Below are 72,089 nucleotides of genomic sequence, written 5' to 3' on the forward strand. Positions count from 1 at the left end.
GAACATGTACATGCTGGAGAGATGGCTTAGCTATTAAGGTGCTTGTCTTCGAAGCCTAAGGACCCAGGTTTAGTTCCCCATAACCCACATAAGCCAGATGCACATGGTTGCACATGTGTCTAGAGTTCGTTTGCAGTGGCTGGAAGCCCTGGTGCATCCATCTTCTCTTACTTTCTCTTTCTGCTCTCTAATAAATGAAAATAAAATAATACAAAAAGACCATGTGAGATAATTCAGTGATATGAAAGCAGGATAATATTGAAGATAAATATTGGACACATTAGTTAGTTCATAAAACTTCTTGGAGAATTTTCTGTGTGGCATTCTGTTAATAGTTAAATTTAGTAACTTTTTAGTCCTTCCCTTCACTGGGCTTCTCTAAGTAAAAGGATTTGCTTCCTCACCAGCACTTTATGACTGAGGCTGGATACCTCAAAATCCTGGACATAGCATTGGAGAGATTGCTCAGTGGTTAAATGTGGTTGCTAGGAAAACCTACTGACCTGGAGTTCATTTCCCCAGGACCCACATAAAGCTAGATGAGCAAAGTGGCACATGTGTTTGAAGTTCATTTTCAGTGGCAAAAGGCTTTGGCTCACTCATACTCTCTTTCTCTCTCTTTCTTTTTTTCTCTTTCTCAAATAAATAAATAATCAGTAAATAAACAAATATTTCAAAAAGAAATTAACCCCAAAAGTAGTAATGGAGAGAACTTACCCAATTAAGCATTCATACATGATTGTTTTGAATTATTTTTCTACTCGTCACTTTTGAATATTTCTTTTTCAGACCTTCATAATTTCTTGAAGGAAGTAAATTATGAATATTGATTCTTTTCCTGAAATTTTACAAAAAGCCTTTGGTATGAAGATGGCATTTCAATCTAAGTAGACACAACGTATATAATCATTAAGCCTGTCAATTGTTCTTTGCCAAAATGATTTTGCTTTATGTATCTTTCATTATTTTCCTGTTTTGTTCAGTTCCTCCCATCCTCTCTCCATCTTCCCTTCTACTCTCCTTAAGGAGACCTCTGTTTCCTCTCTTTCTCCCTCTTTTCTTTCCTCTTCCCCCTCTCATCCTTCCACCCTCTCTCTTCTTCATTTCCACTCTCTCTGTCCCCATTTTTCCTTCTTTCTTTTACCTGCTTAGAAGGATACTGTACTAATACTTCTCAGGAAGTCAAGTCTTACATGTAGGAATTTATAGGAAAAGAAAAGACTACTCCATTTTTGGTCACTTTAGCATTTTTATTTTACATCACAAATGCTTGACTAAGCAGATTGATTAAACCTTCTTTAAATTTTTTAGTAGTACTTATGAGAAAATGAGTCAATAAGTAAGCAACTTTTCCATTTTACCTTCAAATAGATAAGAAGTCAATGTATACATTCAGAAAACACTAACCAAAGAATAAACAATTGCTCTTTCCAGGGGGTCTTCAGACACAGAGTTCTGCCAGCTCACTGAAGCAAAAAGGCCATTGAGAAGAGTTGCTCCAGCAAATCATTTTGTCTAATTGACATAACAGTTCACTTGATGTCAGCAGGAAATTAATCCCTTGGTTTGTTATGGACTGTGATTATCATACAGGTTTCTTCTTTGGAGGTCTGTGGTATAATATAATTACTAGAGCACTGAGTCCCTTGTAAAGAGCAATAATACTCAAATAAATCTTGTGCAGTGCTCAGGCGATTGTTTTTGTTCCCATCATATCTCTTGTCCCTCTTAGTAACTTGTTCCTGAGTAAATAAGTCCCATCCTGATTTCTAGTATGCACCAATTTGGATATTAGCTCTACTTTGTGGACAACACTAAGCTGCAGATATACTGTAGGATTTTCCCCAAAAGTCAATAATAAATTTGTTTATATTTGAATGAGAACCTCACAACAGTTGGCATCAATGGAGAAGCAAGGAAATAGAGTCACTAAAGTTACTGTCAGGTGTTAACAGTAACTCAGAGACTTTAATATGTTTATTGTCAATGGCTGTAAATACATTGTTTTTTTTAAAAACTTTATCCTAGATTACCTTCTTCTTCTCCACTTTTCCTTTTCCTTTTCCTGGCACATATATATCCTCCTCCAGTCATGAAGAGAAGAATTATAAATATCCTCAATCGAATTTGTAAAAATTGAGATTATGGGTGCTAATTGATCCTTCTATACCTTTCTTTTCTACATTAATACACTCCTATGATCTGTCCTTCACTTTCCTGAGGTGTTTCAGTCATTTTACTTCACATACACACACACACACCACTTCCTTTGTGGACTGTATTCTCTTAATATTAGCTCATTAAATTATTTTAAACTATGGGTACACTTTATCCTGACATACATTGATATAAAATCATGGGAATGTTTTTTTAAGGTTTTATTTACTTATTTATTTATTTGAGAATGACAGACAGATAGAGAAAGAGGCAGAGAGAGAGAGAGAATGGGCTCTCCAGGGCCTCCAGCCACCGCAAACGAACTCCAGATGCGTGCGCCCCCTTGTGCATCTGGCTAACGTGGGTCCTGGGGAATCGAGCCTTGAACCAGGGTTCATAGGCTTCACAGGCAAGTGCCTTAGCCGCTAAGCCATCTCTCCAGCCCGGGAATGGTTTTATGCCTATGTATATGCCCATATTAATTATTTTACTCTTGCATGATATAAATTATTAGAAATGCTTACTTAAAAATCTTTATGCACTCAGTTTTTTTTTTTTGATGAAAACAAGGATTGGAAACAGTTTCCTTATAATGTGTGTCATGAAAAAAATTCAAAATGCTGTAAAATTATTAGCATGGAATTAACTAAATACCAAGACATTAAATATAGATGTGATAGTTATCTCATATTTCTATAAAATTCAAAATTGACTCAGTTCTAATCTAAATCTAATCAAAGCACAGGTTGTATTTCTGGACTACTAAACATACATTTAAAATACATATTAATATATACATATTATTATATAAATATACAATATTACATATATACATACATACATATATATATATATATATATTTTTTTTTTCAGCCATTTTTAATAGTGGTGTTTGTGTGCTCAACCATCTACATGCTGTAAATCACTAGAAATATTGCTCAGCCCCACACTCACTTTGCCTTGGTATTATTACTCTCCAACGATCCCAGCTGCACCATCTGAGTGAAAAATCACTTTTGTCTTGTCTGCTTAGTAGTGAGGATGAGGATAATTTCACCCTAGAGGGTTCTCTCCACTTGACTAATAGAGCCTTGGACCTCAACTTGAGCTTCAAACAGACATCATTACCAACTGTATGACTGATAGAGTCATTTACTACTTAGTGGCATAAGAATAAAAGTGGAAGCACTTTCCCCTTCATAATGTGTACACTGAATGAAAATAAATGTTTTATTAGGGCAAAAACCCACAAGGAAAGATTATATTCCAGCAGCACTCGTATGTTTCTATCAATAAAATGGCATATTCTTGTATAAAGACCTTAAAACTAGATATTCCAGTCCTATTCTGTAAAGTATTCCTCTTCAATTTTGTATTACCATAGCATGTAATTTACATCTATTCACTACGACTAAAGGAGTGAGAATGTAGAAAACATAGAAATGAAAATATTTGCATTGTATTATGAATTCATAACATAATGTGAGAAAAGTGAAATTTCAGCTGTTTCCAAAGATCTCTGTCAGTCCGTTTAATTCCTTTACCTAGTGTGATTTCTTATACAGCACTCTTTGCATATGAGTGCTGTGTGTTTTAACAATTTTCTTCTTTATTGTCTGTCCTTTGTCCCAGACTGTTAGTACACAAGGGCAGGGACTTAATCTGCTTTGTTCATGTTTGTATCTACAGTTATTAACATAGAACTTGCAGGTGCTAAATATATACTTGAGAAAATAAATCATGTCTTTGGAACTGAGCAGTTTGCGTGTGAGCATAAGAAAGGCATGCTTACAAAAATCCAGCTTCTGCTCCTATGTCATCATACATAAATATTGTAAGTGAAAAGATTTAACTATGTTTATAGTAAGATATTTTCCAAAGACAAAAGTATAATGACACTAGAAGCTTCTTCCCTCCTCACATTTTGTGTAGTTCACAGGGGATGACTGCAGTAACACTGGTTTATCTCCATCTCTCATGAAGTATACCTTTATGTTCATCATACACTTTGGAAAGAATTTTATGCTTTAAAAAATTTGAATTTAGGAGAAACCATAGAAACTATTTCTTTTTAATGTCCTGGGTCTTCTTTTATGCCAAACTAAATATGAGTAAAGGGCTAACAGTATATTTAGGAATTAAGAACATTGCTGAAATTTGCTGCTGCACTTTTAAGATGAACAATTTCAGGATGGATTAGTAGGAGTTTACTGAGTACCAATTAATGATATGAGGCAATTTAAAAAGAATTCTTGTAATGATGCTTAATCTGATTTTGTTACAACATTTTAATCATGTTTTACAAAAGCAAGGCAAGGTACATGTGCTGTAAGTCATTTAGAAAATGAAATGAAATATACAAATTAACCTAAAGGAATATAGTAGTTTATTGCTTCATGTGCATGTTACTTAAAGTATTTATTTCAAAGCAAGATTTTATTTATTTTATTTAAAAAAGTAATGTAGCTTGTGTATAATAATTTTGAAAAAAATAAAATGTTTTAAAATTATTTTTCACATATCAAACTTAATCTATTAATTTGGCAAAATCCACAGACTTTTATTTAACAGTTGGCAGTAGCTATACAAAATGTTTACCAAATGAATTTCATTTTTAATGAAGTCTATTTGGCCTTCCTGTTTAACACCCAGAGGGCATATCTATGCATTGGACTGAACATTGTTTGACAGTGTCCAATAAGCCAGTCAGGACAATTTAGTCATGCTAAATTTTTGTCCTAAATTAGTTTTAAATTAAAATTGGAAATCATGGAATAATTGCATATTCTAAAATTTAATTTTCCTTTTTGTTGTTGGGGGTGGGGGTTCAAGGTAGGGTCTTGCTCTAGCCCAGGCTGACCCTATGTAGTCTCAGGGTGACCTTGAAAGGCAATCCTCCTACCTCTGCCTCCCAAGCTACCAAGTGCTGGGACCAAGGGCATGAACTGCCACGCCCAGCTTTAAAATGCAATCTTCTATAAACAATTTTGTTTAAAATGTAACTGGGAATTGTGTATTTGTCCTTTTAATAAGCATAATCATAAAATATAGAAATCATCTGTCAAACCCTATATTCAGGTCAAATCTGACATAATCCAACACAGATGATTAACTATTATGTTGGGAGTGTTTACACCTTTGGCTTTCTTGAACTTCCCTGGCAGGTTGACTCAAAAGTCAATCACAATAATTTTTCATGATAAACTTATTCTAAATGGAATTAAATCTGCTATTATCTCCAAGTATCATAACTTATATTTTAAGCTTCTTATCACACCTTGTATTTTGGGTAAAATCTCTCCAATTGTTTGACTCTCAATTACTGCTTTTATAAAGTGGCAGGGATATGATGGACAGCTTACAGATCAAAGATATGGGTGTTGGGTCTCATCCTACATTAAATGACTTTATTATTTCACACATATTTAAACAATTTTGAATCAATACTCAAAACACACATGACATAAGTTCAGTATTCTAATTTATATATTTTCTTAGAAGTCTAGAAGATCTACAAACTCAAAGCTAATTTCCACACATAGCAGTGACGGTACAAAGGTGATAACTGGCTGATTTTGAGGAGGTGACTTCTGTAGATTCATCTGGCCTCCTCATTCTAACTCAGAAACTAAAGAACCTATTATTGTGCTTACAAATTTCATTTACAGTAATAAGATTATATTTTACTGAAATTCTTTAACAAAACCTAATTTGTAAAAGTTAAATCAAGAGAGATGATAGATGAATCTTTGAGGAAAATTAAGACTACTTTTGGATAGATCTTAAAATGCATTCATACATTTAATATGGAAAACACATGTGTTGTCTAGGTACATGGCTACATAGTAAAAAGCAATTGCTAGTTAAGTATGAGGGCCTCAGAGAGTATACAGCCTCTTCATTCCATTCCCTCCTAATCCATGTAAAAAGCTGGGCATAGCTGCACACTTCTGTCTGTAACCCCAGTTTAATGAGAACAGACATAGAAAATTACTGAGGAAAGCTGACCAAAAGGGGACAAGGGAAGAAAAATCCCTGTGTCAATAAAGCACATGGTTGATTGATAGAGGATGGCATCCAATATTCTCTGAATCCCATAGGCACATGCATGACAGGCATATGCTCACCAATGTGCACATGCTACATATAACATACAATACTGCACGCACACACACACACACACACACACACACACACACACACATTCACTCATGGAAAAAATGCATGTGTCTTTGTTAAAAAATGTTTAGGGCACCATTGCAAAAGACACCACAGTAGTGGAGATGCATTGCATGAAAAAAAAATGTCATATAAAACTTAGTGAACTGAAAGGAAAGAACTATTTTCACAGTAGTTTATTTTCGGATTGAACTGCATACTTAAAGAAATTGCTTTATAAAGCAATTGCATCATTATATGGTTGATATCCAGGTAAGACGATGGCATAGGAGCCATGCCAAACCAGCCTAGGGAGGAATTTAAGCAAAGCCATAGCAAAATACACTCTTCTGAAAAGTGAAGGTGTATAGGTTCTTCTTCGAGACATGGGAGAAGTAAGAGAGACCACGGTCCACCAGAAAGGAGGAAGTTGGCCAGAATCCCACTGAGGCGCTAGCACCCTGATTCCTATGACCCATGCACCCACCAGGCACCACCCACCAGGTGTGACATTTAGCAGCAGCAGCAGAGATTAACAAGGAGATTTTCCAACCTCATCAGCCTCCTTGCAAAGTCAAGAAATCTGAAAGAAAGACAGCTGAGATCAGCTAAGGAGCTACTGAAAGGGATACAGGCTAGATTGCATGAGAAACTCCAGTACAACTCTAAGCTTCCTGCACTCTCCCATCCCCCAGCCATCAGACCCAAGAACCTCCTGCATTCAGCCTCAGGTGGCAGGGCATCAAGCACAGCTGATCGAAAATCCAGCTCCTCAGCACAACATGAGGGATCGAGGTGGGCACTCAGCATTGGTGAGATTGGAAGCCACCCCAAAAGGTAAAGAGGCCAAGTGACAAAAAATAAATAATTAATTAATTAAAATACATACATAGGCCTGCATTGGAAGTGCTAATCTCTCTTTCCATGTTAGGGCAGGTTATGGGTTACATATTCTTGGTTGGCTTTCCCATTTTCAATTAAGCTATATTTGGGAGTTGAAAAATTGTTGCCTTTGATACTTTCATATTTATAGAGCCTTTGTCTTTTGCTTCTGTCATTATTGGGGGCAGGGTATGATTCAAATCCAGGCTGACCTGGAACCCAATTCAGAACAGAATTCTCTACCACTCAGCTGTCAGGATTAAACATATAGAGCAACATACACCCTTAGGGATTTTGGCTTTATAAGATCTATTTGTTTTAATCCCCACACGTGCATACTCTGTGCTGGTTTTTATTGAATATGTATGTTGTTCAGTTGAAGTTTCAAATTAGCAGTAAGTTGTTCCACCTAGTCCAGTATAATGCTTGCTTAACAGGCATACTCAACACCTGAGATTATTTCTGTGGTTAGATTGGGGTACAAGAGCTACACATGGTAGGTTAAACTCATATCCTGAAATTATATAAAGTTGGATTGCCACATCTAAGATCACTGCAGATAAGTAGAAAACCCAAGCTTCAAATCAATTCCCTTCCTTTGGCTCTTACATTCTTTCCGTCACCTTTTCCACAATGGACTTTGGAAGTGTAATAGAGATATTGCAGTGCTGAGCACTCCTCTGTCACTTCTTCTCAGCACCATGTTGCCTTCTGACTCATCCCAAGGTCACTACCATCTTAAAAGAGAAGCTTCTCTAACCAAAAGTGAGAGTAGCATTATGAACATTAAGAGAAGTGCTTAATGGGCAGTTTGGTGAGCATAGTATATACATTTAGTCAGACACCAGCAGACATTACACCCCTAGGGCTTATGACTACCCCTGTTGTAGGTTTTCAGTATCAGGGATATATTCCCTCCCACAGAGCAGGCCTCCAGTCAAATTATAGGGTGGTTATTCTCCCTCATAACAGATATGCCACTATTGTACCCATTGGCTCATTTGGCCTGGCTGGCCAAATATAAGGCTTGCAGTATGCACTGTTGAATATCTTCACTGGTGATTTCTCTCTCCCATTGAACTGCATGCAGTGTAGCTTTTTCCAGCTTTCTGTCAGCTGGTCTACATGGAGGATGTTTTTAGCTCAGCTCTAGCAGGAATTCTCTGTGACCTTGCAGCCAAAATATGTGGAGTCTTCAACAATAGGGTCTTACCATCTATTCCTAGTGGGAAACCAAGGACCTTGGCAATAACCTGTAAATATTTTGGGTGCATTGGGGGCTCCATGGCTAACAACTCACTGGAAGGTATCACATCTGTGGCACTGAAAATTTTCTAGTAATAATCTATGGCTTCTGAGTGTTCCATTGTCCAAAAAGTAGTTTACATATGACTTATATATATCTTATTCAATTTTGATTAGCCTTCCCTCCACCTTTCCTTTACTCAATCTCTTACCCTTATCTCAGTTAGGCCTTTCCATCCACATCAATCTGTTCTACTTACATATATACAAAAAATGATTTTATCTGTACTCAAAGAAATCAAAGGAACTAAAGAAGAAAACGAACTCCTGAAAGAGAACACAGGAGGTCATTACAAGAGATGAGTAAGAAAAGAAAAATGCTGAAGAAAAACAAGGATGAAATTTTATCTGTGAAGAATACAGTCAGTCAAAACAAACAAACAAACAAACAAACAAACAAACAAACAAAAACAAAAAACCCTGAAAAGTCTCACCAGTAGAATGGATGAAGGAGAGAACAGAATATATAAACCAGAAGACCAGGTGGCAGACCTAATACAATCCAACAAAGAGAAAGACAAGCTAATAGGAATGGGAGTTTCAAGATACTCAGGACCCTATGAAAAGATCAAAAATAAGAATTCAGGGTAGAGTAGAAGAAGAAGAATTTTAATCCAGAGGCTTAGTAGGCTTATTCAACAAACAATAGAAGAAAATTTCCCTCAAATTGGGAAAGAAAAGCAGATATAAGAAGCTTTTAGAATATCAAATAGCCAAATCTGGAAAGAACCTCTCCTCACCCTGGTAAAGTAAACCACAAAACATGCAAACCAAAGAAAATATATTGAAAGTAGTTAGAGAGAAAAAGCAAGTCACCCACAAAGACAAGTGCATCAGAATAACTGCAGATTACTCAACACAAACTTTAAAACCTGAATGGCTTGGAATAATGCATTCTAAATTCTGAAAGACAACAGCTGTCAACCACGATTGCTTTATCATGCAAAGCTATCTATCCAAATTGATGGAGAAATAAGTACATTAGTACATCCCACAACAAAAATTGGTAAAAGGAAATTATGACAACTAAACTAGCTCTACAGAAAGGACTTGAAGGAATCTTTCATGTTGAAGAGAAAGCAAAACACATACAGGAGGAAATAGGAGAAAATAAACCATACTCAAATAACAGTTAAATCAAGCAAGTAAAGGGAAAACAGGAAGCACTACAAAACAAGAAGAATGGTGAGAACAAAAATATACTTTTCAATAATAACTCTTAATATCAATGGTCTCAATGCCCAAACCAAAAGACACAGGCTTGCAGAATGGATTAAAAGGCAGGATCCTGCTATTTGTTGCCTCTAGGAAACTGTTAGAGCTACTAAACACCTTTATCAATGTAGCAGGATACAAAATAAACACACAGAAAGCAGTAGCTTTACTATATACTAACAACAAATATGCAGAGGATGAAATCAGGGAATCTCTCCCATTCACAATTGTTCCCCCCCCAAAAAAAAATAATAATAAAGTACCTTGGAATACAAGGAGAACTTTAAAACACGCAAGCAAGAAACTGTAGAAGGCAGAAGGAAATTGAGAGACATTTCATGCTCTTGTGTTGGAAGAATCAATATAGTGGAAATGTTAATCTTACCAAAAGCCATCTATACATTTAATGCAATTCCCATTAAAATTCCAATGGCATTCTTCACAGAAATAGAAAAAACAATCCTAAAATTCATTTGGAATAATAAAGAAGCTCAAATACCCATAACAAGTTTGAGCAAAAAAAATAACGCTGGTGGTATCACTATACCCAATTTTAAGCCACATTACAAAGCCATAGTAACAAAAACAGCATGGTACTGGCACAAAGACAGACAGGTAAATCAATGGAACAGAACAGAAGACCCAGATTTTAATCCAGTCAGCTACAGCCATCTCATTTTTGACAAAAATGCCAAAAATATTAAGTGGAGATAAGAAAACCTCTTCAACAAGTGGTGCTGGGAAACTGGATATCTATATATATATAGAAGGATGATAATAGATCTTTATTCTTCACCACACACAGTAATCAAGTCCAAGTAGACGAGGAACCTCAATATCAGCTCTGAAACTGAAATTCCTGGAGGAAAAGGTAGGGGAAACTACTCAACCTATTGGTAAAGGCAATGACTTTCTGAATATAACCCCAATTGCTCAGAAAATAAAACTATTAATCAGTCACTATGATCTCATGAAATTGCAAAACTTCTGTATGGAAAAGGACACTGTGAACAGAGCAAAGAGACAACCTACAGAATGGGAGCAAATATTTGCCAGATACACATCTGACAGAGGATTAATATCCAGAATATGCAAAGTGTCAGACACAGGCAGGGACCCGTGTTAAAGCAAGCCTAAGCTGTCTGACAGGAAGGCTCCAGGCTATGGATGGATTGCAGCAGTCTGTAGGGCACTGCCAGGCACAGGCTGAGCCTTCAAGATATGGGCCTGAGCTTCCAGGCATCACACTGGGCCCCTGGGCTACAGGAGTACACTCCCTCTCCAAGCCTGGCACACCTGAACTTTGGCTTTGACTACAGTCCTGTGACCTTTGGCCAGTTACCTAGGACACTCCTTATATGGTGTCAGCCAGCAGCATTTACACAGCCCATCTCCCTACAACCCTCTTCCCACCACTATGTAGATCACCTGGCTCTTGGGGAACTGTGCCCCAGGGATGCAGGGACCCACAGCTGTCACCTGGTCAGGGACCCTCTGAGACACTTCATGGTAAATGAGTGCTCTTCCCCAGAAGGAAAATCTGGGCCATTGGCCCATGTGGCCTTGCCTCCACATTTTGAGGGCTGGCAGTTTTCTCTTTTTCCTCCTTTACTTTTGGTTCACATCATTGTGAGGGATCGGGCATGACGAACTGGCAGCTGACATTTCCTGGTTGAGGCCACTCTTTGGCGTTGAGTAAAGGCCAGCCATCCTCTGCCTGGACCCTGACAGCCCATTGAGTGTTGGCAAAGTCCTTCTATTTCTCTCCAATACAAAATCCAGTAACACATTGACCTCTTAAAAGCCTGTAGGCTCTTAAACTTGCAGACAGGGTTGCATCGAGACCATTGGGGAAGCCCCCATGCTGCTATTCATCCCTCAGTAACATTTCCCTCTAGTGTTGGCATTCCACACTTTTTCTATAATGAGCAATATTATGTCCCACCAAAAGGAATCCCATATTTGTGCATTAAGAAGTCTGCTGAAAGTTAGGGGAATTAAGCTTTCCCAGAGGGAGGCCAACTCCTTTTGGGAGGAAGTCCTTCATATCACCCTCTGGATAATTTTTGGGATCCATGTGTCCCAGACACTTAGACCCACATAGCTTTCATAGCCAGGAGATGAAAAGTTCAGAAAGGAAATTTCCCCTCACTCCCTTTTCATCTTTCAAGTTTCTCTGCTAGCAGAGTGGAGAAACTGTAAGCCAGCTGTGCAAGCATTCTAAAACAGCTCAGGTCTGATGCGGGCACATATGCACCAAGACAGTGGTGTATCAGCCCATGCAGGTGCAATGTCTCTACCTCCCTCCCCAGTATCCCTGATGGTCCCAGCCCCCACCCTCCTTTCCCCTTCACAAATCCAGATTCGGGAGGGACCCTTTCTGCTCACAAAGATCATGTGCCACATGGTGGGCAGGCAGCCTGGTATCTCAGCCACTGCCTCTATGCCTACCAAACCTGACCCTGGTTGAGAACCCAGGAGCAGGATGGGACTGACCAGAAGGTAGTGAGTTATGAGAGCTCCCATGCCACCCAGCCACTACCCACAACAGCAGAAGTGGCAGAGAAAAGAAAAAAGGAAATAAACAAAATGTCACATTTAACTAAAGGCTGTAGTGAGCTGAAATTTTGTAAACAATGTCATACTTTGTTACATGATATCATAAATATAATTACTGAATTTATGTTCTAGATCAGCTTCAACTTACAGCCTGGCTCAAGATATAAACAAAATTTACCTTAGTTACTCTGAGGAAAAGCATTTCCAAGTGTGTAGAGGTATTGCTGATATAAAATTGTTTTAATCTAGACTACTTGCTTGTCAGTGAGCAATAAGATTAATCAATTTTGTGTAGTTTCTTGTAATAGTCTTGTAAGAAAGATGGTTAATTATGGGGTGAGATGAGTTGATTGAAGAAACTGGAAACGAATTTTTGGACATAGTATGCTCATTAAAAATATGCCTAAAGTGAAAGATTTTTCAACTGTTTACAAACTCATAAGGATATTCTAAGTGATTTGATGTCAGTCACTATAACCTTTATGCTCCTGTTAAAGAAAATATGTTGGGATAGCTTGCTTGAACTTTATCAACTTTAAATAGTGATAAAACATAAAATTGTTTTATGTTAATAAAAAATTCTATCATACAAAAGAATCAATGGCTATCAAGATTAAGCTAAAATCATTGGTTGTCAATTTTTTGTTTTCTTTCAAAACAGATTTGGCAAGGGGTGTATTAGAGCTTAGCTGTTTTTGATCAACAAAGAGCAGATTCTACTCTATTGTATGTAAAGTAACTGTCTCTTTTCTGGCATCTCAAGTTGAGTACTTATAACAAAATTAACTCTTAAGACACATTCCTACTTTAGGATACACCCTCATGCTCAAACAATGGTCCTCATCTTAGAGAAATAATTTCAAGCTCTGTGGTTCTGTTTCCAATGTTCTCTGGGTAATTGCTATACACAGGTATGTGAGCTAATCAAAGATGATTTCAAACACAGGTTCTAAGACTTTATACTATTTCACTTGTCTTTTTCTGATTATTTCTAAGTTAAACTAATTGGTTTGTTTATAAGTTAATTGGTATCGTCTCAAGACTGATAACAGGTTTAAAATGTAAGATGTGCCTACTTTCTTATTTTAATTTTTGTTTATTTATTTGAGAGAAACACAGACAGAGAGAGAAAGAGAGAGAGAGAGAGAGTGGGCACTTCAGGGCCCCCAGTCACTGAAAATGAACTCCAGATGCATGTACCCCCTTGCACATCAGTCTAATGTGGGTCCTGGGGAATCAAACCTTTAATCGGGGTTCTTAGGCTTCACAGCATGTGCTTTAACCACCAAGCAATCTCTCCACACTGTGCCTACCTTTTATGCCTCAGTTATGGCTTATACTGCTACAGGACAACAAAAATTTAAAAGGTTAGACAAAATGATTTTTAGAAAACTCTTGTGTCATTCTTTAACTAAGCCTATTTCAGTAATCAAATGTTCTCTATATGAACATGCATCCAGGCTGGTGTAACTTCCTTTCTAAGTTTATTAATAACCTATGTAGAAGCCAAAGCCAGTTGGAATAATTGGAGCTAAAAAGGCTAAGATTTTAGCTTGTGCTCACAAGTCATGAGGCCACCAGAGATGATGAGACACTTCTACACTGGTCCCCTGGTAAATCACTGTCTTCCTGATCAGGGAGAATATGGGGACCCAAACAAAAATTGGTGTGTAGTCAGAAACAGGAGAGTCACAATTGAGGAGCAGTCAGTCCTCCTGGCTTCCTAAAGAAGGGAAAACTAGTTTGCCAGCATGGCTCTGAGTCATCCTAACAGAGAACATGAGTAAGCTATAAGGCTATTCCTGAGTCCCTAAAATCTCCTTTGGAGAGGTACTAGTGATCTCCAAAATTAATCCTTTATTAAATTTGGCTATCTGCTTGGTATTGGTAACTCAGAATAAAATATATAACCAAAGATAAAGAGATAACACAAATATATGAATGGCCTATTATATGTTGCCCCATCTTTTTTTTAAATATTTTTTGTTCATTTTTTATTTATTTATTTGAGAATGACAGACACAGAGAGAAAAACAGATAGAGGGAGAGAGAGAGAATGGGCGAGCCAGGGCTTCCAGCCACTGCAAACGAACTCCAGACACCGTGTGCCCCCTTGTGCATCTGGCTAACATGGGACCTGGGGATCCGAGCCTTGAACTTGGATCCTTAGGCTTCACAGGCAAGCGCTTAACCACTAAGCCATCTCTCCAGCCCTGTTGTCCCATCTTTAATAGTTCTAATTCTAACAATGGTGAATCTCTTCTAACTTGTGCCAGAACATTTTTACATAAGTTCTGACACCAAAACTATATTGGTACAGCATTTAATGGTACCCAGTGGCTTTCTATTATCAAGGATAAATGATATGTATATGTTTCTAATAACTCTGCTAATATCCCATCTGTTTTATAAGCCATGTGGAAACAGATTCAGGCCATGTCAAACACTAATGTGTCATTCAATTAAGAGTTCTGGAAAAGCATCTCAGCCAGCTCATGCTCAGATGGTCCTGAGACAATCCAACTCTGTCTACCTGGGTTCCCTTGCCCACAAGAAGGATATGCCTGAATGCAGCCAGTTTGTTGTGTGGTCACATCTTATTAGCTCCTTACTTTTATTCTTTCTTTCCAATATTCTCTTCCAAGACTATCTTCCTGCACTCCATAAATACACCTCCAGGGCCCATTGGAATAGTTCTCCTCTCTGGGAGAGACTAACTGCCCCACCTTCATGCCCCATTCAACAAGAAATATTAAATGATCTGATGCTATCATCCCTTGTCTCTAACAACAGTTAGAGTGTCTTCTCATGAGAGGGAGAGATGAAGGGAGGTAGAGGTAGTGTGACTGGACCCCTGAAGGTAAAAATGGAAGGAATTTTTTTTTTTAATCTCTTGCCCAGTTCCAAAGAACTGTTTCTAAAATTTCTGACCCCCTTAGGGGGGCCAGGTGGGGTCCCAATCTCCACAATCCTGTTTTTGCTGCCATCATGTGCACCATGTCCCTGTCTCTGCAAACTACAGGCCTTTACCTCTTTGATTCCGGTCAGGGAGTGCCTCTCTGCATGCCCATCTCCAAGCTGACCAAAGCTGAATACCTCGTCAATATTTCCATAACCAGGACAACTTGTGACAAGACACCTGCTCTCCTTTGGTGCAAAGGGGTAACCACCCCATGCATAAATGTTTCCTCCCTCACTTATTGTTCTCAAGTCTTGGTTTTTCCACTGGTGTATCTCTATTAGAAAAACTCTGCCTGTGTCAAATGAGAGATATTTCATCCCCCTGCTGGTGGGCCTCAAAGTGATGCTGTCTCTGAGTGTCTCTGGTGACCAACAGCCTTGAATCTTTCCAGAGACAATTGAACTCCCTCACTGGTGTGGTACTTCAAAACTGTCTACCCTTAGACATTATTATTGATGAACATGGGGGGACTTGTGTGGTCTTGGGGAAAGAATGTTGTTTTTTTTTTGTTAATAAATCAAATGTTGAACAAAATGTTAAAACTCTCAACAATCTCCACAAGGAGCTACTTCACTACTACAAGCCTGAGAACCATACCACTTGGTTATCTAACTCTTTAGTCACTTGGCTTATCCTGCTCCTTTGCCCCCTACTTGCTATAGGAACCCTTTTACTTCTAACCCCTTGCCTTATCAAATTTCTCAGACAACAAATAACTAATATTGCTAAGGTTGCTTCTAATATGGTCCTTGTACACCACCTAACTCTATCTGTACCAATGGTAAATTATGAAAAACTCACTTAGGATGATGCTGCCCCATTGTAAAAATAAAGGACGAGTTATCAGGCACTGCCAGGTACAGTCTGGAGCCTTCAGGAGATGGGTCTGAGCTGCCAGGCATAGCTAAAGGCCCCTGGACTACAGCAGGCCACACCTTCTCCAAGCCTGGCACACCTGAACTTAGGATTTGTCCATAGCCCTTTGAATTTTGGCCAAATGTCTAAGAAACTCCTTACATGGTGTCAGTGAGCAGTCTTCATACTGCCCATCCCCTTGTGAACCTCTTCCTGCCACTATATATATCACCTGACTCTCTCCCTACATGCAGGAATGAACATTCCTAGGCATTGGCAAGCAACCTTGGAACCCACCAATCCCCTTAGGAGCCTCTTCATGCTCTAAACTGCTTATAAACACATTTTCATACTGAATAAACTAGAACTACTCTCTGAAGTCATCTCCCGGTTGTGTTTATCCCATCACACTCAACACCCTGCTCTCCATGGTTCCCTGGATGCCCTGGGAAAGTGTAGCCCTGAGTATCCAGGGACCCACAGAACCTGAACCACCAGTCACATCTCAAGGACCAGACTGGCAGGGGAGTTCCTTCCCCCATTTTCAGGGGTCACAAGGAGCCAGGCTCCTCCTCCCATTCTCAGGGGTTTCAGTGAATCTTGACCCTGGGACAAAATCTTTGACCCCAAGATCAGCAGGAAGTAGGGCCACTCCCTTTCCAATTCCAGGATACCTGGATGTTCAGATAAGACTTAGGCTCTGCTCATAGCCCTGTGACCTTTGGCCAGTTGCTTAGGAAACTCCCTATATGGTATCAGCCAGCAGCCTTCACGCAGCCCATCTCCCTGTGACCCTGTTCCCAATACTATCTAGATTACCTGACTCCTTACATGCTGGAATGAATGTTCCTAGGCAAACAACCTTTGAACCCACCAATCTTCTTAGGACCATCTTTCCGATCTCTCCCAAATGCTTATAAATCCACTTTCCTGTTGAATAAACTAAGCTACTCCCTGAAGACATCTTCCAGGTGTATTTCCCATTGTACTCATGTCCGCTCAGGACCCTGCTATCCATGGTTGCTTGGATGCCTTTGGGAACCGTGACCCTGAGGATCCAGAGACCAACAACAAAGAACTCAAAAAACAAAACAATAAGAAATCAAACAACCCAATTAAAAAATGGACTGGGAACTACATAGAGATTCTCATCAGAAGAAATACATATGGCATATAAACATCTAAAACAGTGTTCTACATCCTTAGCCATCAAGGAAATTCAAATTAAAACTACTTTGAGATTCCATCTCACTCGTGTCAGAATGACTACCATCAAGAAAATAAATGACAATAAATGCTGGTGAGGATGTGGAAAAAGGGGAACTCTTCTACACTGTTGGTGGGAATGTAATCTGGTACAGCCATTGTGGAAATCAGTGTGGAGGTTCTTGAGACACCTCAGCTGAAAGTAGATTTACCATACAATCCAGCTATAGCACTCCTAATCATATATCCTAGTGACTCTTCTCACTACCTTAGAGACACTTACACAACCATGCTTATTGCTTCTCTATTCACAGTGGCTAGTAAATGGAATCAGCCTAGATGTCCCTCAACAGGTGAATGGATAATAAAGATGTGATTCATTTACACAAAGGAGTTCTGTTCAGTGGTAAAGAAAAATGAAATTATGAAATGTGCAGTGAAATGGAATGATATGGAAAGGATTATATAAAGTGAGGTAATCCAGGCCCAGAAAGCCAAATATTGCATGGTCTTTCTCATATATGGATCCTAGCTACAAATGTGTAGACTTGTGTGTGAGCTGGAAACAAAAATTGGTAGCAGAGGCCAGTAAGCTAGTAAAAGGCTATAAGGGAAAGAAGAGGATGGTATCGTATATATGCAAGTAGAAGAACAGATTACAGGAAGGGGAAAGGTCTAAGTAAGGCCAGGGGAAGAGTTTGTGTAAAAGAAAGGTGGGGAGGGTCAATCAAAATTCAGGATATTCTGAATAATAGATATAAAAACTGACTTTTTTTTGAATAATGGCACATTTAGAAGCCATAGATTGTTATTAGAAAATTTTCAGTGTCAGGGATGGGATACCTTCCAGTGAGTTGTTGGCCAGGGAAGTCCCTGTTGCCCCCAAAACATCACAGGCTATTGCCAAGGCTCTTGGTTTCCCTTGAGAAACAGATGGAAAGACCCTATTGCTGAAGAGTTCACATGCATGAATGGCAAGGTCACTGAAAATTCAAGCTGATTCTGAGCAGGAAAATTTATCTCTGTAGACCAGCCAAGTGACCAGCTGGATAAACTACACTGAATGCAGCCCTATGGGAGACAGAAGTCATCTGTTGTGATAACAGTGGACTCTGGAAGCCTCAAGTTTGGCCAGATAGGCCAAATGACTGAACAAGTGCAATAATGGCATCTCTGATCTGGAGGAAACCAGCTTCTCTCTAAGTGGACTGAAGGCCCACTCTATGGGAGGGAATACATGTCTGGTACTGAAATCCCAATAAAAAGCCTATGGCAGTGGGGATCATGAGCCTTATGGGTATAAAGCCTACTCTTGTCTAGATTAATGTATATGTTATTTTCACCAAACTGACCTAAAAGCACTACACTTAATTTTCATATTCATATATTAGTGCTACTCTCACTTCTAGTTAGAGAAGCTTCTCTTTTCAGATGGTGATAACCACTGAGATGATCCAAAAGGCCACATAGTGCTGAGAAGAAGGGAGAGAGAAGTGTCCACCTCTAAAACATCTCTATCCCACCCTCCAAGGTTTAGGGTCCATTGTGGAAGAGGTGGCAGAAAGAATGTAAGAGCCAAAGGAAGGCTACCACTCCTTACAATGCAGTTGTCCAGACAGAAGTTGGCCTCAATATCCATGACTTCGCAGTGCTTAGCAATACCTTCACAAGACCCTCGTAATAGAAGCAATGATGATGACATCAAAATGAAAGAGAGATTAATGGAGTGAGGGAGGGAATATGATAGCGACTGGAGTTGTGAAGGGGAGAGTCGGGGAGTTGAGGGAAATATTATGGTTTATTGGCTGTAAGTATAGAAGCTATCAGTAAAAAAGCAATCGCATCAGAAATTAAAATAAAATATGTCACATATCTATTCTTCCCCAAATTGTTATCTTAAAACTTTTGTTATTATTTGAAGTGTTTGCTCATATAAAACAATAAATAGTAAATACAAGGCAACTGAAAAAAATATCACACAGAAAATTCAAAATATAACTGAACACAGTGAGTTGATACCATGCAAAATGAAAGGGCAACATTACTGTATTGTTTTCATATACTACTATGTTTTATGTACCTGTGATACAATATTAATGAATTCTAATGTCACAAGGCATTGTGGATGTGAAGATTAGGAATAATATTCACTCATAAAACTGTGTAAAAATGTGCAATTGTACCCACATACATGTGCATTTCATTCTGAAAATATTTACTCAAACTTGTCAAGGTTAATATTAAAGAAAGCAATGTTTCATAGATGATCAGTTAATTTTTGCATTAAGAAGATCCCACCAGTCTTTATCCAATGGCTATATGCCACCAAAATCTCTCTAGATTAACAATGCCTAAATATATATATATACACACATATATATACATCCTGATCTCACCGTCTGTTGGATAATCTCTTTCTCTTTTTCACAAAGCAGCAACAGCCAAGGACAACCAAAATCTAACAACAATAAAAGAATAAATAGCTGACTCCCTGACAGGAGATAAACCACCCCTGGTACAGCAACTAGATCCCAGGTGAAATCACAGAGGAAATGGTAGCATGAGCAAGGGTGCTGCTTTCATGGTGAATCTGACGACCTGCAACAGGGTGATGGAGACAGACACTGAGGATACTGAAAACGTACCTAAGCAGAAATCTAGAAGCTGCTGAGAGCATAACACTAAAGCAGATTTAAGACACACCCACCATGGCTCAGGGAATTTTGTGAAAGAGGGGGTGGGAAATGTAAGAGCCACAGAGTGGGAGGGAATATCCAGAGGCATTGTCCCACTCCCACAATGACTGATTGCTGCTCTCACAACTCCTAGCCCATTGTGACTACCAGCAATTCCACTGAGTCGGGCCCTCAGGGGAATATGACAAGGGAAGAGGGAAATGATGGTACCAACACATAATGTATCCATACAAAGATTCTACTTTACAAAACAGGAAGAATATTTGTTAGGTATTTGGAAATGTTTTACAGTGACACAATACTATTTCTCCACATCAAAGAAATTAATAATGGTTGAAGAAAGTTCTTTTTAATTTTTTTATATTTCTATTTCAAATTTAAAATGGATTTTACAACACACTTTACTGCAGTTTATCTAAAGCATAATTAAGTATGAGTACTGTTTCCATCTTTTTTTTTTTAATTTTTTATTTATTTATTTGAGAGCGACAGACACAGAGAGAAAGACAGATAGAGGGAGAGAGAGAGAATGGGCGCGCCAGGGCTTCCAGCCTCAGCAAACGAACTCCAGACGCGTGCGCCCCCTTGTGCATCTGGCTAAGGTGGGACCTGGGGAGCCGAGCCTCGAACCGGGGTCCTTAGGCTTCACAGGCAAGCGCTTAACTGCTAAGCCATCTCTCCAGCCCCTGTTTCCATCTTTTGAGAGTTGACATTTTATTGCAGGCATTCAATTTTACTAAAAAATATTCTGATTTACCAATTACCACTATATCAATAATGTGAATATAGAAATTTGAGAAAAAATCCCTCTAATACATCACAAACATAACAATGCTTTCTACACATAAGCATGCCTTAGCAATAGCCTTCTATGGTGTTGTCAGGTGTTTAGTAATACTGGTTTTTAATCCCAGCTATATAGACAATAAATATATATGTTTGCATGCATATACGTATGCATGTATATATGGTTGCTTATTTAATACACACATATAATGTATGCCATATATATATATATATATATATATATATATATACATATTTCCTATGTATATGTAAATAAATAAATATATATATATATTCACTAAATGCACCTAAAAATCACACTTTTCAGAATAATTTAATTAACTTATAAGGTGTTTCAAATACCCAAATAAGAAGTCAAATTGCAAAATCTTATGTTTTACAATTATGTTTGAAATATTAAGTATATAATAATATATTTAATTGTTCAGCATTCACATAGAATGTTCTCAATATATAGATCATTTTTGAATGTGACATTTAATTAAAGTTATCTATTTAGTGTTTCCTTGAATGACTTTCTGATCAACCTGTTTTAAAAAAGATAATTGTCATATCTGTGCATCCTTTTACAAGCCTGCCTCCAAAATGCAATTAATCAGCAATCATTGAAAACTATGATATCTCAAGGATATTTTACAAAGAGGCAAAGTTAATGATTTCAAAGCTTAATTTATATTAACCCAAACTATTCACCCACTGTATGTAGACTGAACAATTTAAAAATCATATAAATAAAGCCATAAAGCAAACATATCACTTATATCTATTATGCATAATGATGTTGTGTGCCATTTAGGGTTTTGAACTCTTTATATATCCTTAGATAAACTGGCCACTGCTCTCTTACCCAGAAGGATATACTTAGAGGAAACTGATATTCAAACATTGTTGTTAAGGCACAGAAATGTAAAATGTTATGGTGATTGGAAATGAATTCATGATACAGTACACATAGTATATAGAAACATCATTTTACAATAAAATCTAAATGTTTTTATTTTTTCACTGGTACTGTGCACAGGATAGCATTATTCTGTCAGAGAGTAAAGCAAAGACGTGGTATGAGGAATACATACGTGAATCTATACAAACAATTGCTTTGAACATCTCCTCCAATTTTAGTATCTCAAAGTCTTAAAACTTGTTATTGATGTCATATTATTTATGAAATAATTACCTCCCTGGCCCTTTCTCTTTTTCAGGATCACAGTGAGCCCTCTGTGTCTATTTCATTATAAGATGCTAGTGGCGTACCTTTAACTAATTCAAATTGAGCAATTTTCCAATATTTAATAAAGAAAATACCAGGATAAAGCTTACTGCTGCTAATATTTACTTTTCATATTGTCTGTTTGTTATTATTTCCTGTTCAGTTTATCTGGCAGAAATCACCAACAAAAAAGCATAAAAATCAATTTATTTTTATTTTTTAAACTTTTGTTGGAACAGGCTTAATGTTATCTTATATTAAAATACATCTATTCAAGAATTGATTCTTCATTTTTTCCCAGTTCATTTTGCTTTGCAATTATGCTCTTTATTATTTCCTGTTTTAGACATTGCCGATGACAAAAACTTCAATGGGCATTGAGCAGGGAAAATGAGGAAACAAAAAGAAATACAATATAACAGAATAAAGTGCTTTAAATTCCAGTGGGAAGATAAAAATGATTTGTGTTAAAGGTTAAATAGTCCCTAAACCATAATATTACAAGTTTTATAGGAATGATGCCTCTATGTTCTTATTGAATGCATCATCAATCCACAGCCAAATACCAGTGACATTGTACATCTTTTTATCTCAGCAGAACAATATTTGGATACCACTTACCTCTGAGGCAGTTCTTCTGGAAATTATAAATATATGTCTCTCTAGGGAGAAAAACAACCAAAAACAACCCACACATCAACATGAATGATGAAGTATGGAATCTGATTCCATAGCTATGTATACACTGGGGAAGAAGTGTAGGGTTTTTCATTTTGAGTTTCTTTATCCTAGCTTCATAGACAGAATCCTAAAATAATATATTTGGACTTTTTTTGTTCTTATTTTTATGCTATCTTGCTGTGTCAATGATTACAAAAAAATCACAATTTTTTATTGAAGAAAAACTAAGAAATTACAATATGAAAAATTCACATGTAATTTTAGTTATCCAGTGGGAAATTATTGACAGTTTATCACATTCCCACCGTGATTAAAATATTATTTTTGAACAATTGTTTTTACTAAAAAAAAAAAAAGGAAACTTGTACAATGTACATTTTTAACCTTTTTGGGAAACACTTTTGAGGAACACTAAATTTTGAGTTTGTAATAGAGTTTTTTTTTCCTATAATGGTATAAGATAACATCAATTTTATTAGAAACTCCTCAATCACAAAGAAATCTGTACTTAAAAACACGATTGTCCATTTTGTGATTGTTTATATCAGCTTTTTCAGAAAATAGCATTGTGAATTCCACAAGTATTACACCAAATGAGGAAATCATTTTTAAATCTAGGAAAAATAATTTTTATTACAAATAAATTTTCTTGTATCCTCAGGTTATGATTAAACTTTGACACATTTTCTGCTATTTAGAAGGAAAGCCTGGCTATTTTCATGGGCAATTTGCACACTATTTCTTTTGTATTTTTAATTTTTTTGTTCATTTTTATTTATTTATTTGAGAGTGACAGACAGAGAGAAAGAGGCAGATATATAGAGAGAGATAGGGCACACCAGGGCCTCCAGCCACTGCAAACGAATGCCAGACACATGTGCCCCCTTGTGCATCTGGCTAACGAAGGTCCTGGGGAATCAAGCCTCAAATCAGGGTCCTTCGGCTTCACAGGCAAGTGCTTAATCACTAAGCCATCTCTCCAGCCCTGCACATTATTTCTTTAAAACAAACCTCTTAGTGTAATCTTACTCAAAGATTTTAAAGTAGTGTCAATTCTATTGTTAAATAACTAAAATGTATTTCCTCATTAAATAGGCATTTCATTGAAACATATCATTGAAAATATATGGGATGGTCTTTATTGAAAGCAAGTATTACAGAGTATAGATACTACTCCATATCCACTTCCTACCTTCTGATTTTCAGTTTTCTTGTAGGATCTCACAATGAAAACTATATGTCCAGGATAAGGCAACACATAAGTTCAAAATGTCACTTAACTATATTTACATAAAACATTATTATTTACTTCTAGTACTTGTCAATCAAAGGACATTTGAATATAAAAAATGTCTGCTTCATAGCATATAGCAGGTCTGGAAAGATGGTTTAGTGGTTAAGATAGTTGCCTGAGAAACCTAAAGAACAAGGTTTGATTTCCAAGTACCCATGTAAGCTAGATGCCCAAGGTGGTGCATGCACCTGGAGTTTGTTTGCAGTGGTTAGAGGTTCTGGCATGCCCATTCTCTTTCTCTCTCTTGATCTCTCTCTCTCTCTCTCCCTCTCTCACTCATTCTCTCTCAAGCAAATAAATAAAAATTAATAATACATGGAGATTTATTCAAATTATTTTGGTTTGTATGTCATGTCCTTAAAAATTCTGCTCATGATGAGTAAAAAACACAGCACTTTACTTTTCTGGTCCACAGTTCAATGCATGTGGTGATTAAATGGTAATGAGTACACTGACGTGGTAACCAATAAAAAAAAAAACATATATTTTTTTCCTAATGTGATGTGTGGTACATAGCAAACAAAGGAGATGCAAAACACTGGATGAGTAAATAATAAAAGGTATTTCACTGAAGAGTTAATACTTAATATGAGACTTGATTCAAGATATTGTCCATCCTTATAATGAGAAAAGAAAGAGGGTTCTATATAAGAAGTCTAACAAGTTGTCTGTAACGTAGATAGTGTTGTGTTCAGGCATCTGAAAGCTTAACCAGGGTATAATGATTATTTCTTATCTTTAAAGGCATATCAAGTTGGTTTATAGAAATTATATGATTTGTTATCTGCAATTATGATATAAATGTGATATATTTTATAGAAATAATAAACAAGCTGATAAACAAATTCTATCAAATTAGATATGCCATAAAAACTCAATTATTTGTGTTTGTTTTAGCATACTAACTTTGGGATGAGTCTAGAGTTTGGCATGGGCAAATTGGATATGTGAAGGATCATCTCTTTATAAATGATGTTAGTTATTCTTGGGTAATGCCTACTTCCTTTCTAAGGAAGATGTGAACAGAAAGAAGGACTCATACTAACACTGAAAATGTTGATGGAAAATAAAACGATCAAAACTGGACTAGGTTTGTTACAGAAAGGAATAGGGAGAGGAAAAAGAAAGAGAGGAGACAAAGAGAGAGTTGTAGGAATGAATTATGGTACTTATTACCTTTTGAAGAACGTTAGGAGAGAAATGGCTTGAAGAAATCATTTAGTATTTTCTGAACTTGTAATGAATACATTTATGTAAACTCAAAGCCAGAATTTCTATGTCAGGAGAACTTAGCAAAATGGCCTCAAGAGTTTGCAAAAGTTGTATAAGTGGGAAGCACCTCCTTTCATTTATCCACTTCTGCTAATGAAACCTTCTGACATTCTTCGTACTTCAGTGATTTAGCATATGAATATTACAAAACATTTCATCCATAATTCTGGCAATTCTACATTGGTGGATACTACTTTGATATCTCAATGTTGCTAATAATATCACTGCACAAAAGTAAACATGTATGCCAATTCAAGTTGAGGGATACAAGTGCTCCTACCTCAAATTAGATAAAATAAGTTAAATCCTAAACACAGATCCCCATGTTCTCTTTACCATAGCTAGAGACCTACCTAGCAAAGATCTCTCTTATCTTAAAACCAGTGAAGTTATTTCAAGACAGTCTGCATGAATCAAAGTCATTATGTTTGATGCATAAATAAGCTAGTTTTAATACATGTATAAGCCCCCAAATAAAAACAAAACACTGTGAACCAAAATGCAGTGCATCTTTTTCCACTTGGGACAGAGAACTCCCTGACTCCCCCATTTTTATTTATATATTTATTACACAGAGAAAGATGGAGTGAGAGGGAGAGAGAGAGAAAGAGAGAGGGAGGGAAGGAGAAGGGGTGCTCCAGGGCATCCAGCCACTGCAAACGAACGCCAGATGTGTGTACCCCCTTGTGCATCTGGCTAACATGGGTCGTGGGGAATTGAACCAGGGTCCTTTGGATTTGCAGACAAGTGGCTTAACTGCTAAGCCATCCCTCCAGTCCTCCCCTATTTTTTTTTTTTTTGTATGTCTAATTGAGTATTGTGAGCTTCTTTGTCAATATGTCACTGGCCTCCTTCTAGGAACTGAACCTTACAGAGCTGACAGCAGCACTCGATTATTAATCATTTATCAGACAATAATATAGTTGGCTGATCTGCTTTAACACTGCCTTATGAGTTATGGTTTATCCCAATGAAATATACAGGAATTTGGTAGGAACAAAGTTAAATAAAGTACTAAAGCTCACCTAAACCACATATTTGTTCTTAGAATAATTCACCTCCAAAACCCACTAATCCTCAACTTGGTACATTCATCGGTATTGTGTCTTCCTTTTCAGGAAATGTTGCAGAGAAATACACAACTATAGCACATGGATACCTATATTCATATATTTAATGAGTATGTAACAGACCATAACTTATTCTCAGACATTTCACCTGTGTGCTATTTTCTCTCTTGGTCATTTTACATTATGTCCTGTAATAATTCAAAATCTTCTCTATCATCTCTAAGTGTCCTATCCAAAGATCAATCATCATGTGCTTTCTCGATGGTTAAACCCATCCGTCCCCTATACAACAAGATATTTGAGGCAAGCAGATTTAAGCATACTTTAACGCCTATTTCTATAAGTAAATGTGCCTTTACCTAGATCCATTCTTCCTTTCCTTAAGTCTTGAATAGAAAACAGCACCCTTTAGAATTCAAAATTATTCTTTTGTGATTTTTCTGTCCAAAATCTACTTCCTTTATTTCATTTTTTCATTGCAAAGTTACCACCTGTGCTTCAAGGTTTGTTTATATTTTTCTTTTGTGAAATATTCTCTGCGTATTTCCCCAGTATAGTGAATCAATTTTCTGGGATGTTGTAGCTGAGCCCAACTACACAGTTATTGTATATTTCATTGGATGTTTTGTGATATAGTGTGCAAATATGGTTAATTGTCTGAAGCATTAGCTTATTGGCAAACTTGCTCAATTGCTAGGATTCTGTAGGACTGAGGAAGGACTTTGAGAGACAGAGTTAGTGAAATTTACTGTAGAATATGATTATCATCTGTTGTGTAATGGAAAGATAGTTGACTTAATGCTGAAAGAATGTAGGCTCCTTTATCTATTCTGAACCACATAGTTTTCCATTTTTTTTTTCAAATTATTAATACAGATCTCAAAGTATCTGATGCACCAGCAATAAGTTTATATCTTTCTTTAAATATACCCAGGGTCCTGACACATATTGTAACCTTTGTCAGGAGCCTATACAACTATCACCTTTCATATAACCCATTCTAACCCCCTCAGGAGCTCCTAATTCATGCTTGCTTTCTGCACTATATTTCTTCCACTCAGAAACAAGAAACTCCTTCATGGAAAAGTAATGCAAGCTACTCTTCTCTGCCTAATTATTGGTGCTCTGAACTTTTATAATCTACTTTTATCCCCCTTATAACATACTCTTAACTTAAGCTCTCAAAGAGACTTCTTCTGACATGCAAAACTTACTCCAGCTTCTTCACAGAAGCCTGTCAATCTATAAGAATCATAGCTATAAATTTCCCCTTTCCTAATCCTATTTCTTCTGACATCTCTCTGTATGTCTTTTCCACTTGCTTATCCCACTGTAGCCAGTCTGAACTACTCAGTTGCTTTAATGCATTTATGAAATACCTGGTTTTTGAATCCTTTGATTTGCTTTTCTGTCTATGTAGACCCCCCCCCATAGGAATATTCTCATGAGTCTCTTCTTCCTTTCATTCAGATTTCTGATCAAAATGACGTACTCTGTAAGGTATTTCCCAGGAATTCTTAACTATAAGAATAAATGCACACCACACTCCAATTTAGTAAGAACTACTTTACATATTGTAAATCATCTTTAACATAAACTTTTTGTCAAATTTCCTGAAAGAACAGACAGTGATATGATGTAAGTTCAAGAGGTTAAGAAGCAAACACCCTGAGAGAATGTACACACCAGAGCAATAGTGGCATACAGCCTCGGTGGGTAACCAGTAGCTTTATGATTGGCTAAGAGATCCACTTAATGTAAAGGAACCCATATCTGGAATTGGGAATCAGATCAGAATACTATGGAGACAATGATTAGGTTCTCCAGTGTCAAATTCTAACTAGTCTTTGGCTAAAAGAGGGCTTACAAGCTGGGCATGATGGCACATGCCTTTACTCCCAGTACTCAACAGGCAGAGGTAAGAGGATAACCATGATTTTGAGGCCACCCTAAGACTACATAGTAAATTCTGAATTCCAGGTCAACCCGAACTAGAGTGAGACCCTACTGAAAAACTATAAAAAGGGGGGGGGTCTTACATCCATTAAATTCTTCCTAAATTAATAATGTGTATCCCACTTAAATTATGTTTACTTCACTCTTCTTTGGATAATCTGTTCTTTTTCAGAAAACAGTGAGACCCAAGGAGATTAACTAGCTCTCAAACTTCTGCCAAGCCACAGCTGAAAACACAGAGGAATTCGGGAGATGAGCAAGAGTGCTACTTCTATCCTGAACCTGATAATCAGCACCTTGGTGAGGGAGACAGACCTTGAGGATATTCAACCCCTACCAAAGTAGAGATTCAGAGGTTCCTAAGAGCTCATCACTGAAGTAGACTTAAAACTCACTCACCATGATTCAGGGAATTTTGCAGAAGAGGGGGAAAAGCTTGTAGGAGCCACAGGTTGAGACATCATGCCCAGTAGCATTCACTCCCACCAAAAATAACTGACTGCTGCTCCCACAATGCATATGCCACAACCCCATGGGAAGTACCTGCAACTCTACTGAGGAGGGACCCCAGAGGAATGGGGGCAGGGATGAGGGAAAAGATGGTACCAACACATGATGTATCCATATGAAACATGTTGTTAATAATAATAATAATAATAGTAGTAGTAGTAGTAGTAGTAGTAATAATAATAATTACTCAAAAAATCATGATCAGAGGCTATAAGAGTAGTTCTGGTAGTCAGTAAGGGCAGCAGTGGGGAGCCACACTTGGTTACCTTCTCTTCAACCCAAGGGGGTCAGTCAGCAGGGTGGAGACCTTGGTAGCCAAAAAACAAAGCATATGTCTCAAGTTTCCAGGGTTAGGGGACATAATCATGCCATAATAATAATAATGTATTATTATTATTATTATTATTATTATTATTATAAAATAGGAGGAGATGCTATCTTTCCAACTAAAGGAATTGCAATCTTACTTATTTATTTGTATGAAGTTCATAATTTTGTGTGTAAACAGCTCCATAAAATACAAAAAAGTTCTTTTCTCATAGGTAAGCATATTGTACATACTTTCCTTGATTACATATCAATAAATACTATAATTATATGGGTCAGATTTTACTCAGTGTAAAATGACTACAGTGCTATTGCAAAATTTTTGTATCTTCTCAAGCTACATTTGTAAGCTCTAAAGTCAATTTTCTTCTGACATAGTGTGTCTAAAAGACAGAAAATAAGTGTTTTGAGTCTGGTACCAGCAAGCCTAAAGTGATATTAAAAAATTATTTTGATAAAAGGAAAGGCCATGGCTCATTTTCTTTCTATATTAGATTGTGTCAGTTATAGTATAAGCAAGTTTCTAATATGTTTTCTTCCAATAAGAATGTAGTATATATGATTACTTTTTAAACATTGAAAGAATATGTGTGGGTGAGATGCCTTGTTATTAATTTCTCTTTATAAAATATCTTTTGGTTAACTACAATTTGTATGCATTTATAAATATTTCACTGGGAATTTTTTAAAGAAGTTTTAAGCCTACTTACAGGAGTGAATGGTGATTGTCTGATTTAAGCCAGTATTTTTTGTTACTATAAAAATATCTTCATCTGGCGACACAAATTTGTATTAGCTTAATGAGAATGAGTTTTACTTATATGCTTTCTTTGTTAAACTGTCATGACACTGTTTGATTAAGCTATTTTATCTTTTATTTCATTATTTATCACTGTGTCCCCCCCCCATATATATATATATATATGTGTGGGACACAGTGGTAAATATATACATATATACATATACACATATATACATGTACACATATATACATATTATATGTATATATTTATATGTAAATATGTACACACTCATATATGTATATATATATGTAAATATATATGTTTACATATATATGAGTGTATATATATATATATGTATATAAGGTTTAAAATGACTTCTCCAGTAATTTTCACAGTGGTTTATTGTGCAATGAGTTCTACCACAATACTTAAATATTATGAACACATTAGTACAATTTAGTTTTTGCATATTTATTGGACATTCAATTCCTATTAATACAAGACATTTAAATTATGTTTTCTAAGTCTGAAGATATTACCAGCAGTACAAAGGAAAAGAATGTCATACTATTCCTAAAGAGCTTAGTACAAAGAATTAAACTCTGGAATATCTGGTGTCCCCTCATTCACTCTAATATCTGGTGCCATAACTGTATAATAGCCTATACTACAGAGATTATTTTTTACATCAATTGAAGTAAAAGTAGTTTCCTCCTCAATTCCAACATAATATTTGGCTCAATGAGTGCTAATGGAAAGTCACTTAGAGGTGGCAAGAGATTTTAAATTATGTTTAGTCCTTCTTTAAAGTGACTACCAGAAGAACCTTATTAAATCCAATTTAACTGAACATCATGTTCTGCTAAACAATGAAATAAATATTGAAAGTTTGAAATTATTTTACTTTAGATAAAATTTTATATGACACATTTTGGTAAACATTTTTTTTTTTTTTTTTTGGTTTTTCGAGGTAGGGTCTCACTCTGGTCCAGGCTGACCTGGAATTAACTATGTAGTCTCAGGGTGGCCTTGAACTCATGGCGATACTCCTACCTCTGCCTCCCGAGTGCTGGGATTAAAGGCATGCGCCACCACGCCCGGCGTAAACATTTTATTTTTAATAGAAGGAGATCATATGAAGTATTTCTTCCTAGCTTATTTTTTCACTCATTTAGTTTAATATAGTAGACTTGCTAAATTTTCTTTCAACTCAAGCATTCGAGTGATACTCTTATGTTAGCACCCCAAGTTACTATGATAAGTTTGGGTCACCATATTTCATCCCTATTTGGGGCACTAAACTTGTTCAACAGAAATCATTTCTTTTTATTTTTTTTCCTCCTTTTTTTTTTTTTTTTATTAACAACTTCCATGATTATAAAAAATATCCCATGGTGGGCTGGAGAGATGCCTTAGCAGTTAAGCCCTTGTATGTCAAGTCTACTGACTCTGGTTCAAGGCTCGATTCCCCAGGACCTATGTTAGCCAGATGCACAAGGGGGTGCATGCATCTGGAATTAATTTGCAGTGGCTGGAGGCCCTGGTGTGCCCATTCTCTCCCTCTCTCCCCCCACCCTCTCTCTCTCTCATTCTAAAATAAATTTCATAACTTCATTTTTCTTTACCACAAAGTAGAACTCCATTGTATAATTGTGCCATATCTTCATTATGCATTCATCAGTTGAGGGGCATCTAGACTGGTTCCATTTCCCAGCTATTGTGAATTGAATGGCAATAAACATGGTCGAGAAAGTATCTCAAAGGTAATGAGATGAGTCCTTAGGATATATTCCTAGGAGTGCTACAGCTGGGTCATATGGTAGATATATTTTTAGCTGATTTAGGAACCTCCACACTGATTTCCATAGTGGCTGGTCCAGATTACATTCCCAACAGTGTAGAAGGGTTCTTCTTTTTTTTACATCCTCATCAGCATTTATGGTCATTTGTTTTCATGATGGTAGCCAATCTAACATGAGTGAGATGGAATCTCAATGTAGTTTTAATCTGCATTTCCCTGGTGACTAGGGATGTAGAACACTTTTTAAGATGCTTACACACCATCCATAATTCTTCTTTTGAGAACTCTCTATTTAGTTCCATAGCCCATTTTTTAATTGGCTTGTTTGATTTATTATTTAATTTTTTGAGTTCTTTGTATAGCCTACAGATTAATCCTCTATCAGATGTATAGCTGGCAAAGACTTTTTCCCATTCTGTAAGTTGCCTCTTTGATTTATTCACAGTGTTTTTGCCATACAAAATCTTTGTAATTTCATGAGGTCCCAGTGGTTAATCTGTGTTTTTATTGCCTGAGCAATTGGGGTAATATTCCCAAAGTCTTTGCCAAGATCAATGTGGTGAAGGGTTTTCCCTACTTACTCCTCTAGCAGTTTCAGAGTTTCAGGTCTGATTTTTAGGTCTTTAATCCATTTGGACTTAAATCTTGTGCATGGAGAGAGAGACGGATCTACTTTCATCCTTCTACTGATACATATACAGTTTTCCCAGTACAATTTGCTGAAGAGGCTGTATTTTCTCCAATGAGTATTTTTGGCATTTCTATTGAATATTATGTGGCTATAGCTTCGCTGACTTACATCTGCGTCCTCTATTCGGTTCCATTGACCTACATGTCTGCTTTTGTGCCAATACCATGCTGTTTTTGTTACTATGGCTCTTTAGTATAGGTTAAAATCAGGAATAGTGATACCACCAGCTGAATTTTTGGTGTTCAGTATTGTTTTAGATATTAGAGATTTTTTGTGATTCCAAATAAATTTTGGATTGCTTTTTCTAATTTTCGTGAAGAATGCCATTGGAATTTTGATCAGGATTGCATTAAATGTGTAGATTGGTTTTGGTAAGATTGCCATTTTCACAATATTGATTCTTATGATCCAGGAAGAAGCAATGTGTTGTGTTTCCATTTCCTAGTGTCTTCTGCAAATTCTTGCTTGAATGTTTTAAAGTTTTCAATGTAAAGATCCTTTACTTCCTTGGATAGGTTTATCCCAAGGTACTTTATTATTATGATTTTTGATGCAATGGTGAATGGGAGTGATTCTCTGATTTCATCCTCTGTGTGTTTGTTGTTAGTATATAGGAAGGCTATTGATTTCTGTGTATTTATTTTGTATCCTGCTACATGGCCAAAAGTGGTTGTCAGCTCTAAAAGTTGCTGGTAGAATCTTTAGGATCCTTTATGTATAGAATCATGTCATCTGCAAATAACTTGATCTTTTACTGTCCAATTTGTATCCCTTTTATGTGTGTCTCTTGCCTTATTGTTAGGGCTAAGACTTCCAATACTATACTAAATAAAAGCGGGGAGAGTGGACACCATTGTCTTGTTCCTGATTTTATTGGAAAAGCTTCCAGTTTTTCCCCATTTAATAATATATTGGCTGTTGGCTTGTCATAAATAGCCTTTATAAGTTCCTTCTATTCCCAGTCTCTGTAGGACTTTAATCATGAAGGGATGTTGGATTTTGTCAAAGGCATTATCTGCATCTAATGAGATGATCATGTAATTTTTGTCCTTCAGTCCATTTATATAATGTATTACATTTATAGATTTGCATATGGTGAACTATCCCTGCATTTCTGGACTAAAGCCTACTTTGTCGGGGTAAATGATATTTCTGATATATTCTTGTATTCTGTTTGCCAATATTTTATTGAGAATTTTTGCATCTATGTTCATGAGGGAGATTGGTCTATAATTTTCTTTTTTTGTTCTATCTTTCCTGATTTTGGTATGAGAGTGGTTCTGTCTATGTAGAAGAGGTTGGTAGGATTCCTTCTTTTATGGAAAAGCTTAAGAAGTAATGGTGTTAGTTCTTCCCTGAAATTCTGGTAAAATTCAGTAGTGAATCAATCTGGGCCTGGACTGTTTTTAGTTGGGAGTTTTTGATAACTGCTTGGATCTTCATACTTGTTATATGTCTATTTATGTCATTAATCTCTTTTTGATTTAATTTAGGTAGGTCATATAAATCAAGGAACTCAACCATTTCTTGCAGATTTTCATACTTTGTGGAGTATATGTTTTTACAGTATCTCCCTATGATTTTTTTGAATTTCTCTGGCATCTGTTGTGATGTTACCTTTTTCATCTCTGATTTTATTAATTTGTGTCTCTTCTCTCTTTCTTTTGGTCAGATTTTCTAAGGGTTTATCAATCTTTTTTATCCTTTCAAAGAACCAACTCTTTGTTTAATTTATTCTTTGGATTTCTTTTTGTTTCTATTTCAATAACTTCTTCCCTAATCTTTACTATTTCTTCCTGTCTACTGATTTTCAGTTTGTCTTGTTCTTCTTTTTCCAAGGCTTTAAGGTGAAGCATTAGGTTGTTTACTTGTGACCTTTCTAATTTCTTAATATAGGCACTTAAAGTTATAAATTTCCCTCTTAGGACTGACTGCCTTCATTGTGTCCAAAGGTTTTGGTATGTTGTGTTCTAATTATCATTTGACTCAATGAATTTTTTGATTTCCTTCTTGATTTCTTCATTGACCCATTCATCATTTAGTAGTGTATTGTTTAGTTTCCATTATGTTGTGTATGCTCTATAGATTCTTTCTATTGATTCATAATTTGATTCCATTGTGGTCAGAGAGAATGCAAGGAATTATTTAAATTTTCCTGTATTTATTAAGATTTGCTTTTTGTCCTAATATATGGTCCATTTTAGAGAAGGTTCCATGTGCTGCTATAAAGAATGATGGAGAATGGAATTTCAAATGGGAAAGTGTGGGGGTGGAGAGGGAGGGAATTACCATGGGATATATTTTGTAATCATGGAAAATGTTAATAAAAATTAAAAAAAAAAAGAATGCATACTCTGCAGCATTTGAATGAAATGTCCTGTATACATCTGTTAGGTCCATTCCTTCTATGACCTCATTTAGTCCAGTTGCCTCTCTGTTTATTTTTTTGTCAGGATGAGCTGTCAATTGATAAGTGTGGGGTGTTGAATTCTCCCACTACTACCACTGCCTTTGGTGTTATCTGTGACTTTCGTTCTAATAGTGTTTGTTGATGAAGTTGAGAGCCCCCATGTTAGGTGCATATATGTTTAGCAGTGTAATGCCCTTCTGTTGGAATGTGCCTTTAATCAATATAAAGTCACCTTCCTTATCTTTCCTAAATAATGCTGGACTGAAGTCTACCTTGACAGATATTATGATAGCAACCCCTGCTTGTTTTCTAGGCCCAGTTGCTTGAAACACTGTTTTCCAACCTTTCAGACTAAGATAGTGTCCATCCTTTGTAGAAAGGTATGTTTCTTGGAGGTAACAAATTGAATGATCCTGCTTTTTAACCTAGTCTGCAAACCTATATCTTTCAATTAGGGCATTGAGACCATTGATATTAACAGGTATTATTGGAAGGTGCGTATTTATTTTTGCTGTTTTTTGTAGTTCTTCCAATTTTCCTTTTCTTTTTTGTATTAACTAGTATTTGAGTATGGCTTGATATTTTTAGGTTCCTTATATGTGTGTTTTCTTGCTCTTTTTTTAAAATATTTTTTGTTCACTTTTATTTATTTATTTGAGAGTGACGGGGGGGAGAGGGACAGATAGAGAGAGAATGGGCGCACCAGGGCTTCCAGCCACTGCAAACGAACTCCAGACGCATGTGCCCCCTTGTGCATTTGGCTAACGTGGGTCCTGGGGAATCAAGCCTGGAACCGGGGTCCTTAGGCTTCACAGGCAAGCACTTAACTGCTAAGCCATCTCTCCAGCCTTTTCTTTCTCTTTAACATAGAGGATTCTCTAAAATATTTTCTGTATAGCTGGTTTTATCTTCAAATATTCCTTTAGCTTGCTTTTGTTGAAAAATGTCCTTATTTCTCTGTCTATTTGAATGGATACCTTTGATACATAAAGTCACCTTGGTACACAGTTGTTACCATTCAGAACTTGGAATAAATCACTCCAAGCCCTTCTGGCTTGTAAAGTTTCTGTTGAGTAATCTGCTGTAATCCTGATGGTCTTGCCTTTGTAGGTAACTTGATTTTTCTAACTGCTCTCAATATATTTTCTTTGATTTGTATGTTTGGTAGTTTAATTATAATATGGTGAGGAGAGGTTCTTTACAGGTTTTGTCTGTATGGTGTTCTAAAGGATTCTTGTATCTGCATTGGCCCCTCTTTCCTAATTTGGGAGAAGTTTTCTTCTATGATTTTGTTGAAGATGCCTACTATGGCTTTGGAGTGGAATTCTTCTCCTTGTACTGTACCCTGTAATTCTTATGAATTGATCTTTTCATACTGTCCTGAATATCTTGAAATTCCCATTCATATTTTCCTATTAGTTTGTCTTTCTCCTTGTTGGGCTGTATTATATCTGCCACCTGGTATTCTAGCTTAGATATTCTGTCCTCACCTTCATCCATTCTACTAGTGTGATTTTCTACAGAGTTTTTTATTTTTTATTTCATTAACTCTATCCTTCATTGCTAGTAATTCTGGCTGTTTTTTCCTTATTATTTCTATTTCCTTATTTATTTCTAGTATTGACCTCTTTATTTCATTAAATTGGTGTCTTGTATCTTCTTTGATTCCTTTGATTTCCTCTTCTATTCCTTTGATTTCCTCTTTGATTTCTTTGAGCATATTTTTATTCATTCTTTTGAAATCTTTCTCAGGCATTTCCTCTAACTCATTCTCACTGAAGGTAATTTCTGATGCATTAATACTTTTTGGTGGATTTATATTTTCTTGATTTTTGGTGTTTCTTGTGTTATGATGTATATATTTTTGCATCTTGGATTAATTTAATGCTTGGATTTTTTAGTTAGCTGCAGTATTATTAGATGTATTAATCAATCTGATATTATATATCTTCAGAGTAGGAGCTTAAGGTGCAATGTGTAGCTCTCAAGACTCTCAGAGTATCTACAAAAGTGACCCTAGGTGTTGGGTTTGCCTTCCATGAGAATATTCAAGTAGGCTTATTGGAACAAAATACAGGCAGATTCTAAAATTTAACTGAACAAAGTACACTTTCAGTGAAAAACAGCACAGAGTATTTAGGTAAGAGTAGACCTTATGACAACCTGATCCTTTAACAATATCACTGTCCATTAGGGTGTGTGGTGCCCCACACCTTTAATATTGTCAATAAGGAGATTTTCTGATCTTTTGAGGATTCCAATGTACAACGGAAAAGGAAGAAGAGGAAGCAAAGCCACTATAAATCAAGAAGCAACAAATAACAAGCCCAAAATATAGCTTATTTAAGAATGGAAAACCTGACCATCCATCAGACTTAACATATAATTTATCTTGATATGGAAGGTGCAATTAACACTTCTGGTTCAAGCCTATATACCAGGTTTATTTGGCAGGTACTGACCTGGTATAATGCCAGTTATCTTTTGGAATTATTTTGGTCTCAGTTATGCTACACTCCTGCTTGTGTCCCTCTCTGGTGCGCTGTGGGTTCAAGTAGACTGGCTTGGTTGTTGGATTGCCGCTCTGGTCACTGGTGCTAGGTCCTGTGATCTCTTCACCTGGTCTCTGGTGGCTTGTGCTGGCAGTGGGGAAGCGAGGCTGTGGATGTTTGTTCTAGTTCTCCCATTGGTGCCTGTGATCTTCTTCTTCATGATCTGCTCCTCTGTTGTTCACTGTCCTTCTCCCTTCATGTTTCTTGAGTTTGTGAAGAGCTCTGGTGTGAGTGGAAAATCCCCTCACTTGGGTTTTTTCTGCAGCTCAAGCTGAGACTTGCAGCTGTGGCCCCATGGACCTTTTGCCACCACTGCTGGAGCCACTTCTCCCTGCCTATGTGGGCTCTGGATGCTCTGGATCTCTCCTACTTCTCTGCTGCTATTGGTAATTTCCTATACACCTCACTTTTTAGTAGAAGAGTGTATTTTGCTGGTTTTATTTTTTATTTTTTGGCTTTTTCTTCTGTAGGTGGCTTTGATGTGGTTCCTATGCCACCATCTTATCCAGAAGTCCAGAAATTATTTCTTTAAAAATAGTTTTCACTAAGTACTATGAACCTTTTCAATGTATGAAAAATAATCTTCAAAATATGATAGTATCTCTATCTTGATGGAAAGAATATCAGTATCACAGTATTCTATTTAAAGACCTGTCTTCCTTTTGCTTGCCTCAGTGAGTGTGGTGGATGTAAACAGATGTCAACCATAGACTTGTATTTTCAACATTTGGTTCTTAGTTGGTGGCAAATTGAAAAAAAAAAAAAAAAGTGTGGCCATTGGGAGCTGCAGCTTTTTTCCTCCTTGCTGGAGGAAGCATTTTACTGGTGGTGGGCTGTGGGGTGATAGAACCCATGCACCAGCCCAGTCCACACACTACCTTTTCTTGCTGTTACAGACTGGCTACTTGCTTGTGACATGCCCTCCTTGCTATAACTATAACTTCCTTCATAAATTAATAAGCCAGAAGTAAATGATTTTATCCCACAAACTGCTCCTTATTTGGGTGTTTTGTCCTAGCAAAGAGAAAATAACTGCTATAGTGAGTCTCACTCAAGTTTTGACTTATTGGTGATGGGATGTTACTTTCCATGTATAATGTGAGAGTCAAGAAAATCTACATATTACATATAAGTGTTTAGTTTTTTTAAGACTATAACAAAGTATGAATGAATACAATATTGCTAAAAGATTGTATCAACTAATTCTTCAATTTTATATCAAATAAATGTCAAGCCTCTAGGTCTTCATAGCATTATTATTATGATTATTGGTATTTATGGGCTACAATTTTCTTACAAAGTGACAGAATTATAGATTAATGTGGGATTATTTTGTTATGGCTGTGAATAAATAAAATGCATTATGGCAGGAAAATACTCTCTTTTGCAGTGACTGGGACATGATAGTAGCTGAAATTATAATTGGATTAGCATTGTTTCACACCTTTTTTATAATTAGATCCAAAATGTTTGACATACAGTTTTATTATATTTTTAGTGAGATCTGAGATACTATACATTATAAACTTCATGGCATAGTTTAAAGTTTGTAGGTTCTAATTATTAATGACTTCATTGAGATACAATTGACATGCAAAGAGCTGCACACATTTTTCATAACAAAACTCACCATGTAGTCCGTACAATCCCGAAAATACCTACCTCACACCTCAGTACCATAAGGATTTTTGTGGCTTTGATGAGTCACTTTAACCTTAAGGAAACAAAATCTAATTTTCACTATCCTCTAATGTATCAAATTCTTCCAAATATGATTTATCAAGAGTTGTCATGTTGTTAAATTACCATGAATTTTTAGGCTGTTAAATGAAAATAAAGTAATTTAAAATTTCATCTTACTCCAAGAATTTTGTATGTGACCTGATTTTAATTTTAATTTTATTTTTATGGATTCGGGTTTTACACAGTAGACTGGGAAAGGAGGAATTTTCCTCCATGGTGAGGTTTTGACAGTACCAGATGACATTCTTAATTTTCAAGTATGGACAATGTTACAAGGGATGTTGTTAAACATACTAGCAATGCATCACCCACACATACACAGCAAAGCATTATTAGCTACCTCAAGTGATAGTGTTGATGAAGAGCAGAAATGCAGGAGTAGTGAAGCAAGATTCTTGTTTGTTTTGTGAAATTTAAAAAAAAATAAAGAAGTAGTGTTCTGTCCAACTTTTTTTCATTTGTGACATCTGTGTTGCTTGTGATTGGACATTCTCTTTCTTCTAAATATCTATTGTGTGCTTCAGTAACTGTTGGGATAAGAGCCACTTGTTCCTACAGTAATTGTCAGAGGATGACTGCCAGATGGTGATACTGAGGACAACACACAAAACAAAAATTAAGAAAAAGAGAAAATAAAACCCTTCTATAAGTGTTTTCTTCTTCCTTCCACTGTGCTTTTATAATGTAAATATGCGATCCAAAGTTTGAGCCACTTCCTAAGACTTCCAATGGGAGCAACAATTATTCTCTCCTATGAACTGTGCAGACATTATAGAAAATTCTTTTAATTTACCTGCTTATCATTTGTCTCTTCTATTGTTCTGGCATTGTAGAGTGAAGAAAAGTATGCCTTTGTGTCCAATTCTTTAAAAAAAGACTTGGAATGAAGCCCATGAATCTTGTTATTCACGGTAAGTTCTATGCTAAATATCCTAAATACAAATGGTAACTAGCAACTGGGATTTCAGATTTTGTAACTACCATAACTATACACTGGAATTAAATGGATGGTCACATTTTTTGTCACCTGTGGCCAAAGACAGAATTATAAATTGTATGCACTGGGACATAGGCCTGGTTTCTTCCCCTCTTTAAAATCATGCTTTAGTCTAGTGTGTCTAAGTGAGATCAAAGAGAACCTTGATTTTTGCTCCTGAAATAGAAAACTTGCTTATATTCCAACTAGACTGGATATGCCAATGTTTAATTCATAGTTAGCTAGCTTTATCACCTCTCAGACTGAATGTTTATAATGTTAGTAGTTCTTCTATAGACAGAGTATAAACTTCAAAATAATGTAGATTTTTGCCCCCTCTATACAATCTGGGATTATCATTTCCTCAAAACACATAACTTGTATTTTATTTATTTATTTATTTATTTATTTTTTATTTTATTTTTTTTTTTTGAGATAGGGTCTCACTCTAGCCCAGGCTGACATGGAACTCACTACATAGTCTCAGGGTGGCCTCAAACCCACCGTGGTCCTCCTACCTCTGCCTCCCAAGTGCTGGGTTTAAAGGCGTGTCCCACCACGCCCAGCCTTAACTTATATTTTAACATTCATCTTCTAACTTCTCCACCTCAAACTTTTGTTTCCATAGAAATTAAAAACACATGCACCAATTTGAAAGTTGCAAAGAAACTATTTTCAGTAATTTAAAGAAGGGAAATTGTTGTCTCCAACTGTTGTCCAACCTATCTAAATACATACTTGCATTATCTGTATGACTGGTTATGTGCAAAATTTTCAGTGCTGTTCACCCACTGATTTGGTAGTTCCTGCAATGTTACTAGCATGAAGCAAGTGATGTCTTATCCTGTGCAGTGCAGGCTCTCTCTCAATTGCAATAGCAGCTAGGTCAGATGGAGATAACATCAAAATCTTTTGCTGCTAAGCTTCATTTTCTTCCTTCTTTCTCCTCTTTCTTTCTATTTATTATTTATTTATTTGTTTATTTTGGTTTTTCAAGGTAGGAGATTTTATTCTAGCAGGCTGACCTGGAATTCACTATTGTTATTATAGTCTCAGGGTGGCCTTGAACTCACTGTGATCCTTCTACCTCTGCCTGCCAAGTGCTTGGATTAAAGGTGTGTGCCACCACATCTGGATAAATGTCATTTCTTAATTTTAAAAAGTATAAGAACTTGTGAAATTAATTATTCCAAAAAATTTTTAAAGTTGCCAAAAGTGGATAAAGCATTTGATGTGGTATGTGGTACGCATACTGAGAACCTATGAAATACAGACAGTAACAATGAAACTGTCTTATCCTTACGGTCAGCTGAAATGGATGGTGTTATATAAGACTGTCTATAGACAGGAATCTTTCTCATGATTTCTCCCAAAAGTTCCTGGTTATCATATAGAGATTGAGAATGTTGCTTGCAGCATTTTCTTGCTTCTAGTCTAGGTTAAATGGTGACACTGGGCCTCCTTGGCCTACACTCTGCTGTGACATAGGTTATGGTTACCCTTCCCCTCAATGTTACTCTCCATAATCCTGTGCATTCAGGGGTCTCCTCCATGACAGCACTCTGGAAATCTCATATGTTCACAGGTAATCCTCTTTATCAGAATTCATATTAACTCTAAGCTCAGTCCTCTTACATTAGTATCTATCTGTAAGAAACACATAGAATTTTCCATGACAGATTTTAGCAGTGAAGGGCATATATACTATCAAAAAGGTAAACATTTTATCACTCTTAGGTTTTTGATTTTCTGACCAGCAATCTAGTTAGGATCTGTCTAATATCACCATCTCCATGAACGGACAATCATACTCCATAGGGGTAGGCTGGTTGCATCACCTTTCTCTTCCGTAACATGCCCTTGTGAAATTTGCAAGGAATGTTTGAACACAGTAAGGCATGAAGCCTCTTCAAATGAATTTATCTCATTATCTACTTCTTAATACTGAGAGATGTGGCAAGGTACTTCCGAATTTTGTGCCTTGGTAAGCTCAGAATTGACTTGGTCAACTAATTTTTTTGGTAATCTGGAGGTTGATCTTAAAATATCTATGCTAGGAATACAAATTACCCAGTAGTATATGTGTACATGTGTACTAGTTTTGCACATATCCATGCTTATTATTGCACTATTCACAGTCACTATGAAATGGGACTAGCCTAGATTCCCCTAACTAATGAATGGTTAAAGAATCTATGGGACATATGCACATTAGAATTTTTTTCACACTGAAAGAAAAGTGAAATAATAACATTTATAGAAAGTTAATGAAGCTGAAGATCCTTATTATAAGTGAAGTAAGTCCAACTCAGAAAGACAATATAGCAAGTTTTTTTCATCTATTTATTATAAATTTCTTGTGTGTGTGTGTGTGTGTGTGTGTGTGTGTGTGTGTGTGTGTGTGATGAAAGTAATAAGGCAGTTACAAAATAGGAAATAAATGTTTTAAGGAAATGGAGAAAAAGTTAAGGTAATTGGTACTTGTAACATGAAAGAAGTCCTGAATGCTATTTGGATGAAGGAAGGTAGTTAAAGGTAACCTATGGTCTAGAGAGTGACACTGGGGGAAAAGAACAAATATGAAGCAAGTATAATTGCATGTATGTATGAAGATGCTCTCATAAATCCTTTTATTTTTATTCTAGTTCTAATCATACCAAAAAATCTACATGATAAAAGAAACCAAATTACAATTTTCTCAATAACTTATTTTTTATAATATTTGAAAAAATAATAGAATGAAACCATATTTTGGGTAGTTTCCTCATACAGCTTCTAATAATAAAGAAAGTAGATAACATACATGTAATTCAGAGATTACAAGAAATATATTCATATACCTTAGATTGCATTTTTGCTTAAATAATGTCAAAGTGGTGTTTCACGGCAAACAAAAAGTGGGTGGAAATCTCTGTGCTCTTGTCATGCTGCAGATAAAACAAAGGAAGGATCCTTTTGTCTTACTCATTTCCAGTAAGTATTCTACGCACAGTCATATATACAGTGCTTTTTTTCATTGTTAAATGTTCTTAATATTTGAAGATTACATTTTGGCATGGAATATTAAGCAAGTGGCACTAAGAATAGACAGCCAGTGAAGTCCTTTTTGAAAAGTCATGTTTTGGCAGTTCAGAGCTGAGTAATGTTGCTCACACAAAGCAGTTTGTTCTATTCACATTTCTCCTGCTCATCTGGAAGATAAAACTGATACTTCACTGCAGGGGATACACTTGATGGAATGACACATTGTTTTTGTAAAACCTATGATCTTCTTTACCAAGAAAAACAATTCATAAAGTTAGCAAAGGGCACTATGAAAAAAATGCTACCACAGATCCTGTATAAATAATGTGAAGATTGCTAAACTAGACTAAACATCTGCAACAAAGAAATAAAAAAAAAAATACAGAATTTCCTCTCCAATTTATTCTTCAGAATGTTTCTTTGAGAAACCATGTCTAAAAATGTTACTGTATCTTGACATACATTAGTACTTGTATAATATTTTTTGGATAATTGTTTTGAATTTCTCTTGTTTTACATTTATATACCCTTAATATGTCATTTTAATCAAAGTTATATTAACATTGCAGTCAATTTTGTGCTATTGTATTTTTGTACATTGATTTTCTCCTTTTTTTAAAGTTCCTTGAAACTACTGTGCATGAGTTTCATTAGGAGAAAGTGTTGTACATTTATCTGTGTACTCTCCATGTTACTTTGTAGATCATTCTTGCACCTCAGCTTCTTAATGAGATCATTTCATCCTTTCTCAAGTTATTCTTGAAGGGTTGTTTCAGTAAAATAGTCTTTACAGGTCTTTACAGTCAGGTTTTGCTTGTCTGAAAGTGCATTTTTTACTGCCCTAGCCTTAAATTGTTGTTTTTCCAGAATAAGAAAAACAATCTTAATTTGTAGGATTCAGGGGCTTAATTTGAAGATGATTTAAATAGAGAAATTGTATTGCTTCTCTTTAGGACAAAAGTCCTGTTGACCAAATGACACTTTACTCCCTTCAAGAGACCTAGGTTTTATAAGAATATTGATATCAGGATGTCAACAGTCATGTTGCCTCTCTAAGAGATGTTACTAAGAGAGATGCAGTGGTTTTTACAGAAAGATTTCCACAAAGGACTACTTTAAAATTTCATTGATCTTGGTTTGAGTTTGAATACATGCATACTCAACTTTTCTCTTTAAACACATGGATCAATGAATAAAAAATAGATAACCAATAATACTTGTCAGACTATTATTTATCTAAGAAATTACTAATTACTAAACTGGTACTACTAATGAAAAGCAGTCTATTTATCCACAAAACTGGTGGAGACAGTATTGAGCTCTAACACACTAGTTGTAGTTTTGGTGTTTGCCAATAGATTCCATCATTCCACTAGTCAAAACTTAATTTTGTATCCACATATTTCCTAGTTCTGTATGATTTTAATTATTCTCTCTAAGTTTCTGGGCAATTACTATTGTTTCTGATTTTAACACAAATTCAGTGTACAGTTAAGATACACATCATCACTAAACAATGTTATGGATGGACCTCTGTAGCCTGGTAATATTCCAGAACTCCCAACTAAAGGTGGCCTACATCTGTGATCTCAGCAGTTAGGAGTCTGAACAAAAGATCAGTGTTACTAATACTTATGTCAAGAGAAATTTATATTTGTCTAGAAAATGTGTCATAATATACATTTTAAATTATATTTATATTTTATGTGGGTATAAGAGTAAAATTTTGATTCCAGAAATTATGTTTTACAAATATAATGATATTTATTCATATATGCACACTTCTTTATGTTACTTATTATGACAGTATTGGAATTGTAAAATTACAAATGTTATAAGAAGCCTAGCATTGTCTTATATTTTGCAGAAGGAAAAAAAAGTTACTTCTATATCTTACAGTAATGCCTATCAAAATGATATTTAATTATTATATTTATTGAAGAAAGTACCAAATCAAAGAAAGGTACCCAACACATGGCTAGCGATTCCACATGGAGGGCCTGGAAAAGCGATGGAAGGAAAAGAGAGAAAAGAAAGTTCAAGGAACTTCTGCCATGTGGGTAGCTGGAGGAGATAAAAAAAAACCCATGTTGAGAGTAAGGGTTGGGGACCCGCCCAGCAGAGGGAAAACTCACTCACCCACAGCTGGAAGTTCCCAAGTGGTCAGAGAGCCTGTCCTCCCATTGCAAAGATATTTACAAACTTATGGAGGTAGGCTGTCTTTTGCCTCAGGTTAACCAGAAGAGCAGCAGGTTGGTTAGGGCTGGCGGCTGCCTCACAAACAGGTGAGCACTAACTTCAAGTTCCAGGAGCTGAACTTGAGCAGTACCACTATTTATTCCTGTAGAAGACATCCCTCCCCAAACAGATCCTGGTTGTTTGTGCAAAAATAGGTCTAAGGAACTAGGCAAGAGGTAAGTCAGACCATCTTTGATTTCTAGCAACTGCAGACTTTCCTTCCTTTTTCTTACTTCCAGGGTTCCACACACGGTAACTGTACCCACTTCTCATCGCCAGTTCCCCTCATGAAAAGATACTCTAACTACTGTTTATGGACAGGGGGTGATAATGCCAGAAATTGAGCTACTTCCAGCTGAGTGGGGTGTAGAGAGAGTAGTTGGAGTCTCTCCCAGAGAGGAGAACTATTCTAGAGGACCCAAAAAATGTATTGATGGAAAATGATGTATTTTTATTCATATTGTCAAAGATGATATTCAGATATGTTGCGCACAAAAACTAAACTAAGTGCTGATTTAAACCAAAGAATGTAAGAGTCTCAGTTTTCCAGTATTTGAAAGATGCTGATATAATTTGGTTTTGCTTTGAAAGATATATATTTTTAAAATTTTTGTTGTTATTTTTATTTATTTATTTGAGAGTGACAGAGAGATAGAGAGAAAGAGGGAGAGAGAGAGAGAAAGAGAGGGAGAATGGGCATGCCAGGGCTTCCAGCCACTGCAAACGAACTCCAGACGCATGCGCCCCCTTGTGCATCTGGCTAACATGGGTCCTGGGGAATCAAGCCTGGAACTGGGGTCCTTAGGCTTCATAGGCAAGCGCTTAACTGCTAAGCCATCTCTCCAGCCCTTAAAAGATATATTTTTACAAGTTAACCAAGACAAAGAAACCATTTAATTTTCAATCATTTGTACAAGTACATTAGTGTGAAACACAGTACTTGCAGAATAAGAAAAACATCTTTCAAAGTATTTCCAAGAAGCACTTGCAATATATAATCTGGCTTGTTATACTGATTTTTTCCATTAATCTTTGAAGTTCACCAACTGTATTTTAAAATGTGTGCGTGTGTGTGTGTGTGTATAATGTAAAGTGTGATGATTATTGGAGAAGGTAATTGGTTTAACCATCACATTAAACATTTATCATTTGTTTATATTTGGAACCCATTCAACATCCTGTTTTGAATCATACATAGTTATTGTCTGAACTTTGGAACCTTAGAGATTGCCATCTGCCCAAATTTTCTTTTTCACATGTTAGTTTATCCATCCACCGATCACACTTAAACTAATTCATAACTTGGTTATTGTGGTTGGTGTTACAACAACTGGATGAGTGAATATGTGTCTTTCACCAGCAGACATCATTTTCTTTGGAGGTATTACTTGATATGTACAGATCTACTTTTAAAAATTTAATTTATTTTAGACAGATACAGATGAAAAGGGACAGAGAGACAGACAACTAGAAATTGAATATGACATACCAGAGCCTCCTGCCTCTGCAAACAAACTACAAATGCATGCATCTGGCTTTATGTGGGTACTGGGAATTTTAACCCAAGACATCAAGCTTTACAAAAAGCGCATTTTACCATTGAGTAATCTCTCAAACCCTACTTCTACTATTTAAAGTTCTAAGCTCTTCTCATAATTGGAATAAATTTTCATCTTATTGTAGTTTCTGAAAAGTTGTTGTTCCTCTTTCTATGCTTGTATCAGTATTTATTTTACATTTCTGATAAAGCCATTGTAAGGAGAGAGGTCATATCGCATTTTTGTTTAAACTTGACTTTTTCTGATGATTAGTGATGCTGATTGCAGATTTATAGTCAAAATTACAAAATATCAGAATCATCATAAAAAAAAGAATTTAAACCTCTGTGAGTTGAGTGACAAACAAAAACTTATTAGGCATTCTATGGATTGGAGTAGTCCTGCGAAATCACTGATGTCATGGACTTTCTGCAATGGGACATATAGCATCTATGAGAGTGGCTAACACATTGAACACTTCCAACAGCATGGTTACACGGGTGAACACATGAATAAAATCTGGCATTGCTCACACCTTACTATTCAGTGAACAAAAACAACTTTTTTTCCCTACACTTAACAACTTCTAGTTGATAATGTACTACAGTTAGCATCAAGTTTACATGTAGCTGCAGATTTTATTTTAAAAATAAGAACATTTTTTTTTTTTCAAGGTAGGGTCTCACTCTTGCCCAGACTGACTTGGAATTCACTCTGTAGTCTCAGGGTGGCTTCAAACTCACAGTGATCCTCCTACCTCTTCTTCCAGAGTGCTGGGATGAAAGGCATGTACCACCATACACAGCAAGAACAATGATTTTTTCATTATCGTCAAGGAGTTAATATTTTTAGATATGTTTGTATATGTTGAGCATTTCTAATGCAATCAGCCTTCAAGGCTGCTGAAGAAATAGGCTCTCACACCTGCCTGTATACCACAGAGGCAGTCTCTGTATTTTACCTCCTCCATGTATATCCTCTTTCCCCTGCCCATCTAAACAAACAGAAACAAATGATTTGATTTTTGTCATCTGGTGTTTTGATACTTTGCCACAGGGACATTTTTTTACAGTAATGGAAAGATAAAAGTAAGAAGCGAAACAGTGTGGCTTGAGTCATCACTCATGTGTCTTCTTATGGGGACATTTAGCTTATCTACTTAATAGGGTCTATTGCAAGACTTGGAGAGATGTCAGAAATTTCTTTTAAAACATCTATTTATTTTTTTTTATTTTATTTATTTGATAGTGACAGACAGAGAAAGAGGCAGATAGGGAGAGAAAAGAGAGAGAATGGGCACGCCAGGGCCTCCAGCCACTGCAAACGAACTCCAGAAGCGTGTGCCCTCATGTGCATCTGGCTAACGTGGGACCTGGGGAATCGAGCCTCGAACTGGGATCCTTAGGCTTCACAGGCGAGCGCTTAACCACTAAGCCATCTCTCCAGCCCAGAAATTTCTTTTAAATGGTAGACACAATTCTTTTCTAATTCTGTCAGTTTCTTGTTTTTGATTAGTGGTACAAGCAGTTGGGGTCTAAATAATTTCCAAATGTTACTTTCATAACATTAAGAGTAACCCATTTGAAAGTCTGGAGAGAAGGCTTAGTGATTAAAGCATTTGTTTGCAAAGCCTAAGGACCCAGTTTCAACTTTCCAGAAACCACTTACGGCAGATGTACATGGTGGTACATGTGTTTGGAGTTTGTTTCCAGTAGCTAGAGACCCTATTGTGCTCTCCCTCTCCCTCACTCTCTTTCCCAAAAATATATAAATAAAAAAATATTTTTAAAAGTGACAAAAAAGAGTAACCCATTTGCAGTTAGTATATAACTAAATAGTACCAGACATCAAGCTTTCCTAAGATATGCCATCATGTTGAATAACTTTTGATAGCAGTGGGCAAATAGATACTTGGAGAAAACATTCTGGTTTGGAAAAATAAAGAATTATTGACTACCAGAAGAAATACACAAAGATTTAGGATAGAGCTTCAGGTAATATACATTGTGATCAAACTTGTAAGTCTAGAAATCTTTTAGTCTGTTTTTCTTTTTTTTTTTTCTCAATTTTTATTAACATTTTCCATGATTATAAAAAATATCCCATAATAATACGCTCCTGCCCCCACCCCACTTTCCCCTTTGAAATTCCATTCTCCATCATATCCCTTCCCCATCTCAAACATTGTACTTACATATATACAATACCAGCCTATTAAGTACCCTCCTCCCTTCCTTTCTCTACCCTTTATATACCATTTAAACTTACTGGCTTCTGCTACTGAGATTTTTTCCTTCTCACGCAGAAGCCAAATCATCTGTAGCTAGTATCCACATATGAGGGAGAATATGTGGTACTTGGCTTTCTGGGCCCGGGTTACCTCATTTAGTATAATCCTTTCCAGATCCGTCCATTTTTCTGCAATTTTCATAACTTCATTTTTCTTTACCGCTGAGTAGAGCTCCATTGTATAAATATGCCATAACTTCATTACCCAATCATCAGTTGAGGGACTTCTAGGCAGGTTCCTTTCCCAGCTATTATAAATTGAGCAGCAATAAACATGGTTAAGCATATACTTCTAAGGAAATGAGATGAGTCCTTAGGATATATGCCTAGGAGTGCTATAGCTGGGTCATATAGTAGATCAAGCCTTAGCTGTTTTAGGAACCTCCACACTGATTTCCACAATAACTGGACCAGATTGCATTCCCACCAGCAATGTAGAAGGGTTCCTGTTTTTCCCTGCCAACGTTTATGATCATGTTTTCATGATGGTAGCCAACCTGACAGGAATGAGATGGAATCTCAATGTAGTTTTAATCTGCATTTCCCTGATGACTAGTGACATAGAACATTTTTTTTTTAGATGCTTATATGCCATTCGTATTTCTTCCTTTGAGAACTCTCTATTTCGCTCCATAGCCCATTTTTTGATTGGCTTCTTTGATTCCTTATTAGTTAACTGTTTAAGTTCTTTGTATATCATTGATATTAATCCTCTATCGGATATATAGCTGGCGAAGATTTTTTCCCATTCTGTAGGTTGCCTCTTTGCTTTATTCACAGTGTCCTTTGCAGTGCAAAATCTTTGTAATTTCATGTGGTTCCATTGATTAATCTGTGGTTTTATTGGCTGAGCAATTGGGGTTGTATTCAGAAAGTCTTTGCCAAGACCAATATGTTGGAGGGCTTCCCCTACTTTTTCCTCTAGCAGTTTTAGAGTTTCTGGTCTGATGTTAAGGTCTTTAATCCATTTGAACTTAATTCTTGTGCATGGAGAGATAGAAGGATCTATTTACATCCTTCTACAGATACATATCCTGTTTTCCCAACACCATCTGCTGAAGAGGCTGTCTTTTCTCCAATGAGTATTTTTGGCATTTTTATCGAATATCAGTTGGCTTTAGCTACATGGACTTACATCTGGGTCCTCTATTATGTTCCATTGATCTACATGTCTGCTTTTGTGCCAGTACCACACTGTTTTTGTTACTATGGCATTGTAGTATAGGTTAAAATCAGGTATGGTGATACCACCAGCCTTATTTTTGTTGCTCAGTATTATTTTAGTTTTTTTTTTTTTGGTTTTTCGAGGTAGGGTCTCACTCTGGCTCAGGCTGACCTGTAATGCACTATGTAGTCTCAGGGTGGCCTCGAACTCTCGGAGATCCTCCTACCTCTGCCTCCCGAGTGCTGGGATTAAAGGCGTGTGCCACCACTCCCGGTGCTCGGTATTATTTTAGGTATTAGAGGTTTTTTGTGATTGCAAATGAATTTTTGGATTTTTTTTTTCTATTTCCATGAAGAATGTCTTTGGAATTTTGATGGAGATTGCATTAAATGTGTAGATTGCTTTTGCTAAGATTGCCATTTTCACAATATTGATTCTTCCAATCCAAGACCAAGGAAAGTTTATCCACTTCATAGTGTCTTCTGCAATTTCTCACTTGAGTGTTTTAAAGTTCTCATTGTAGAGATTCTTTATTTCTTTGGTTAGGTTTATTCCAAGGTCCTTTTTTTTTTTTTTTTTTTTGATACAATTGTGAAAGGGAGTGATTCTCTGATTTCATCCTCTATGTGTTTGTTGTTAGCATATATGAAGGCTACTGATTTCTGTGTATTTGTTTTGTATCCTGCTATGTGGCTGTAGGTTTTTATCAGCTCTAACAGTTTGCTAGTAGAGTCTTTAGGGTCCTTTATGTATAGAATCATGCCATCTGCAAATAATGATAAATTGATCTCTTCTGTTCCAATTTGTATCCCTTTTATGTGTGTCTCTTGCCTTATTGCTATGGCTAAGACTTCCAGAACTATATTAAATAAAAGTGGGGACAGTGGACACCCTTGTATTGTTCCTGATTTTAGTTGAAAAGCTTCAAGTTTTTCGCCATTTAGTAATATGTGGGCTGAAGGCTTGTCATAAATATCCTTTATTATATTGAGATATGTGCCTTTTATTCCCAGTCTCTGTAGGACTTTTTTTTTTTAATTTGATTTATTAGTTTGTTTGTTTTTTTCATCAAATACAAGCAGTTTGGTACCATTGTTTAGGCTCATCTATGATCTACCCCCTCCCATTAGACCCTTCCTTGATGATGTAAATGGGTCATGCATTGTGGAATTAGTCCCCAGTTATTGGTATGCTAAATGTCTCTGCAAATCATGACCCAACATGTGACTCTGACATTCTTTTTGCCCCCTCTTCCGCAAAATTTCCCTGAGCCATGTTGGGTTCATTTTTGGTCTGCTTCAGTGCTGAGGTGTTGGGGGCCTCTGAGGCTCTGGCTCTCTGATTTGGTAGGAGTTGATTTTTCTCTGGGTTGATCTCCTTCCCCTTTGTGCTGGTGTCCGGTTCACAGGAAAATATCACCCTTGCTTGCTTCACCAATTGTCCTTAGTTTCAGTTGGGCCCCTTTTGAGGTATGTTGGTGCAGCTCTCTCCATAGGATCTGCATCTATCTGAAAAAGAGATGCAGATTCTCCAACGGAGAGTAAGTTAGCACCTAGAAAATTGAAATAACACTTACTTTTTTGGTAGACAGATTGATAGGTGTAGGCCCTCTTTACCCCATGATTGAGGATAGCTTGATATTGCAGAGTGGGCTTGTGTTTGGGTATGGTTCTGACTTGTTTCCCAGCTCCAGCTATGGGTCTAGTACCACTGAGTGGATCAGTTAGCCAAATCAAGAGTAGTTGGTTCCTCACCATGGCTGTATGCCACTATTGCACTTGAGTGGGCATCACATCAGGTTATTTGTTGCTAATTAGATTAGACAATGAGTTGCTTGAACAGATATTGGTCATTTCCCCCAGTCGCCCATGTAGTGCCTTCTGGCACTAGACATGCTGACTGTCTGGGGACTGACTCTCTCCTGGCTTCCAGCCATGCCGTTCAATTTTGTGTATCAGCTGCATGTGAAGTCTGCAGCAATGGGGTCTTACCACTGGCCTTTGGTGGGTCATCAAGTACTCTGACAGAAGTCTTTCCTTGTTTTGGGAAACCTTGTAGGTTTCTCTGATCAGAAGCTCATTGTGGATGGTAGCCCCAAGCTGGAAGTGGGGGTTACAGGCCAGTGCCCACTAAGAAATTGAGGAAAAACATAACTAATATACAAGATTTAGAGAGGGGAGAGATAGAGGAGAGAGGGGGAAGGAGGGAGGGAAGATGTAGATGATTTAGGTTAGTTTTGATCCTACCTTCTCCAGTGTCTTGTGGTTCAGGTGTTTCCTGTAAAGGTCTAGTGAAGGTTCAGCTATTTGGTCTGACTTTTAGGAAGTAGAATTTTATGGTAGCAATGCCGTTTGGGTCCAGATTACTGTTTTCCACCCTTCGATGCCCTACCCACCCTCCCTTCTATCATATTGTCTAGCCCATGAGGTGCTTGCTGAGTATGTAAGGTATCTTGGGTAGATTCAAGTTAGGTGTTGTAGATGAGTGAGACTATGTATCAATTTTTTTTTTTTTCTTTCTGTGATTGGGTAAGTTCACTGAGAATGATCTGCTCCAAGTTCAACCATTTTTCCTCAAATTTCTTTGTGTCATTTTTTCTTACTGCTGTATAGAATTTCATTGTGTAGATATACCACATCTTTGTTATAAATTCTTCTAATGATGGACATCTGGGTTGATTCCAGCTTTTAGCTATTACGAATTGAGCAGCTACAAACATGGTTGAGCAAATCTCTCTGGCCTTTGGTTTGAAGGTTTTAGAGTAGATGCCCAGTAAGGGTATAACTGGGTCTGTTGGTATTTCTATAGTCAGCTTTTTTAGGAGTCTCCATAATGCTTTCCAGAGTGGTTGTACCATCCTGCATTCCCACCAACAGTGAATGAGTGTCCCTGCTTCTCCACATCCTCACCAACATTTATTTTCATTTGATTTTTTGATGTTGGCTGTCCTTATTGGGGTATGGTGGAATCTCATAGTTGTTTTAATTTGCATTTCTCTGATGATTAGGGATGATGAACATTTTCTTAAGTGTGTATTTGCCATTTGTATTTCTTCCTCTGTGAATTGCATGTTACTCTGCACCCCATTTTGTGAGTGGGGTATTTGTCTTCTTTTTGTTTAGACTACTGAGTTCTTTGTAAATTCTAGAAATAATAAATCAGTTGGATAACCTGCAAATATTTTCTCCCACTCTGTGGGTATTCTATTGGCTTTGCTTATTATATGCTTGTCTGTAAAGAAACTCTTCAGTTTCATATGATCCCATTGGTTCAGTGACTGTTTAAGAACATGAGCCACTGGGGTTTTGTTCCAGAAGTCTTTTTCCATTCCTATATCATGGAAAGTACTTCCTAAATTTTCTTCCAGTAGTATTCAAGTTTTTGGTCTTATGTTGAGGTCTTTGATCCATTTGGATTTGAGTGTAGTGCATGGTGAAATGTGTGGATCAAGTTTTAGCTTCCTGCATGTGGTTATCCAGTTTGTCCAGCACCATTTGTTGAAGATGCTATCTTTTTTCCAGCCTATATTGTTTGGGCCTTTGTCGAATATTAAGTAGCTATAGTTGCTGTACCAAAAATCCGAGTCCTCAAGTCTATTCCATTGGTCTATACTCCTGTTTTTATGCCAGTACCATGCTGTTTTTATTACTATGGCTTTGTAGTATAGCTTTAGATCAGGTATGGTGATGCCACCAGAGGTATTTCTTTTGCTTAGGATATGTTTGGATATGCAAGGCCTTCTGCCTTTCCATATGAAATTTGAGATCATTTTTTCTATCTCTGTGAAGAACACTGTAGGGATTTTAATTGGAATTGCGTTAAATCTATATATTGCCTATGGTAGGATTGCCATCTTCACAATGTTAATTCTGCCTATCCAGGAGCATGGGAGGTCTTTCCATCTTCTCAAGTCCTCCTCAATTTCTTTGTTGAGAGTTTTTATATTTTCATTGTATAGATCTTTTACTTCCTTGGTTAACGTTATTGCAAGGTATTTTATTTTTTTTTGTTGCTATTGAAAATGGGACTATGTCCTTTATTTCTTTTTCTGTGTCTTTGTCATTTGCGTACAGAAATGCTACTGATTTTAGTGCATTGATTTTGTATCCTGCTATTTTGCTATAGGAGTTAATCACCATCAGGAGTTTTGGGATGGAGTGCCTTGCGTCTCTTACATATACAATCATGTCATCAGGAAATAGAGCTAACTTAACTTCTTCCTTTCCAAATTGTATCCCTTTTATTTCGTTCTCCTGTCTTATTGCTTGGGCTAGGACTTCCAGAACTATATTGAAAAGCAGAGGCGAGAGAGGACATCCCTGTCTTGTTCCTGATCTCAATGGAATTCCTCCAGTCTCTCTCCATTAAGTATTATTTGGGCCTTTGGAGCTTTGTATATTGCCTTTATTATGTTAAGATGTGGGCCAGCCATACCGATTCTCTCCAATGTTTTGATCATGAAGTGATGTTGTATCTTGTCAAAGGCCTTTTCTGCATCTATTGAAATGATCATGTGGTTTTTATGTTTAAGCTTGTTTATGTGGTGAAATACATTGACAGATTTTTGTATGTTCAACCACCCTTGTGTTCCTATGATAAATCCCACTTGGCCAAGGTGGATAATGCTTTTGATATGTTGTTGGATTCAGTTTGCGAGTATTTTGTTGAGGATCTTTGCATCTATGTTCACTAGGGAAATAGGCCGTTAGTTTTCATTTCTTGTGGCATCTCTGCCTGGTTTTGGGATTAGGGTGATACTAGCTTCATAAAAGGAGTTGGGTAGCTTTCCCTGTTCTTCAATGGTGTGGCACAGTTTTAGAAAGATTGGTTTGAGTTCTTCCATGAAGGTTTGATAAAATTTGGATGGGAATCCATCTGGTCCTGGATTCTACTTTTTTTGGGAGGTTTTTTATTAATTTTTCAATCTCCATGAGTGTGATGGGTTCATTGAGGTGATTAATCTGCTCTGAGTTTAGCTTTGGAAGATGATATGTATCCAGGAATTTATCCATCTCCTCCACATTTTCCAGTTTTATGGAGTAGAGGTTTTTTAAAATAAGTCCTGATGATTCTGCCGATTTCACTTATGTCTGTTGTGATCCCTACTTTTTCATTTTGAATTTTGTTAATTTGGAGTCTCTCCTTTTTTTGCTTGATCAAATTGGCCAGAGGTTTGTCAATCTTGTTTATTTTTTCAAAGAACCAGCTCTGTGTTTTGCCAATTGCCTTAATTATTTCCTTGGTTTCCAATTCATTAATTTCTGCTCTGATTTGAATTATTTCTTTCCTTCCGGAGCTCGTTGGGTTGGATTTTTCCTGTTTTTCCAATGCCTTTAGGTGGATGGTTAGCTATTGATTTGGGATCTTTCTGTCTTTTTTATGAAGGCATTGAGTGCTATAAATTTTCCCCTGAGGACCACCTTCATTGTGTCCCATAAGTTTTGGTATGATGTGTTCTCATTGTCATTCAATTCCAGGAATTTTGCAATTTCATTTTTTATTTCATCCACTATCCATTTATTGTTTAAGAGTGTGCTATTCAATTTCCAATTGCCATTGGGGTTCTTGTTGGTTTTTTGTTGTTGATTTCTAAGAATATAGCATTATGATCTGATATCATGCAGAGAATTATGTTGATTTTCCTAAATATGTGGAGGCAGTCCTTGTGACCCAGTATATGTTCTAGTTTAGAGAATGTTCCATGGGCCGCTGAGAAGAATGTGTAGTCTGTGGATTTGGGGTGGGATGTTCTGTAGATGTCTGTTAGGTCTAAGTGCTCTATGGTTTTGTTGAGCTCTCTTACTTCCCTGTAGAGTTTCTGTTTGGATGATTTGTCTACTATTGATAATGGTGTGTTAAAGTCCCCAGCTATGATGGTGTTGGTGGTTATTTCTGTTTTATTGTCAAGTAGGTTTTGTTTTATGAACTGTGGTGCCCCTGTGTTTGGTGCATAAAGATTTATGAATGTAATATCCTCTTGATGGATTGTTCCTTTTATAAGTAGGAAGTAGCCTTCTTTGTCTTTTTTTATTGTTTTTGGTTTGAAGTCTATTTTATCTGATATTAATATAGCTACACCTGCTTCTTTCTTATTCCCATTTGCTTGGAATATTGTTTTCCACCCTTTTACCCTTAGGAAGTTTCTGTCTTTAGTGGTAAGATGAGTTTCTTGAAGGCAGCAGATTGAGGGGTCTAATTTTTTGATCCACCCTGTTAGCTTGTGTCTCTTGATGGGTGAATTAAGGCCATTAATACTTAGCGTGATGACTGTGAGATTTGATTTGATCCCTGCCATGTTATGGTGGTATAGGTGTGTTGGCATTTCCATGGCATTTTTCCGTCTACTCTGGGTTTGGTTTCAGTGATCTGCTTCTTGTAGACATTTGTGTATGGTTATTTGTTTCTTCTCTGTGGAGAATTTCCTGGAATACTTTTTGTAGGTTTGGTTTTGTGTTCATATAATTGTAAAGCTGAATTTTGTCATGAAAAGTTTTCCTTTCACCATCTATTATAGGGGAGACTTTGCCAGGTAGAGTAGTTTGGATTGGAAGCCATAGTTTCTTAGAGTTTGGAGAGTTTCATTCCAGGCCCTTCTAGCTTTCACGGTTTCCATTGAGACGTCTGAAGTAATTCTGATGGGGTTTCCTTTGAAAGTGATGTGCTGCTTTTCCCTAGCTGCTTTTAGGATTTTCTCTTTGGTGTCAATGTTTAATGTCTTAATGATAATATGTCTTGGTGAGTTTCTCCTTGGGTCTAGTCTGTTAGGAGTTCTGTTTGCTTCTTGTATCTTGATTGGCCTTTCTTTTAAGAGATGGGGGAGGTTTACTTCAATTATTGTGTTAAATAAGTTCTCCATGCCTTTGGTCTGAAATTCTTCGCCTTTTGGTATTCCAATGATTCTGATATTAGGACATTTAAGTGTATCCCACAACTCTCTCATGTTCTGTTCACAGCAACTTTTGAATTTACTGAAATTTTTGGACTCTCGAACTGTTTCTTCCATCCTGTCTTCCAGATCAGAGTTTCTATCTTCCACTTTGCTGACTCTATTCTTGAGGGCCTCTAGCGAGTTTTGGACTTGTTGAATTAAGTGTGCATTTTCTACTACTTTCCTATGTATCACTTCCATCACTCTGTCAAGCTCCCTTTTCACCTCATTTTCTGATTTTCTTGATGATTCTTGGAAATCATCCTTGCATTTCTTTATGTTTTCATTTAGTGTGGCCAGCTGATTTTTAAGGTCCTCTTTTTTTTTTCATTCTCCCTCAGCTCTCTTAGCTCTCTTTGAATTCCTTCCAGTGTCTTATCATATTGCTGTCGCTTAGTGATGGTAGCATCCACACGATTATCTGTCCTTTGTAGCTTTTCTGCAAGTTCTAGCAGTAGGTTGGTCAGGGTTGTATTGTTCATAGCTTCCACTTGATGTTCTGATCCTAAACACTCTTCGATGTTTTGGTTAGATGTAATCCTTGTTGGATTGGGTGATCTGTCTGGATTTTCTTGCGTTTTATTTTTCATGTTATTTCTTTTGCGCTGTGGTGTACCCATGTCAGTGTATGGGCAGGTAGGTGGGGTGGAGCAGCCTGGGATCTAGGTTAATGAGAATACAAGATAGCTTGGGGCAGTTGTAAGCAGCCTGGGTTTTTGCTCACTCTTGCCAAAGCCACCTATCTATAGCCTGACAGGGGCACCAAAGTTGCTTGAATTCTCACCCAGTAATGCACCTAAGCTGCCTGCCTTCTAGTTTGGAAGCAGACTGAGGCAGCAAGCCCTGAAGCTGCCCAACTCTGGCTTGGAATACCGGGACCTGCAAACTGACTGAGCTCTCCTGTCTCAGGGGAGTGGGGTATGGGTAGCGATTGACAGGTAGGGGATGGTGCCTGAGCTGGCGCTAGTGACTCAGTGTGGATTTGTGTGGCCCTTGCTATGGGACTGGGCCCACTGCACGTGCAATTGTAGTGCAGAAGCAGCTGATGCAGGCACAGGATCAGGACACAGCAGAGGCTGGCTGGCAGGCAAGCGATCGGATCACAGCAATAGGAGATCTGGCAGCAGCTTAATCAAGGCAGAGGCGGCCCCCCGAGGTGTGGGAACCGAGTACAGCATGGCTGTCCAACATGCACGATCAGAGCACATAGGCAGAGATCCCCGTGCATCAGCACAGCGGGCTGACAGGCGTGTGATGGGCTGGCGGTCACACGAACAGAGCACAGCAGCGCTGTGCAGGCCACAAGGCACAGGGTGTGGGGCGCCGCAGCTGTATGTGTGGGGGTAGACTACCCACTCGAGGGGGGATGCATGCTTCCCTGTTTTTCTCCACTCTGTGCCCTGCCACTGACAAGAAGTCTCTGATAACCCTTAATTTCTTGCCTTTCTTTGCCCAGGGAGCAAGGGGGGTGCAGGGCGTGCAGGCGGTGCGGGGAGCACCAGGGCCAGGATGCGTGGGCCGGGGAGCGCCGGGTCACGCCAGAGGGTGCAGGGATGTGTGCTTCCCTGTTTTTTCCCACTCTGTGCCCTCCCACTGGCAAAAAGACCCTGTTAGCCCTTAATTTCTTGCCTTTTTCTCCCTTGTATCTGGAGTGCAGCTAGGCGGTCGCCATCTTGGCCAGAAGTCTCTGTAGGACTTTTATCATGAAGGGATGTTGGATTTTGTCAAATGATTTCTCTGGATCTAATGAGACGGTCATGAGATTTTTGTCCTTCAATCCATTTATATGATATATTACATTTATAGATTTGCGTATCTTGAACTATCCCTACATCTCTGGTATAAAGCCTACTTGTTCAGGGTGAATGATCTTTCTGATATATTTTTGTATTCTATTTGCCAATATTTTGTTGAGAATTTTTGCATCTATGTTCATGAGGGAGGTTGGTCTGTAATTTTCTTTTTTTTTCTATCTTCATCTCCTTTTGGTGTCAGGGTGATGCTGGCTTCATCAAAGGACTTTGGAAGAATTCCTTTTATTTCTATCTTATGGAAAAGCTTAAGAAGCAATGGTGTTGGCTCTTCCTTGAAGGTTTGGTAAAATTCAGTATTGAATCCATCTGGGCCTGTGATTTTTATAGTTGGGAGATTTTTGATAACCGTTTGGATGTCTATGCTTGTTATAGGTCTACTTAAGTGATTAATCTCATCTTGATTTAATATAGGTAGGTCATATAAATCAAGTAACTCATCCATTACTTTCAGATTTTCACACTTTGTGGAGTATATGCTTTTGTAGTATCTCCCTATGCTTTTTTGAATTTCTCTGGAATCTCTTATGATGTTACCTTTTTCATCTCTGATTTTATTAATTTGTGTCTGTTCTCTCTTTCTTTTGGTCAGATTTGCTAAGGGTTTATCAATCTTGTTTATCCTTTCAAAGAACCAACTCTTTGTTTCTTTAATTCTTTGGATTGTGTTTTTTTGTTGTTGTTGTTTCTACTTCATTAATTTCTGCCCTAATCTTTATTATTTCTTCCCGTCTACTAATTATTGGTTTGCCTTGTTCTTCTTTTTCCAAGGCTTTATGGTGAAGCATTAGGTCGTTTACTTGTGACCTTTCTAATTTCTTAATATAGGCACTTATGGCGATAAATTTTCCTCTTAGAACTGCCTTCATTGTGTCCCAGAGATTTTGGCATGTTTTGTTCTCATTATCGTTTGACTCTATAATTTTTTGATTTCCTTCTTGATTTCTTCATTGACCTTCATCATTTAGTAGTGTATTGTTTAGTTTCCATGATTTTGTGTATGCTGTATAGCCTTTCTTGCTACTGGTTTGTAGTTTAATTCCATTGTGGTCAGATAGAATGCAAGGAATTATTTCAATTTTCCTGTATTTGTTAAAATTTTCTTTGTGTCCTAATATATGGTCTGCTTGAGAGAATGTTTCATGTGCTTCTGAAAAGAATGTATATTCTGCAGCCTTTGGATGAAACGTCCTGTATATATCTGTTAGGTCCATTCCTTCTATGGCCTCATTTAGTCCAGATGCCTCTCTGTTTATTTTTTCCTGGGATGACCTATCAATTGATGAGAGTGGTGTGTTAAAGTCACCCACCACCACTGTGTTTGGTGTTATCTGTGACCTTAGTTCTAATAGTGTTTGTTTGATGAATTTGGGAGCCCCCATGTTAGGTGCATATATGTTTAGGATTGTAATGTCCTCCTGTTGGAGTGTGCTCTTAATCAATATAAAGTGGCCTTCCTTATCTTTATTGACTAACGTTGGACTGAAGTCTATCTTTTCAGATCTTAGGTTATCAATCCCTGCTTGGTTTTTAGGCCCATTTGCTTGAAACACCAGAGTCGGGGCACCGTTGCCAGAGCTGATTCAGCCTGCCTGAGTGGGCTCTGGATGCTCTGGGACTCTCCTACTTCTATGCTGCTGTTTTAATTTCTCATATACCGCACTTTTTAGTAAAAGTGTGTATTTTGCATGGTTTTTCTGTCTTTTTCTCCCGTAGGTTGCTTTGGTTTGGTTCCTATGCTGCCATCCTAACCGGAAGTCTCCCTTTTTTCTCTTACTATCTCTGATGTTCACCACAGTAGGTAGGGCAAGTTTGCTGTGATAGAGTCCATTTTATATAGAGAAAGTAAAATGTACTGCCATGTTTTTTTTCAACTTAAGACAGGAAAAAATTTAGATAAAATGATCTATTGTCAACACCAGGGCACTGAAAAAGGATTGGACATGTCACAGTGTATTTTCCATAGCCTAGGCAATGTGTCTGATACTGAAGTATTCTTTCCTCATTTGAGCATGCTGTAGTACTACAGGGTACTGTTATTATTGGCTTATGTAATAGTATTTTAACATGTTTTGAATTTTTGCATGATATATAATTATTATATACTTTAAATTATTATATTAGTTAATACACATAACAATTATGTTAAGTATGTTTCATTTATCTATAATAAAATGAAGTTGGGAGATACAAAATATGTAAGATTCCTGTGTTCAGAGGCAGATGTGTTAGTTCAGAATAAATGATATGTGTGACTAAATAAATGAAAAATATAAGTAAAAAGGAGAAGGAATGGGTTAAGGAGGACTCGATATGAGTTAAGCACTATAATAATACCATAAATAATTTTTAGTTTATAAGATAACTATTTTGATACAGTTTCCTATATGTCTTACAGTATACCATGGCATGAACAACTAAAATTAGAATCATTACTATTATAAACATGTCATCTTTCATAGTTGCACCTCCACCATGTAAACTTATTAACAGCTTAGGAAAATGTACATACCCATTTATTACCAAGTAGAAAACATGTGGATTGCTTCACTAAAGCTGTCATACCTCCATTATCTACAGAGCCACTGAGACCACTTAAGTGTACTGCATGTGCATTTACAGTAGAGGGCACAGGGAATATTAGCCTTCACATTTTAATGTATTGCTTCTGGCATAGTTAGTACTGTTCTTTGTGAACTGTTAATCTTTACAGCAATACAGCAAAATGTCAGTATCTTCCTTTATAGAATATAATAGGCTTATATCCAGAAACAATAAAGTTATAATAGCTTGTTAGTTGCTTAGTGGAGCTACTCAATTCAGCGTGTTTGAATTGTTGCATGTCTTACTTCTACCTCAAGGTACTTTACACATGACCTTCCCATCCAGTTAAGAACACAAGCCACATTTGCAGTGCTTTTATTTTAAATCCAACTACTTTATTCAGATTAATGTATTGTGATATATTCACTTTAGTTTTTTTTATAAATATAATTAGGCTTGGCTTGAGCACTAGCCTGGTTTTAGTATTATGTTGAATGATTTCTTTTTTTGCTAGGAATAAGCATAATTTGGATATGGCTAATACTTGGACTGTAAACATATGATTATGTGGACAGAATTTTATCTCATGTATATTCTTAATTTATAAAACTGGTAATATTCAGCTTCATCCTTCATTGGACAGATACAAATGCATTCTATTGAACTATTCATTTTCTGGCATTTCATTTCCATACAATAGTGGTCAACTAATGAAAAACATAGAATGAAGCAAATGTTTTAGATCATAGAGATTTTCAATTTCAAATATAACACTCTTGTATTACCATTCCTATAGCATATGTATTTAGAGTTTTTTCTTCTTGTTATCTATTATATCAATAAAAAAGTAATATAAAATTTGTTATTCTAAAAATCACTTAAAAGGCCTTCCTTGCTGTCAGTGTTAGTGTTCCTGAGTATCATCTGTGATTGCATCATTTCATTGTGTGATGCCTAGCATTTTTGTCTTTTTATGTACAAGACTGAAATTAAATACATGTGAGTTATGGCCATAATCACTTGTTATACACATTTACAAATCAAACAAAGCTGGGTTCTACCAGTAAGCATTGTTGTGCCAATTTTAGTAAGAAGTTTATAAAATTAATCCATTTTACAGTCAAACTTGTGTTACATGAAACTGAATGTATTTTTAAGTGAGGTGTGAAATTGAACTACACTCCTCTTATAAGCTCAGCACTTTAAAATTTTTCAAATCATCTGTTTGGACACCTCATACTAAATAGTGGCAAAAGGTAGGACTCTATAGCTGAAAACACCCTATATTGCAGACACAGAACATGGAGATATTTGGCTGGAATCAGAATAAAGCCAGTCTCAGACAGTTATCCTGACTACTGCTGGCAAGCACTACACAAGCTACTGGGGGGAAGTGATAAGAATAGTATGAACAACCCGAGGTCTAAGCTTCTCAGAAGCAAACATACTAATAGGATGTATACGGCAGTGCAATAGTGGCACATAGCCTTGGTGGGTAATCAACAGCTTTCTGATTGGCTAAGATATTTGTAATAGAATATAGCCTTTTTCAATATATTGTAGAGAATAAACCACATAAGTTTTCCACCTTGGATATTATATTAGGACATTTTTTTCTAAGTTGAAGCTATGTCTGGAATTGGGAACAAGATCAGAATCTTATGGAGACAAAGATTATGCTCTCTAGTGTCAAGCTTTCACTAGTCTAACTAAAAGAAGGGTTACCAAAATCAAATTCTCCCTAAATTAATAATGCTTATCCCATTTAAGCTATGCTGACTTCACTTTCTGTTGGAGAATCTGTTCTTCTATTCCAGAAGGTAGCAAGACCCAAGGAGATAAACTACCCCTTGAACTTCAGCCAAGCACCAGGTGAAAGCTTCATGATGGCAGGGGAAAACGATGGCATGAGCAGAGGGTGGACATCACCCCCTGGCCAACATAAGATGGACCACAGCAACAGAAGGGTATGCCAAACACTGGCAAGGGGAAACTGGCTATAAAGCCCATAAGCCCGCCCCCAACAATACACTCCCTCCAGGAGGCATTAATTCCCAAATATCCATCAGCTGGGAACCTAGCATTCAGAACACCTAAGTTTATGGGGGACACCTGAATCAAACCACCACATTCCGCCCCTGGCCCCCATAAACTGATATCCATACATGATGTAAAATACAATGCATTCAGTCTAACTTTAAAAGTCCCCATAGTTTTTATCAATCCCAATGATGTTCATACATCCCCATAGTTCAAGATCTTTTAACTGAGCCATAATACCAAAAAATAACCTCAAAAAACCCATAATGGCACAGAACAAATATTCACACTGCAATAGATGGCATTGGGCATAGCAAAGAAACATTCAACCAATACAAGATTTAAAACAACCAGGGCAAACATCAAACTCTGTAGCTTCAAGTCCAGCAACTCTAGCCAGTGACAAATCTTCAAGTCTGATAATTCTAACCAGCAACAAGTCTCTGGCATTCCAATTCTGCCCCTCCAGCTAGGCTACTCACAGTCGTGGAAAACTTCATCAGGGCCGGCAGCTCCTCGGCAGCCATCTCATGGTCCCGGCATCTCTACTGGGTCTCCACTGCAAGCCACAGTTCATCCTCATGGCCCCATGGGTCTCTACACAGGCAACCAGTAAACCCGCTTCACACTGCCCATGCCATTTCCAAAACACAAAACTGTGTTGCAAACTCAATGGCCCTCTTTCCAGCCTTTCTTATACTCCACGATACCAGGTAGGGTGCCAATTTGTTAATCCAGGGGGGAATAAAGCAGACTTTGAAGAATAGGACACTCCTTGAGCACTCAGGCCCCTTCAAAAGAGTCTACATTCTTGTTGCCCCAGCGCAGGTCAGCTAGCCCAGTCTCAAAGGTTGTAATCTCTCAGTTGCAGCTGAACGGGCAGCTGCTCACCCAAAGATTTTTCTTTCTGTGCCATCTCCCACTGCTCACACCAGTTCATTTCTACGCAAAGCAACCCTGCACAACTTCTCAGGACATGGGCAGAAGAGCAAGCTTCTCACACAAACTGCTAGCCCAGTCCAGGCAAAGCTTTTTCTCACCCTCATAAGCCAAACCTCACAGTCCATAGCTCTTACTGCATTCAGATCTTGCAGCTCAGACCAGAACAGTCCATCAAGCTGTACTTACAGCACTACAAGGCATCTCTTAGACCAAGGTTTCAACTCCTTCCACATTCCTCTTGAAAACCAGCTCCAAAAGGCCAAAGCCACACAGTCAGGTGTCCAGCAGCAATCCCACTCCTCGGTACCACTTTACTGTTGCAGTCTGGGTCGCATTGCTGGTAGAAATCACCCAACCAAGAGCAGCTTCTGGGAAAAAGAGGTTTATTTGGCTGACAGGCTCGAGGAGAAGCTCCACAATGGCAGGGGGAAAACGATGGCATGAGCAGAGGGTGGACATCACCCCCTGGCCAACATAAGATGGACCACAGCAACAGAAGGGTGTGCCAAACACTGGCAAGGGGAAACTGGCTATAAAGCCCATAAGCCCGCCCCCAACAATACACTCCCTCCAGGAGGCATTAATTCCCAAATATCCATCAGCTGGGAACCTAGCATTCAGAACACCTAAGTTTATGGGGGACACCTGAATCAAACCACCACAAGCATGAATGCTGCTTCCATGCTGTTCCTGAAAATCAGCACCAGGCTGTAGGAGACAGAACCTGAAGATACGCAACACCTACCAAAGAAGAGATCCAGAGGCTCCTAAGAGCTCATAACTGAAGTAGACTTCAAACTCACCTACCACAGCTCAAGAAATTTATTGGAATAGTGAGTGGAAGGATTGTAAGAGCCACATGTGGTGACATCACACCCAGAGGCATTCTCCCCCCTTCCCAAAAAATAACATTGCTGCTTCCACAATGTGTAACCCACAACCCCACAGGTAATACCTGCAACCCCTCTAAAGAGCATTCTCAATGGAATGGAAGAGGGTACAAACACAAGATATATCCATATGAAATATGTTGTTAATAATTTTAAAAAATGAAAAAATAAAAGAAAATTTTAAAATATTTATTGTCTGAAATTTTGTACTGTCTTACCTGTTAATCCTTTTTTTCTTTAAATATTTTGCTGTATAATAAAAGTGCATTTATTTATGCAGTGCTATTAGATATTTGGATACATGTGTAAGTTGTGTGAAGTTAAAATCAAAATAGAAATATCTGTATTGTTAATAAAGTATCACTTCTTTATGGAAAATACTCAAACTACTCTTCTATATCTCTAAAAGTATAAAGTACACAGCCATAGTCTGTGCATATCCAACTGAAATGTATACTAGACTTTTTTCCTATTGACTTTTAATAATTTCATTGTCTCTTGATTTTGTTTTAGTTTTTGATTATTTACACTTCTGTTATACAATTTTCCATTTAAAATAATATTCAGATTACATACACTGTAAACACAGAGACAATTCTGTCATGTTAACCTATACTGTCTACCCACTATGAAAATAACTAACCAGTGTAAGGTCTTCTGTGAACACTGAATGTAATAGCTTAATCAATTGATCATCTTATTAACCACAGATTAATTAAATGTTGTTTTAGTACTTGCTATAAGAAAATGATTTAAATTCATTTAAAATCATCCAACCCTTATTTTTTTTTTAAAAAAATTTTTTTTGTTCATTATTTATTTATTTATTTGAGAGCGACAGACATAGAGAGAAAGACAGATAGAGGGAGAGAGAGAATGGGCGAGCCAGGGCTTCCAGCCACTGCAAACGAACTCCAGACGCGTGCACCCCCTTGTGCATCTGGCTAACGTGGGACCTGGGGAACCGAGCCTTGAACCGGGGTCCTTAGGCTTCACAGGCAAGCGCTTAACCGCTAAGCCATCTCTCCAGCCCACCAACCCTTATTTTAAAAGTAATAAATGCCTATTTATCTCTTTTACAAATTTTTAGGGAATTTTTGAGACATGAAAATTGCTTTGTAACATTATTATTGTTTTTGTCTAAGTATTAAAAGTTACCATAAAGTTTCCTAAGTTTATAAGACTTTGTAAAAGAAATACAAATTTGATTTATTTTATATCATATTGAATAGAATATAGCATGGTTCAGTATATTGTAGAGAATAAACCACATAAGTTTTCCACCTTGGATATTATATTAGGACAGTTTTTTTTCTAAGTTGAAATACTTTGGATGATATTTGTATTATATATTCACAAAATAGGATGTTTACTTGAATGATTTCATATATATATGTGAATGTATATTCATTATATTACACACCAAATATAAAATACAGTATGTAGGTATATACATTTTTCCTTAATGTTTTTGAACAGTAACTTTCAAATATTGTTCAGTATTTCTCATGAAATGTGTAGAAATCAAGACATAACAAGATGCACAAGGCAGTGTGACCTTTTGTCAGAGTTTTGGATCACAGGTGTACAAATTCCTCATTTGCAATATAGGATAATTTACATTTTAAAATTTAATTGGATGTATATGTAAAATTTAAAGCACATGTAGCATTTTCCCAATTCATGCCACATAGCAGATGGCCAACAAATTATAGATTAATTAATATGACTAAGAATGAAGTAGTTAGTAAATATGTGTATTTTTAGCCAAATTATTCCTGTACTTATTTTTATTTATCCTTTTCTATTCAATTAGTTCCTCTGAGCCATACGTTCCTTTTCTATGAAATGGAGCTAACACTTTCATTACAATTATCATACATATGCATAAGACTAATAAATATATATACATGGTTATACATATATGAATACACACATACATTAAAATGGAAAAATGCAACTCCAATTTTCGTGTGTCAAAGGGGATTTAGTCCTCAGGTCCTGGAGGCTAATGGAATAAGTGTTTTCATGCATAACCAGTAAGAAAGGAATCTGGAAAAAGAACTAAGAAATAGATTCAAACTTTGATTTTATCTTAAATACTGCAAGTACTGAGACTCAAGGATAGCATGTACTAATATGCTTTACAACTGGAAGAACTCTGGAACTGAGCCAACCCAAAACAGGAGAAACTAGTACAGTGTGAAAAGATTACATTCTGAGAGTACTGGGTCAAATGGGCAGATAGATAGTAGTTTTTGTATATAAAAGCTGTTGCTATGGAGGTGGTCACCTGTGCAAAAATGGTTTTTGCACCATGCATTATGAATAAGTATTACATCTTGAAAGAGAGAGAGAGATAGAGAGAGAGAGAGAGAGGGACAGAATGGGAAAGGGCAATACTACTTTTATGGCAAGTGTTAGAAAAGTCACCAGGAAGCAGGAACTGTAAGATGGGGTGACATTGTCCAAAGCTCAGTCGCTAACATCTGGGAACATAGCAGCTTCATTCAACTGCATTTCTTCTCTTTGGGAATAACTTTCCATTTCTGTTTGATGCATAAGTACCCGTCAATGATTGCTGCCCCTGTCCTCACAGGATAGGTCAGTTCTCCAAGTATATCCTAGGCTCAAGCTCCTTTTGGAACCTGCTAAGGACCTCAATTTGACTGCATTGCTTTTCAACCAAATCTTATGCATATTATTTCACAATTATATAGTTTGAAAGACAAAACTTTAAATCTCTATGGTTGGAAATAGTAATAGTGCAAATTTGGATCAGTTCTTTAATATATTTTAGCCTAATTTACATGTGTTAGAGAAAGATTATTATCATCTCATTAAGGTACTAATCAAAATATAATTTAAAGTAATTTCTAATGTCAAACAAGTTTAGTTGTTGTTGTTATGTTTTGTTTTTGAAATGTTGTTTATTCATTTCCTTTGTTTTGTTTCCAGCATTGAGCTGTAATTGTTGCTTGGCTAATTGAAAATAAGTTAATCTAAAAACCTTACTTAAATCTTAAAGTATTTGAAAATCATTTCATTTAAGAATACATGAATAATGCATACATTGTGGCAATGCAATTTATGATAGAAGTATATTTTGGCATTATAATGAGGCTAAACTAGAATGTATTTTAACCTGTTATTCATGTTAGGAGCTTCTAAGTATTACAACTTGAGTACTAATATTAGTCATTAGTGTTGAAAACATGTCTTTTGAAATTAAGTATTATATATATTTTTACCCTTCTCCTTATCTGTATTCAGGTTGAAAATAACAGGAATCAAAAAAAGATGTACTGGGCTGGAGAGATGGCTTAGCGGTTAAGCGTTTGCCTGTGAAGCCTAAGGACCCCGGTTCGAGGCTTGTTTCCCCGGGACCCACGTTAGCCAGATGCACAAGGGGCTCACGTGTCTGGAGTTTGTTTTCAGTGGCTGGAAGCCCTGGTGTGCCCATTCCCTCTCTATCTGTCTCTTTCTCTCCCTGTCTCTCTGTCACTTTCATATAAATAAATAAAAATGAACAAAAAAAATGAAAAAAAAAAAAAGACGTCCTGATGCTCCCACTTCATTCTGGTCCATTCTGCTTTCCAGCTCCTATATTATCATCATGACTGTGAGAGAGCTTGTGTCTCTGGTATTTTTCAGATCAAGGTTGCACCACAGAGCCTGAAGGGACCTGAGCTTCCACTGTAGCTTAGGCATTAGCTGTACAAAAGTCAAGCATGCCTGCTTGTTGATTATTTCTGTGCTCCACATTTTCTGATTCCATGCTAATTTTCTGTTGGAAATGCCTCTTTACATTTTTAAAAAACCCAATGGCTCTGCCACCACTTCCATGAAATTCTTTCATGTTATCCCACCTAACATCCCTCCTAAGATTACATCTATTCTTCTTTGACATTTATTTTAGTAAAGCTCTTTACATCTTGTATCTGTAGAGGTCTATTTTTATAATTTGAATTTCATGACAGTAATTGCCCCTTGATTTTTCTCTCTACTCCTCAAGCCATGTGGTGGTTTCTTTTTTCTGTTTTCTTTTTTTTTTTTTTTTTTTTTTTTGGTATTTCGAAATAGGGTCTCACTCTAGCCCAGGCTGACCTGGAATTCACTATGGAGTCTCAGGGTGGCCTCGAACTCACAGCAATCCTTCTACCTCTGCCTCCCAAGTGCTGGAATTAAAGGTGTGCGCCACCACGCCCGGCAGCGGCTTGATTTCTTGATAGTAATTGGAGCTCATAGAATGCTTATTGATTTTATGAAGTGAATTTCTACATGGTTTCCTTTTTAATATACATTTATATTTTGTATGAACAGATTTCTATATGAGTTTAAAAACCATGACCTTGGCTTAGATGTGAGAGAGGTCACCAGAATCTTTTCAGTTCTGCTGTATGTGCATTACATAGTCAAATGTTAAAAAAAAAAAAAATTAAGGCATGAAAGGAAAAAGGCAACGAAATTAGACACTATAATTGTTAATAAAGCTCTATACTTTCCTCCTGTTGGCTTCACAGCTAATAAGTAGGAATTAGTAGTAGATTTGGGGTTTAAAGGTCTATTTAAAATTTTAGATATTAATGTACAATGAGTTTTCCACCTTCTAAGGTCTTTTACAGTACATTTTTACAAACATTAATTATTCCAAACTTATTATTGTAATGTGTATTTTTACATCTGCTATATCCTTTCGATTTATTGCTTTGATCTTATTTTAGGTTCAGTGATCATTTTTGGTTGAGGTCCTGATCATTCCTGCTAATTTAGTGAACTACAAGATACAAATTATTGTTAGTAAAATCTCTTCACATTTTCACAGTGGTAGGGGTCAGGGAGAGTTCTTACATGAAATATTTAAGAAAGATCTGACTCTAACCCAACCAGCATGTGGGGAAATTACATTATTTCTTAGACTATTTTAACATCAAAGGTAGCTCTGAAGTGAAGGATAGTCATTAAAAGCCAAATTACTGAAAGTATATCTGGTTAGTGCACTTAAACACATTTCAGCAGACTAAAATAATTTAAATTCTGAAGTGTGATCCAGAATCACATATGTCAATTACTATGTTGTCTGTGGTATTAAAAATGCATGCAGCTGGAGGCTTCAATTATATGAGATTTCTCTGACTTAGAAGTGCTATGGCTTATACTTTTTAAGAAAGTCACCTTTCTTGAAATCCAAGGAAAAACATTTGTAAAATGCATTGTGCCTTTTCCAATTACCTGGTATTGAATGACAGAACAACACTTGAGAGTTAAAAAAAAGTGAACTGAAAATATGGTTTTGCATAAAATTTGATTAATGTTTGATAAAACTGATTATCTAGGAAAGAGTATATTTTTTATGTAGGACTATTTCCTCCTTATCTCCATGTCACTAAAATAAATGTGATGCAGGGTTTTTTCAACTAATTATAATAACCCAATAGTTCTATAATTATATTTTATTTTCCAGTAAATTTTGGATCTTTTTACATCTTTCAAAAACATAAATTACTTATTTTATTTTTATTAACAGAAACTAACAATATATTGTGATATGGGTTTATACACATAAATGAATATGGCAAGAATTTTAATTACACATTTCACATTTTTCAAGATACATATATTATAATAATATTTTTAATTATCTTCTGTAAAGTTACATGAGTTTTCTCCAAATAAGTCACGAATAGACACAGTGTTAATTAACATCACTAAAGCATAGACTTTCATGGTTTGAAGGTGTTACTTTCAAAATTTAGGTGCTGAAATTTAATGGGTCAAATGGTAGCATTAAGGAGGTGGTATGTTCAAGAAGTGCTTAGGTTATGAGGGTGGTGGAGTACTAAAGATTACATTCTTTATAAATAAGACTGATGGCAGAAATGCGTCTTTTCTGCCCTTCCTTGTGGGGACACATTGCTTTTACCTTTGTGACGATACAGAGTTCAATTGACCAGTCTTTTTCTCATGCTGGGACTGATTTCTAGGCCTTTTGCTAATGGACAACAGCTCTGCCAACTGCACTAAATTTCCAACTTAAAGCTTCATGATTAAGTGCAAAAACAAAACAAAATATAAAGTGTCCATCTCTTCATCCCTAAACAGGAAACTGTTAGTGCTTTGATCTTGGGATTCCCATTCTCCATTCCTAAGACAAATGCATTTCTGTTCTTTTCATAATCAAATGAAAAGGATCTTAGTATAGCAGCACAACAAGACTGATGCAGACCTAAAGAAATTGTTAAATCCACTTTGAGACAAAAAGAAATAAAATAAATTGAATCAAGGCTGGAAAATTGCTCATTGGTTAAAGGCACTTGCTGACAATCTGGATTTGATTTTCCATACCCATGTAAACTCAGATGCACAGAGTGGCACATATGTCTGGAGTTTTTTGTTTGATTGTTTGTTTGACTGTTTGTTTTGTTTTTTGCAAAGGCAGGAAACCCTGGCATGCCCATTCTCAGTGTCTGTCTGTTTGTTTCAACTATTATATAAATAAAGAAAATGAAAATAGGGCTGAATATGTGGCTTAAAAATTAAGGAACTTGCCTGCAAAGCTCAATTACCCAGGTTCAATTCTCCAATACCAACTTAAAGCCAGATGCACAAGGTGGTACATGTTCCTGAAGTTTCTTTGCAGTG

Source organism: Jaculus jaculus, chromosome 1 (assembly GCF_020740685.1).
Source record: "Jaculus jaculus isolate mJacJac1 chromosome 1, mJacJac1.mat.Y.cur, whole genome shotgun sequence".
Classification (NCBI taxonomy): Eukaryota; Metazoa; Chordata; class Mammalia; order Rodentia; family Dipodidae; genus Jaculus; species Jaculus jaculus.